Source organism: Porites lutea, chromosome 8 (genome assembly GCF_958299795.1).
Source record: "Porites lutea chromosome 8, jaPorLute2.1, whole genome shotgun sequence".
In the NCBI taxonomy this organism is placed as follows: Eukaryota; Metazoa; Cnidaria; class Anthozoa; order Scleractinia; family Poritidae; genus Porites; species Porites lutea.
The window spans coordinates 3,603,934-3,676,022 of record NC_133208.1 but is presented as its reverse complement, the minus strand read 5'-3'; the positions used below and the strand labels follow the sequence as shown (position 1 = coordinate 3,676,022).

Sequence of the window (72,089 nt, the reverse complement as noted above, 5' to 3'; positions counted from 1 at the left end):
CCTGGTAACTCGAACCCTTTCTCGATTTCCCTATAAGGTTCGAGTTATCGGGAGTCGACTGTACTATCAACTCTTAATACATTCTGCACTCACCAAAAAATGATCATCCGCATGGCTTTCCCAGTATCGACACAGCTGTTGCCATCTGTCGCCAACATCAACCCCTAAACAATAAAGAAAACGAACTGTACAGTACCGCAAATGATCCCCGTCCGAGACCGCAAGTAATCCCCAATATGGACCGCAAATAATCCTAGACCGAGACCGCAAATGATCCCCAAACGATGCCGCAAGCGACCCCTAAAATGGTTTGCAAATGATCCCTGACCGAGACCGCAAGTGATCCCTAAAATGGACCGCGAATGATCCCCGATGAAGACCGTAAGTGACCCCCGAAGGTAGGTAAATCATCGTTACTGTCGACCACAAATGATCGCGAGAGGGAAATCAGAATAGCTTGGACAGAAGATACTGTATCACAGTGTCACGGTATATTATCATAATACAAAGTGTAAGACTAACCTTCAAAGGTTAATCGGTACAACAGAGAAGAACCATCAGACAACTGAAACGTCTTCTGGGCACCGCATCTCGGCAAAATCTGTAAACAAAACACTGAATTGTTTCAAACAGCATTTAACACAGGTACTCTCCCTCGGTACTGATTACTACTTCGTGTACAGTGGTTCTAATTTTGTAGAAATTGTCTGTGGACTTTAAAGAAAAGAAGAGCGCTTCTGAATAATCGTCATGTTTTGAACTCCATGATTCTTAGGGCGGGGGGGTGGGGGGGAGGGGGCGGCCATACACAGGCTATTGAATTAACAGAGGCATAGTTTATTATGCAGAACAGGGCAGTTCTAACTTAAACTTTAAGTCGGGATAAAATCCTCAAGTGTCACCAATGACTATTCAAATCAAAGTTATCGAGCACTTCTCCATAACGTTCTAAACGGGCTTTAAGTCAGTGGATTAGCAGAACTTACCTCATTATCATATATATTTAACGCACCTTCATAATCTCCCTGGTGAAGAAATAAACAAACAAAGTGACGGTATATTCAGCACTTGAAGAGCTCATTTTTTTGGAGGGAGGGGTAGGTAGGGCTGCTGGAGGGGATGTCCTTCACGATAATTGAAGATTGTGTGGGTATCAATTCTGTAAGGAGAACTCTAGGTTCTTTTCTTCTGCCTCGCCTATGTTACGGACTGAACAGAAACATCTGATTCACACTCATATTACAATATTTATGACGTGCGTTCGAATCCCACAGCTTCCACCACGTTTCAAGTAAGGTTCGCTTGCAGGGAACATACGATTCAGGTAAAGACAGTTTTACTGAAACTAGCACAAAGATCAAAGCACACGAATTAAACGCCTAATATGAGGACATTTTTATGATACTTGGCAACCAATTTGTCTAACTATTTGGGTGCGAGACGGTGATCCTCTTTCCCTTCCCGGCTTTCAAACGCCTGCCACGCCCTTCGCGCTTCTCACGCAACCAAAATACCCTTTCCATTCCCTTTCAAACGCAACGCCTACCACACAAATTAAGTAATCTATTGTAATCTATTGTAACACATCTCCACTCAAAACAGCCTCCACACAGAGATTTGTAGAACTTGTCTGCGCGCAAGGGAGGGCTATACACAGGGAAGAGGCATAGAATTTCATGCTGTTTGAAGTGAAGTGTGAAATGCACTAGCCGTTTAGCCTGAAACTCTACAAAATATCTGTACCTTTTCGATATAATACAGAGCCCAATGCCAGAAATTGTGACTGGATAGAGACTCACAGGACTGTAAAGAAAATTAAATAAAATAGTCATCATAAAATTTCTCTTCTAAAAGTAAAACCTTTTTTTAGAAGACCGAAAGGGATAAAATAAAAAAAATAATGATTTTACAACTTATCATCCATCTATTTCGGGCGCACCCGCATCGATTTGATTAGTCTATCCCTCCCCCGTTTGTAGCCCATGATCGCATGACAGATGCAATATATAAGACCGGTGTCACTCTGTAGTTGGTCAATGAATGTTATTACTGGTCGCCCACTTGAGCGTCTGCCGTGTTTTGGTTCCCAAAGAGGTAGTTAGGAAACAGTGTCATTCTCACTTCTTCAAAAGTGGCCACTAAACTGCAGCCAACGTATCTGGAGACTTGTTGAAAGACAACTTATAATACATGTGTGAAGTTTACCAAGATGCATCTCTTAATGTTGGCCTACAGCTGTGTTTTACAATGTACCTCACAAGACCGCTGATAAACCCAAAGTTTAAAATATACTGATTTTCACAGAAACTGACACGTACCACCCAATCATCTTGAGTTTTGCTCATAAACTCAATCCCCTCATCTTGCCGTCCCTCCATCTCCATAACATGGGCTAAGGCATGAGTAGCCCAGCAGTCCTTGGGAATCATCTCTAGTCCCTGAAGAGAAAAAAAACCGGGGGATTAAAGCGGCCCCCTCCACAGGCTTTCCCAAGAATAAGTGGGGCTTGGGAAACAAGCGAGCAGGCGAGACAAGCCGAGGGACGAGGTAGGGATTAAAGAAAATTTGTAACGATATTATAAACATCAACCAATACACAACATAGTCTATTTTAGCACAGTCAAACACTGTTATTGCAGAGATTCAGTAAACCATGGAAAGTGTTTTTATCAACGGGGTGTCCGTATTAAGCAGGTTGAATTTAGAAAAAAAGGTAAGGGCTTTCTTTCTCCAGGGACAAAGCAACTGTCTGTAATAATGAGACGTTCGTATTAGCAGGTGTCCGCTAAGTTGGGTCCATGTCTATGTCACACAGACAGTTAACAGCTGTCCACACCCCACTAGTCAATATTTATCCACTTACGCACTCTCAAGGACATTTACAGACTTTGAAATACCTCTCTAGCAGTTACATACCCTGCGAGCAGAGGCTACAATTTCGCTGTCTGAGCTGTCGTGCGAAAAGTAGCCTCTGCCGACTTGCAACCGTTCAAATCCGTCCAGAAATCTCGACGAATAAATTAAAAAAAAGGGTTTTTTTCCTGTTCTTGATCGGTTTAGACCATTGCGTGAGTCTTGCGTAGCAGATCAGAGTTGTCGCAATTTTTTTCTTTCCGCAAAAGTCGCAGCATTTGACGACAGACCCGACGACAAAATTTTGCTTGCGAATCACGTGACGAATTTCGCGCATGCACGATAGAAAATTGAACGGTTGTCGGCAGAGGCTACTTTTCGCACGCCAGCTCACACAGCGAAAATGCAACCTCTGCTCGCAGGGTAGCAGTTACATTGTTCCCAGAAAGACAGGAGCCATAAAATCATAAGTTGTATAAATTTGTGCTGCAGGTTGAAAAGGAAAAACTTCATTGCATATGTTTTACTCTCCATTGGATCAAATTATTTTAAAAATCATTGCATACACTGTACCTTACGAGCTTGCTTCTCTGCTTCTCTATAGAAATTTGTCTCTTCTAATCCAAATGCATGCATGCCATAGAGATACCTACAAGATAAAAATAAAAAAATGTTTAGGAACAGTCTTTTTCATGGTATTAAGGAATGATTGTGGTGAGCAAGTACACCATAAAAGTACAACAGAGTGCTATCTCCAGAGTTAAAAGTTTTGTGGTCTCATTACAGTGGAGCTCTAGCACATAAAAACTTTGATGAATATTATCTCTGCATCCTTACTGAAAAGTTCGGTTCTGAAAAAATCGTACGCACTTCCACCCGTTCATGTGGGCCAGGGTATAATTTTGCATTCAGGTAAACGCACAATTTGGAGGTAAATCACATAGCCACCAGAACTTTTAGAGAAAAACCAAACAACAAATGCCGAATCCTTTTTTCGACTAAATTTTAATGTCTACACTGAGGTGAATAACACAGAAAACAAACAGCATGAATAAAAACAAAGGAGAAGACTTTCATTATAAGTTATGTGTTTCCCTCCCTAAGAAACCCATATCCCTAGTGATATGCGTTCGCTTCCTCGGGAAACAAACATCTTTACTGATATGTGTTCCCCTACTAGGGAAAAACACATCCCTTTTGTTTTTCTCTGTTCCCGTACCTGGAAAAAAAATATCCCTAGTGATATGTGTTCCCCTACCAGGAAAACACACATAACTAGTGATATGTTTTCCCCTACCTGGGAAACTCATATCCCTAGTGATATGTGTTCCCCTACCTGGGAAACACATATCCCTAGTGATATGTGTTCCCTTACTCGGGAAACCCATATCCCTAGTGATATGTGTTCCCCTACCTGGGAAACACATATCCCTAGTGATATGTGTTCCCCTACCTAGGAAACACATATCCCTAGTGATACTTGTTCCCCTATCTGGGAAACATATATGCCTAGTGATATGTGTTCCCCTACCTGGGAAACACATATCCCTAGTGATATGTGTTCCCCTACCTGGGAAACACATATCCCTAGTGATATGTGTTCCCCTACCTGGGAAACACATATCCCTAGTGATACGTGTTCCCCTACCTGGGAAACATATATCCCTAGTGATATGTGTTCCCCTAGCTGGGAAAGACATATCCATAGTTATATGTGTTCACCTACCTGGGAAACACATATCCCTAGTGATATGTGTTCCCCTACCTGGGAAACACATATCCCTAGTGATACGTGTTCCCCTACCTGGGAAACACATATCCCTAGTAATATGTTTCCCGGCCAGGGAAACACATATCCCTAGTGATATGTGTTCCCCTACCTGGGCAACCCATATCTCTAGTGATATGTGTTCCCCTACCTGGGAAACACATATCCCTAGTGATACGTTTCCCTTACTCGGGAAACCCATATCCCTAGTGATATGTGTTCCCCTACCTGGGAAACACATATCCCTAGTGATATGTGTTCCCCAACCTGGGAAACACATGTATATCCCTAGCGATACATGTTCCCCTGCCTGGGAAACTCATATCCCTAGTGATATGTGTTCCCCTACCTGGGAAACACATATCCCTAGTGATATGTGTTTCCCTATCTGGGAAACACACATCCCTAGTGATAGGAGTTCCCCTACCTGGGAAACACACATCCCGAGTGATACAATTGTTCCCCTACCTGGGAAACACATATCCCTAGTGACATACATGTGTTTCCCTATCTGGGAAACACATATCCCGAGTGATATGTGTTCCCCTACCTGGGAAACACATATCCTAGTGATATGTGTTACCCTACACAGGAAATACTATATGACATGTGTTTTTTCGGGTAGGGGAACACATACAGTTAGGAATTGTTCCCCACTAGGGAAAACACTTTCCACTAGCGATATGTGGTAGGGGGAACACACTGAAACACATGCAACATTTCCTCTATAAAACGTGTTACTATAGGAATGTACTGGAAGTTTGAGGACGTAGTTGTGCAAAACAACAGCAAAGAAATGTACAAAAAAGTGTCCAGCATGTGCAAAGTTGTTCTTTTTCTAATTAGACCTATTGTTTAGTTTTTTTTTGTCATTCGCATTGCCATAGCCATTTAGCATTGCACAATTCCATTTTTTTGTTTGAGTAAACTATAGGTATATTGACAAGAGCTTCGCTTTTAGCCCTGGCTCAAATTATCGTTAGATCATAACTCCTCTATTTATCTCCCTGTCTCTTAAGCTGTATTGTAATGTAGTTCAACTGCCCACCCACCCTGTCAACTTCCAATAACCTCCAAGTCTGCATGTAGATACCCCCTTTAAGTCTAAATTGAGAAACACATGTGTGTAATAAAAACAGTCTGATTTACCCATATAATGGCATTTCCTTTTCCCAATGTGGAAAGACTCTGGCAACACTGTCCCTTATCCGATCTTTCGGACCAAAGAATATGCTGTACTCCGTAAGAAGCTTTAAGGCAAGGATGTCTGTAGGATATTCTGCGACAATATCATCCCAACAATCTTGTGCCTTGATAACATTTCTGAAAATCAAAGCACAAGTCAGAGTAAAAGCAGGACTTTAGGCAATGTTGACGTAATGAAATTACCTACTGTGAAATAATTTTTAACTATATGGGGGAATAACTCTAATCTTAAGGAGGCGGGTTTAATGACAATTCCCCATGTTCCAAATGAGGGAAAAACTGTGTACCATATGCCACTACATGGTCTCTTGGGATTGTTTGGAGAGACAGCATGAGGGTCAACAAAGCTAAAAAAGCGCGCTTTACTTGAGCGTAAATGTATTTAGCACGACAGTACTAACTGGGGACACTATTTTCATGTCTACAACTTGAGACGGGACCACCATTTAACATGGTTATCTAAGCCACGTGACGGTCAATCCGCTTGCACAGTGCAAAGGGAGTACCTTCATTTCTCAGTTATTTTAAGACTCTGAGTAATTGTCCGGCTCTAGGAATCAAACCCATGACCTCCAGCTCTGCTGCAGTCAAGCCCTCTACTGACTGAGCTAATCCTGCTGCGGCACACTACAAATATTACATGTAACATGTTCCAAACAGCGATAATACTAGTAGTTTCAGAAATGCAACTTATCTTCAATAATTAAAAATATTAAAGAATTCCAAAAAACCCTGATGCACTGTCAGGTATGTCTTTTTTACTCAGAATAACCTTGAGGGCGTCTTTATCAGGTGGTGTGCTACTGTCGGCAATGTTTTTACTGTCCCTCCAAACAATCCCTTATTAGAGCCTTTGCAGTGATGAGTCATACCAGTTCAGCGCTTGTTTAAAACAGAGCCAAATGAATAACTGGAATGAAACCCCAACAGGGGACCAACTCTGGGCGTGGTTCAGGCTTTATTTGACCCCTAAGAAAACACTATGAATCTAACACAACTAAGACAGCATGCAAAGAAACTAGTGTCCTTTAGCTTGGGGCTAGTAGATTCTGCTATTGGGCTAGTGAATTCTGTTTACATTCTTAACTTGCCCAATAGCAAGTCATGTTTTTGGGGACTTCAAATTACAATTATTTTCAGGCTAGCTAGTTGAAACGAATTTTGGGCTAGTAAATGCTGGACAGCTTGCCATTCAGGCAAGCTGTAAAACTAACTTTCTTTGCACCCTGTAAGAATTAGTACAGTGTATGATTTAACCCTTTAACTCCCAATAGTGACCAACATCAATTTTCTCCTAACAATATCCATACACTGTCATGAGATGAGGTTATGAGAATTAATAAAATGATCACCGAAGAGAAAATACTTTGATCTTTTATCAAATTCTCTTAACTAATTCTTAAAGGAAATGTATAGAGATCAGTTTGGAGAATTTGTATGTGGATATTGGGGCTTAAAGGGTTAAATAGTTTTATACAATAGTTGTAAGAAAAAACAATACCTTGCTGACATGTGTTTTATAGACTCTACATACAGTTTCTCCCTTTCTGTCAACTCCTTTTTGGCCGATAAAGAGAAAATAGTATCCATAGAATCTTTGAGCTGAAGGGAAGTGGCTAAAACATGACCCATGACTGAAAAAAAAAATACCACACTTTAATTATTATTATTAACAAGAAAATTATTCTCAATGACTTGTATTCTTTTTCATTAGTCTCTTGAGTTCATCATCTTGTCAATATCATTGTTATAATAACTTTTACCTCATATTAGATGAAGCGCTTCTTAGGACCACTCTTGTAAGTGGCCAACTCTAGTGTTACAACCACCTTTGTGAAACCTCGTTTGAACTTTGAGTTAAACTTTGTAATGAAAAGCTCTCATAAGGGACCACTCCCAGAAGCAACCGCAACCACTTTTGGGATTAACTAAATGTACTTTTCCTTTGTTTTTATTAAAACTCTTGTAAGTGACCACTCAGAGTCTTATTCATATCACTGTTTAAATCAACACTTTAATGAAACAGCAGACCGCACTTTAAAATGGTTCATTGACAATGATTTTGGGGTTACTTAGTGTAAAAAATTGGACATAAAGTTGTGCCTTGTCTGTATCAGATATAAAGGCACTCATTAAACATAAAAAATTTCTTTCGTTTTTCTTTTATAAATTATTAATGAGTTTTTGAAACTCTCGTAAGTGACCACCCTCTAAAGTTTTCCCATGCGGTCACTTATGAGAGCTCATCCTCATAAGTGACGGCAGCTCTTAAGTTACAACCACTTTTTCCAATTTCAAAGGTGGTAACTTACCAGAGCCTCAACTGTAAGTTTTCTCATTAGGGTACATGACATAGCCAGACACTAATTCTTGCCAAGACAATACCGGTCCAAAATAAATAAAGGGGTGGGAGGTTCATAGAAACAAAATAATGTCTTCTAAAAAAATATGAAGGAGGTATGGACATTTTCTGGAACTAAATTATAGGACTTAATAAACAAAAACAATATGAAAACATAAAAAAGAGATGCTTACGGAAATCAGGATCAGCCTGAAGCATCTTTGAAACGGATCCTTCCAAACCTCCAACAGTTTGATCATCGGCATGAGCAATCACCTAATATGTGCAAACAATGGAGTCTATTAATATCCATCTATAAGGGGATACTTCCTAGTAATAGGCTAATGGGGATGTGCCGCTGGATGGGGTAGCATAATTATTTATGACTGGATTGACTATAATGGGCTTATTTTCATTACAGTTACTAGAATGGGATCACACCTTTTGGGATTTGGGGGATCAGAAAATTCAGGAAGCTATGGATTTTAAAATGGGAAGAGTTCATGTCATCACAGTTAACCAGTTTGTCAATTCATCTCAGGATGGGGATTGCAAAATTACATTTTCCCCTAAAGTGACTAAGATGGGGTCTATATTTGGCCACAAGATAGACTATGATGGGGTAGGGGTTCTGAGAGGCCAGAGGCACACACACAGAAAAAATTAACCCAAGTAACCCCACCCCCTCCTCCCCAATTAATATTCAATTTGCAACTTTGTAAGAGACTGGGATGAGTTAGTTTTTGCAAAGACTTCTGGGATTGTTACCCTGGGATGCACCAGTCAGCTATTGGCCAATTTGTTTTCCCTTTTCCCAGTCCCAGTCCCAGTCCCATGCAGTCTAAGTCTTTCCAAAATTAATGACTTGACTCAGTTTCTTTCTCATTTCTAAAGTGGCGAATGAGACCACAAAAAGGAGTGATAATTATGTGCCAGAGCCTAAATAACAGTTGGTCATCTGCAGTCATTCATGTCTGATAACATTTGCCATGTTCTACCTAATTGGTAGAACACAAGGAGACATATTTACAGTGTGACTACCCGAACTGGGGCACTTGGAAGATTAATATTCAGTCAGAAAGTCTTATGATGCAAACAAAAGATTCTCAAGTTTTTTTGTAAACGGAACAATAAAATTCAAGGATCAACTATGCAACCGTTGAAAACTTCAAACCATTTAAACTTATCTAACCTCTCAGGAAACAGCACTCAAATCAGGAATGTTATTGGTCTGTTTGCAAAAAACTTAAGAATCTGTTGTTGACTGGTGTTGCAATAAATTGTAAACAACATTTTCATTGTATGTCAACACATTATTGGAGCAAAATATCAAAGAATACACTCATAAAAAAAATGATTGACTGGAGTTGTTTTGGACCAGAAAAGGAGTTCATAACATAGTGTGGACTGGCCCTTTCTTATCAAATCCAGAAGGATATATACACAGGACCTAGCTCCCTCACACCCCTCCCCTCATAGGAAATGTAGACCCCAGTAGAGTGGTCTAATTGTCTTGGGCAGTAGGGGTGGGGGGGGGGACTGTGGTGCACCATGTAGGTCTGTGACTGTAGTAACTGGATTGATACTCTTGTGATCTAATCCTACTGAGAACTGGTAAGACTATAGTAACTTAAATTAAATCTAGGAAATAATCAAATTAACTTGAGACAGAGTCCATCAGGAAACTGAGTAATTTCAATTTTCAAATGTTAGACAAAAACCTTGTACCAGAATAATTTAAACAATATCACATTCACTTCAATTATCAGAATAATTTAAAGAATATTGCAATCTTTTTTACATTTTTCAAGGGCTATAGGTGTAATTAGTTATCTGTAATAACACCAAAGACTATTTCTCATGGGAGCCCGAGAAAATAAATGTCAAATTTCACAAGAATTATGAAAACACAGAAAAAATTCTGAAAATTTCATGTGCGAGATGTCATTTTGTAAAATTTGACATAATTAATTTCTCGGGCTCCCATGAGAAATAGTCTTTCGTGTTATTACAGATAACTAATTACATCTATAGCCCTTGAAAAATGTAAAAAAGATTGCAATATTCTTTAAATTATTCTGATACAAGGTTTTTGTCTACTGAAAATTAAAATTACTCAATTTCCTGATGGATTCTGCCTTAATATTTATTACAATATACTATTTTCATAAGATTATTTTTGACACAGACCTGAGTAAGAGTTGCATCATACATTTTTGCAGCTTCATTACTTGTAGTACCCAAGCGAAGGCCTTCCTTTCTCCAAGCCTGCAGTTTGAACAGAATCACAACTGATTAAGATTGTTGGCTGCCTTTGCACTGATCATCTCTGACAAGTGCATATATCAAGTTAGCAGCCAATATGAAAAAGAGATTAAGACGGAATCCATCAGGAAATTGAAAAATTTTAACTTTCAGTGGACAAAAACCTTGTACCAGAATAATTTAAACAATACTGCATTACTTTTTTCATTTTTCAAGGGCTATAGATATAATTTATTATCTGAAATAACACCAAAGACTATTTCTCATGGATGCACGAGAAAATAAATGTCAAATTTCACAAGAATTGTGAAAACACAGGTAAAATTCTGAAAATTTCATGTGTAAGCTGTCATTTTGTGAAATTTGACATTTGTTTTCTCAGGCTCCCATAAGAATTTTTTTTTTGTGTTATTACAGATAACTTAAATTACATCTATATAGCCCTTGAAAATGTAAAAAATAATGCGATATTACTTAAATTATCCTGGTACAACGTTTTTGTCCACTGAAAATTAAAATTACTCAATATCCTGATGGATTCCTCTTAAAAATCTACAGAAAGATTTTTTTAATAGACCAACTGAACAAAGGAGCTGTAAATCAATATTTAGGTACAGCTTTAGGAAGAGTTTTTCAGGCTGAGTTGAGGATTAATATTTTGAGACGGTGATTTACATATAAGAACTGGGCGTGTTGATGAGTGCTAATGCCCCCCACATCAGTGCATCAGTGGATGATTAAACTTGTGTTAAATTATACACTTTTGGCATTTGACTTCCACACTTTGAAGAACAGACTCGCTTTTATTTTAATTTGTCAATTTATTTATTTATTTTGTGCCTATTAAAAATGCACACAACAACATCAGGCAATGTCAGCATTTCTTGATCTTCAGAAAAAATGAGGAAGTCAATGGACTGAAAGCTTCTCAGGGCAAATATAAACTCACTGAAAATCGACAGTCATAGTGTATAAAATGTTTTAGTTCAAATTTATCCGCTTGGTTTAAATTTTAATTTCTCTCTGTTTTAAACTCATTATCTTACATGACCATACCCAAAACAAATTTATAATAAAAATTAAACCAAGCGGATAAAATTGAACCAAGCCAAACCAAACACAAAGAAGTTTAATAATTTTTGGGACTTTGGTTGCTTTAAATTAAATGAAGCTACAAGTTTTCCAGCAACTCAAGAACAGACCATGTAGAAAACTTTGCTATAATAAGTTTCCACCCTAGTGTGCTAGATCAAAGGCATTATTCAGCAATATTTCAGGTAATTCTTTTAGCTTAGGTTCGATGGTCAATTATTATTACCATAATTACGGGACGCTTGTAAGTGTTTTTAAGCACAAAAGTTACTTACATCGACATCTCTCCAATGTGAATGTGTGTAGGACATATCTCCGTCGCCTCTTCACTCCCAAGGATGTGTTACTCTCCAATACCTACCTTCGAATGATCGTGACCCAGCGCGCGCAAGGTACATATGCACAGAGGGAATTTGTGGAGGACTGGAAACAGTGTCAGTCGCACAGTCACGCAGTCCACAGTCACGCAATAAACTAAGAATAATTTGATACTTCCGGTAAATGGTCATACAACCAAAAAAAGACGGGAAAAAAAACACTTTGGGGTTTTAACATTTAAAACAGGGTAGACTATGAAGCTATCGCGTGTTGTATTTTGCATGTCAGTGGCGATAGAGAAAGTACTCGTGCGTAACAACCGTTAGCCACGCAGGCTAAAAACAGCAGGTCTCTTATCCGGGGAATAATCCTTGTTCAAATCATTCCGGTGGAAGTGGCTTTCACGAGGCAAGGCCCTCTTAGAAAATTGCACGCTTCTTCAATTCTTCGATGTTGCCTCTTACAGGACTCAAGAAGCACCTCAAGCAGTAGACTAAACCAGATCGGAAAACAATAGAGTAGACCCTAGCCCTCATTCTCGTCCCAAGTACAAAAGAAACGACGGGCTAAGGGAAAGAGAATGTACGCTGCGTTGGAGTGGGGAGGTAAGGGAATATTTAGTGAGGTGGTTTCCTCCATACCCCTCCGCTATTCTGTCTACCACGCAGGCTGAGTATACCCCCCTCCCCCCACCCTCCATCCTATTGTAGGTCAACAGAGTCAAATCTCCTGGATGAAACAATTACAATGGGCTGAAATGACCTTCTTAATTAGCCTTCAAACTCAGTAGAGTGGCTTTCACGCATCCACTCTCTTCAACACACCCCGCCCCTATCTTCGCGCGCGCTCCTTTCCGCTCCCAGTTGTCGCTTCCACGTTGCCACCTTCATTTAGTCTGTCTATAGGTTTTGAGGTGCAAAGGAGTAGAACTAGAAGCTTTATGTTCTCTCGATAAATGTTGCCGCACGTGAAAAGTCGCACATGACATGACAGAGAGCAAGAAACGAGAGCCTCATAATTTCCTGTTATTCTTTGAAAGTCAGTCTTTGATATGATAAGTAAAGTGAGACATCTGTTAAATGGAAAATTTATCCGATTGTGCTACCACTTAAAAGGTTATCGTCTAACTTTCTTAAGATACTGCTCATGATACAAGTCCACTATAACAATGCAATCTTAACGTAAAATCTGTGCCCATGGTAAACAATTCACCTGAAAATCTGTTTCGTCCAGTGTTGTTCAGCAGTTAATTATGATATTCACTTATGGTTACGCATTTTTAACCCTTAAAGACATTGATTATGTAGTTTTTTGCCATTCAAGAAATTAAGCAGTAAAAAAAATATTTTGATAAAGCTCTTTATCCAGCAGTTCCAAGGAGCTGGTCCGGGCAAGCAAGCTAATACATCAACAGCTGTCGATTGCACACACCGCTGAAGTCAATCGTGATTAACAGTGGAGATAGAAGACTTCGGGTGTCGGTACCTTTCGCCTCATTCATCGCCAGCCTGTGTAGCAGTTGGAAGGCTGAACTAAAAAGCTACGGGTCTTTCCCGAAGATCTTCGAGCAGTTACTAAGGAGAAAGCAAAGGGGGATAATTAAGCAATGCCTGCTTTTAGTCAGTATTGAAGACTATGAAATCAAAGGTATAGTTGACAATGTGAACGGTTGCTTTTCAGTATAATTCAATTGATGCAGTGGTCGAGCCATGGCGTCAGTCATAAGCCACGCTTGATTGCTTTACTTGATTGTTATATATCACGATCTCAATGTTCAATTAGGGTAGCCCAGGTTAGCCTATCAAGAGTGAAAGGGTAAATAAGCGTGCTCGTCTCGATCGCCTAAGTAGTTTTACAGATAGAGTCGATCCACTATGTGGTGTGGGACAATCGGACCGATTGGGGCGATCCCGATCCCTCCTCCTTCCTCCCCCCTCCCAGCTCCTTTCGCAATTGCCTGTTATATGCGGATTATAGAACTGACGGTCTACACGGATGATCAGGTCATTGAGAAAATAACGGTAAATGATCATATGGAAACCAATCTGACGCGATATGGTCAAAGTGGGAATTCGAAGATCTAACTGCAGAGGTATCCCACGGGCCATTATTTCCCCCAAATTCGGCTGATTATCAGTTAGCAAAGGAGAGGATTATTCACTATATATTAGGGTGTAACCCCCAAAGCCCTCTCCACGTTCCATGCAAAACTGACAAGTACAGGCTAAAACATCTCCGGACTCTTTTTTGCCCTTCTTCAATGCAATATGCGAAAACAGGAGCCCACTAGTGAGTAAGCCTTTAAACTGAACTTCGCACGAGTACGAGATTACATATGATCATGCATGAGTACAAGTCTTCATACCAGTGCTTATCACATCAATCTTATCCCTGACTTAATAATAGCTTGTTAATAGCTTATTCACTATAGTCGAGGAAAAGCAAAGAGTCAGATGGGGGATGAAATTATCTCCAAATTCCAAAGTCGTATTACTAATCAATATGATTTTCTTGTTCGTACTGTGCGCTGGGACCGTTGATCCTAAGGTGAAAATTGTAGGCCATCAACGCGATTCTATAGAAACCAGTCGATCGCCGGGTTCGAATAGCCATTAGGTACCAGGTGGTTGAGGTATTAAACTGGGACAGATCATCTTTTTTGAAGGGAGGTGTTCAAGAAAATATACATGTACTTCAGCTTTTTTTTCTTGCGTGTGACGCCCCCTCCCCTAAAAAAAAAAAAAAAAAGAGGAAAAAAAAAAACATCGGGGAACCCATAAGTGATCAACGTTAAGATTAAAGAGAAAAAGACAAAAAAAATCCAACTTTCATTTCGTAAAATGCCGAAAAACGAATAACTACTGTGTTAAAGTGGTGCCTGCGCCCAAGACGTTTCATTTGAATGATCACACAACAAGATTTCACCCAGTGATTCACTAGTACTATTAACGACCCACCAGACAAAAAAACTTCCTAATTCGCTCTGGAAATGAAAAGGGTTAACTTAGAAATTATTATCTATTTTTCAGTTTCCTCAATGACACAACCTATAATTGTGTTTTTGGTGATCCTAATGTTGTGTCTTCATGCACGGAAAACTGAATTGGCGAAAGATCCGGTAATTTTTCGAGGCGGGGGGCTAGTTCAGTTAACTCGAATTGACCTTAGTTAGGTCAAGACCAACTTCGCGGGAGTGACATTATCAAGACTCATTTTGCCGGGTATTTACTTGTCATGCTTTTTCATGTTCTTTAACGGTGTATTTCATTCAAGTTTCAGCTTAGTTCCGTCGTGGGCTAGTCTGCTACACAGCCGTTTTTAGAGTCGTCACGCAACGCTCCTCCTCACTAACTAGTGGGGAGGAGCCTTGCGTGACGACTCTAAAAACGGCTGCGTAGCAGACTAGTCGTGGGCAGGTAGTTATAAATAGAGAGGAAAAGTTGTTACGTCACGTTGCCATAGCAGCAAAATTTTTGGATGACAATGCAACAAACCCAAAATTCACTTAATAAAGAGTAAATTCGCACAGTTTCAAACTTCATCGATCCTATTCAATTTCATTTAATTTGTCAAGTGTTGGCGAAATTGTCTGGATTGAATCCGAAATGACCGTATCTGAGTTTAGGAAAAGAAAATGAAACTTTTTGCGTTGTGTTCACCTACTCCGAGAAGCCGGCGCGTGAAATTAGAAATTTTCATGTCGCAGTCGTGCAACGATGGCTATAAAATGTGCAAAAAAGCGTGATGCACGTGCAAAGTTGTTGTTTTACTAATACAAACTTATTGCTTTTTTTTGCCGTTCTCGTTGCCGTCGCCGTCATAGTTGCCTAAGCTCCGTTTTGTTGTGATCCAAACATTTTGCTACCATGGTAACGTGACGTCACACTTCTTCTTTCTATTGTTTTTAAAACTGTTTTATCCTTAGCCTGCGAGCAAGCTCTCCTATTTGGGCGAGTGAAACGAGTCTCGCGAGAAAGCGCGAGCGAGCGGCGTTCCGCTTGCCCAAATAGGAGAGCTTGCTCGCAGGCTATTTTATCCTTTATATCGGATGGCACAAATTAGGGCCATAGAAAAATAAGACGTGTCCTAAATAAGACGAAAAATGTCCCGCATAAGCCGATCATTTTAGCCTGCGTGCCAGTCCAGTTAAAAGGGGAAGGGGACATGCCCGAATTCCCTCTTCCCGTCCCCCTCCCCCTTTTAACGTCTGCCACGTACGCTAGGATCATTTGGTCTGAAATAAGTCGTGACTTAGCCTACCTCCTCCATAGGCTCGATTACCAGCCGGTGTTCGGGAAAATGAGCCCGCACTCATCCCCCTTTCCCAAGGCTACGTGCTGAGGAGTGGGGAACACGCGAGCACGCGAAACAAGCGAGACAAGCGAGGGAGGAATGATGAGAGCGAGCGTGGAGCGCCAGCGGGGACTCCCTTCGTCCTTGTTTTCTTAATAATTAACTCCAATATCCCCCAGTGATCAACGAGGACTGGTGACGAGACAGCGACTTAGCAACGATACGTCCTTATCTAAGAACACGAGCCCTTAACAGAGGCCCACTTTGGGGGGTTACGTATGTCCCTAGTCTCTTCAAAACCTGCCGGTGCTGGTATTGACGAGATGTCGTCATGTCGTTTTCGGGATTTTTCTATTGTATTTGCGCTTATCTCAGCTGCCCCTGCCGCACTTTCAGCCCATCTTTGCATTTGCATATGTCGTTTGTCGCCATTTATGCTATCCTCAGTCGCTGTTTCAAGGCCCGGTGGAGGGGCACTTGGGTTTATTTTTGCTGGATACTTGCCGCTGGCCTCTCAGAGCCCCTACCCCATTAAAGTCTATTCTGTGGCCAATTATAGACCCCATTAGTCAGTTTTGGTAAATATGTAATTTTCATGATCCCAAGTTAGTCACTTTCTTTTTACGTATCTTCCTTATCAATCCTTTAAATAGGTCATCCTCAGATGAATTGACTCATTTTTTAAACTGAATGAAGAACACTTTACTTTTCACCTACAGTATAAATTGTGGTACGTTTGCTAACCGTAAATATGAAGAACTTCCTTACCCCAAAACTCCATTCTAGTAACTCTGTTGAAAGTGCGACCCCATTATAGTCAATGCGACCCCATCCGGCGGCACATCCCCATTAGCCTATTATAAGGAAGTATACCCCCCGGTTCAAGGCCATATCGCTTGTCAGAATTTTACTCTGAGGCCCTCTTGTGAGGGGGGGGGGGGGCGTATTTAAGAGGAGCCCCTGTCGGTATTTTGCTATTGTGTTTGTGATTTTCCTCACCGCTGTCGTAGTTTCGAATCAACTTCATGTCGTTTGTCGTCAATTCATCCGTTTTGTGTTGCTGTTTAACGGCCATGTCGCTTATCGGAATAGACTCTTAACACCTGTTCTTTAGTAGATAAGAAGCTTCTTATTTCAGACAAAATGTGTCGTTTTATAATTATAAAGCACAGTTTGTGTCTCATTTAGAACGCGTCTTACTTTTCCTCGTATAACTACTATTCTCCTTAATTGGTTCTATGTTCGTTAAGCCAAACATGTCTTCAATTCTAAGCTATAAGGCCCGGAAATTTTCATCTGAAAGTGTAAGTAGTAGTCAGTTTACTCGTGTTTCGCGAAAAAAAAAATTTTTCTCCAATCACAGGGCTTGCTCTGTGAGTTAATTGCTTGTAGCTTCGAGTTACGTCATGAGTCATCGAGCTGTTGCTGCTGTACTCCGATCCTGTACTTCTGCTCTTTGAAAACAATATTGTATCAATTATTGGTTTTATTTCATTTTCTTCAGGGCAATAAAAACTGGTATGATTTGAACTAAACGATACTATGGCGACAAGTCTGCTTTGTGAACAGTCTTTTTTCAAGTAAGTATCCTTGGAATCGTGCCTCTGACATCATTTATGGAAATCGAAATAGCTAGTTTGAAGTGTTTCGATACAGTTTTTCAGAGGCCATACCGATATTTTTCAAGTGGTTTTTTCCTTGTCCGATCGCTATAAAATTTTCACCAGTAATTGGCTATGGATTGAAATTTGTGAAAATGTAGTCTTAAGTAAAATCGATATTACTTTGACAACAATAAACAAAAAATTGAAATTGATTAAACGAGAGGCCGAATTTTGTGTGATCTAGACCAGCTACTATCACTCAAATGAACAGTGGAAACGTTTAGAATACCAATGACGATATACGTTTGCAATTATTAAAGAGGACCAATTGATCATAGTACCATAAACATAGATTACAACTCAAATTTGAAGAACTTTTAATTAACAGATGAGTGAAACAAGCTCTATACAAACAAAACGAAATAGGAAACAATACTGTACTGTGAAACTAATCAAATAAGTCCGTCAAGTCACGTTTTTTAATATAAAAATCGAAAAATTTGTGGGTGGCAATCTTTCACATTTCCGGTGTCTGGCATGTTGGGTGGTGGAATTTAATTACAAGTATCCGTTTAATACAGGTTGGCAACAATAGAAATGACCATTCCGGTACTTTTTAGGTGTCCGCGTCCGCTTAATAGAGGTGTCCGCTTAATAAAGGTTTCATTTGAAAAAAAATAAGGGAAAAAAATTGGGGGAATTCGGCTACTGTCGGCTTAATAGAGGATAGAGGGTGTCCGCTTAATACGGTGTTCGCTTAATACAGGTTTCACTGTATTGAAATATGCAAAATAGCAGGTGAAAACTTTTTATTTAAGAAACATTACATCATTAGTAAGGTAGGAAAACATTGCATTAGCAAACAACGCAAGAGCAACGTATTCAGCGTATTTGTATACTTTTTGTTCTTGTGGCGACTGTGATTCTTCTGTGATTGGTACCGCCACCCCGATGTGACACCAATTCATACCACAATATCCTGGCATCCTGGCATAGTCCGGAAACTATAGTCACTGTTAGTAGGCAAAAGTGAGGTGGATTGAAGCACTTATAGCACTGAGTTTGAAGGTACGTCATCTTATCGCTGGCGATATAGTCATTTTATTCTCTTCTGAAGGAGGTCAAAACCGGTTTTCTTTATACAGTTTTTTTCCCGCTGTATATTGTATACCCTGCGTTGCTGGCGGCCCATGTGCTCGTCTAAACGACACACTGTACGCGCAAGGGTGCACTAACATCGGCGAGCCAACGCGAGCTTTAATATGCGAGAATAATTCGACAGCGATATTTGCATGCTTGACAGAACTTTTTCAGTGATACATATCTAACGCATTTGCTCAAGAAGTCTGAGCAAGCGGAATTGTTGCGTAGGGTTGCGTCGCAAGAAAGAGCCATATTAGTCGATGAAACTGCGAGGGATTCTCGATATTTTATAATTTATCCGCTGATGGTTCGCGTCGGCTTTTCGGCGATTGCGTTTAAAAACCGGAAACTATCGTAGAACATGTCCCTTTCAGATAATTATAACAATATGTGTATCTTCCACCAAATTCACCTCAAACTTTCATCCAATCTTCATTCAAATTTATTTTGATCCTCGAGTGAATTCACGCGCTAGGATAACGACGCTCAATCGATGAGTGAAACAATCAAGCGACTGGCTCGATTTAACGATAACTCCTAGATTACCATAACCACTAAATTCTAGAGTGGCTGTGTATAAATATGCTGACTTTTAAAGGGTAAAGACAAGAAACACAACGCTTGCAATAGAAAGGTAAGAAACGAATCAGTTTGTCTAATCTTTGAGAAAATTCGGAACTTTCTTTCTAATCACACGAGCAATAATTTAAAGCAATCTAAATTAAAAGCTAGTACACGTGCCCGCGTGGTTCGTGTTGATGTCGACTAATTAAATAATCTCTTTCAAGCTACAGTACCTAATTTGTTCTGCGAGTATATATTCACATCCGGAACAACCTAAGAGGATAACTAAATAAATAAGTCAAAGCAGGTCTTTTTGATGTTAAAGAATTCCTAATGGCATGTATATTTTATAGCGGATTTTAATGCGCATCCCACTTAGCGAGTTTTACTTCAATCTTGCTTTCACCGATTTTTACGGCATTGCCCATGAAATATGCACTCTGAGCGCTTGCCATTTCCAGGCCAATCTAATGAAGACCTGGGGTCAATTTAATAAAACTTTTACACGTGTAATTTACAAGTGTAACCATTGTTTTACAGTCTGAGAACAAAAGCTTCGCTTGTAAATTACACGTGTAAAAGTTTTTTTAAATTGACCCCTGATAGATCGACTATGTTCGTCTCTCTCGGCCTGTAACTGATTCACCATCGAAAAAGGTAGCGCATAGATAGTTTTCTATAAATACTTCCGCCAACGGTATCAATGCTCCGGGTTACAACATGGATTTTGCCGGGGAGTGCAGTTGGGTACGGGGGTACAGAAATGAACTGTTTTGGAATTTAAAAGTTACTTTTAAATATTAACTTTACACTGGCCCTTTGGTCCCGTCTCGGCACGTATCCGGATATTTTTAAATCCGCAACTTTTTCTTTCCGGATGCAAAAATTTCCACCTTCACACGTATCCAAATTCAAATCGAATTTGACCGTCTACAGGTATCCAGATATTTTTTGATCGGCCTTTTTTTTGCTCGGGCCGTCTTAAATATTCACGATAAAGAACTGGGCTTGATTTTATGACGTCAGTGGATAGAAAAATATCCGCATTTAGCGTCCACACATTTCCGGATACATGGTAGTCTGCTACACAGCCGTTTTTAGTGTCGTCACGCAACGCTCCTCCCCACAAGGTGCACTTCCTACTCCCCTCCTTGCGGGGAGGAGCGTTGCGTGATGACACTAAAAACGGCTGTGTAGCAGACTAGATACATGGCGGATTCAAAAATTTCCACTCTGGAGTGCGGACTCGAAAAGTTACGGATTCGTGTGGACGGAAGCCGTATCCAGAAAGAAATAGTTGCGGATTCAGTAATATCCGGGCTCCTGCGAACGGGGCCTATGAGTCTGTGGTCGCTTTCGTATTATAGAGAGCTTTAATTAAGCAACGAATTAAAACAACGACGACCAAAACGAAAACGTAAAAGAAAAAAACCAGCAGTTTCATAAGCAAATAAAAAAACCTGTTCGGTACGTGCATAACGCTTTTTAGTACATTTCCTTGACGTTCACTACACGATTACGACGCAGACGACGATCGAATAGTATCCCATGATGCACCTCGTTTCATGTTATAATATCACTGCGTAGGTGACACATCATGATCAGTAATCTTCGGCACGCGCGAAGGAACAACGCAGTGCTCGATGTGGATGGTTTTTCCAAACATGTTTTGGTTCAGCAGCTTCTGCTTTTGAGATTATCGAGTTGGGTTATATTCACTGTGGTATAAAGGAGAATTTCAGCGTTACTTTGACTAAGAAGGGTTTTTACATGTGTTTCACTGATCTGTCGAGAACTACTTGTGCGCTCCGTGAATCCTCCTAATATAATGCGACGTTTTATGGAGAACGTGTGAACATACGACGACTAATTTTACCACTCTCTGTTTGAACTAGATAAAGGCCTTAAGAATTCAAGTGCACCTACATTTAACCAAATAGACGCGATAAAGTTTGAGAAAAGGCAAATTCATTGGCTTAAGCTCCCTTGGCGATCGAACGTCGAATGTAAACAACAGGACAACTCGGATTAATATTAATCCGTGGATTATAATAATAATAGATTATAATATGGTTATTATAATCCGGTAATAGATTATTATAATCCAGTAATAGATTATTATAATCCAGCAATAGATTATTATAATCCAGTAATAGATTAAGGCACGGCAAAAATTGGAAGGATTAGATTATTATTAATAATAATCATCCGGATTAATATTAATCTCTATTATAATCCGGGTGAGTGCAGCACCGGAAACAATAATTGGAGGAGGCTGGATTGTTGAAACTGTCGAACAGTCGGCATCATTCTCCCAGATTAGAGATGGCGACATTCTTGTTCAAGTGAATGACAAGACATGTATAAAGTATCGTTATCAATGCACACAGGATATGTTGTCTGCAAGGTCACTTGCCAACATAACTCTAGAGTTCTTCCGTCCAGCAGAAATTGGTGCCAACACTTCAGTCAATCATACGCCTTCGTGGATGCCAACAGCTAACCCATCAACAACAATGGCTCCTTCTATGACACCAATCCTGAAACCCAGTCCTCTAACACAAACTCCTACTTTAAGTCCAGCTTATACGCAGACGGTCCAAATCATGAAATGCTCCTTGGGAAATAACTATCTCTATGGATCAAACTCAGAAAGACTGAGTCTTTTAGAAATAACTGAAAAGATTCAAGGATTTCCTTTGATGATGTGCGCACTGACATCCCTTTCACTTCGTTATTTTTTTTATTACTTAAGATCTTTATTCTATTCTACGTTAAAAATCTTCATGGCCCTGCAAAAAATTCAGTTGCAACTGTATTACCAGCAGAGCTGAGACAAATGCCGACTTCTCCTACTAAAATGTAATAACATATAATAAGGAGTGCGGTTATTGACTGAATGTAATTAAGAGTTTTGTTCACAAACTACAAGCACAAGTAGCAAATTCGTCGTGGTTAGAATAGAATATTTTCTTTATTGAGAGACTTGTACAAATTTGAGCTATGTGGGATTATATTTATCAGATTAATATTAATCCTAATCGTTTAAGGTACGGCTCAAAGCTCAGTTATGGATTATAATAATCTATTACTGGATCTAATATTAGGATTAATATTAATCTGATTAATATTAATCCTACATAAGATTAATAGTAATCCTAATTGATCAAGGCACGGCTCAAACCTCAGTAATGGATTATAATAATCTATTACTGGATTATAATAATCTATCACTGGATTATAATAATCTATTACTGGATTATAATAATCATTAGGATTAATATTAATCCGATTAATATTCATCCGAGTTGTCCTGAAACAAACTTCTTTTTTTGGCGGGGAGGCGGGGGGGTGGGGGCATTATTGTAGCCTGTTCTAGGACCGGGGGGGTACTCCTTATAATGGCCTAAAAGCGGAGGTTCCGCCTAAAAGGAGTATTATTTTCAGGCTTCTGCAGGTAAATGGAAGGGAAGGTAGGGATTTCGCTTGTGGAAGTACATATGAAAGGGTAGCCTACCCGTGGCCGCACCCTCACCCCTCCGTTTTTCTTCGTCGGGGGGAGGGTTCGGCTACACGTGGGCTATCGAAAGGGTAGGGAAATCTGTCACTTTGGTCTGTATACGTAAAAGGATCTAACAGGGCTAACAGGCACATAATATGCGGCAGCGCTGGAAGTCGAGAAAACGACTTTGATTTAGTCAACTAATAAAACAGTGCATTTACTAGTCTGCGTAGCAAGCGTTTCCGTGCGGTTTAGGAGCAAAGAACGAGGAACGAGAGTCAAAGACCGCGCGAAAAATGGCAAAAAAATGGCTCTTGTTTCATTTCTCGCGCGGCCAAAACCGAGAATTCCCGTTCCTCGGTCTTTCTTTGCTCCGAAACCAAACGGAAACGCTTGCTACGAAGGCTATGCATTTACAGCAGTTACAAGAGATGCAGTGTTAATTCTAAACTAGCATTTGAAAGGGATCCATTTGTCAATAAAAGGTATACAAACGAGGTATCGTTTCTGTCAAAATTATGGTATATAAGGGGGTCAGATCCCGGTCCTTTAGAAGCGTTCTAAAGGGGGAATTATGAATGCAGATCGGGAGTTCTACAGTCAAACTGCGCTTTACGGACACCCGCTTATTACGGACAGTTTGCTTTGTCCCTGGGGGAAAGGAAGCAAGAAAGCCTTTACATTTTCTCTAAGTTCAACCCGCTTAATACGGACACCCGGTTAATACGGACAATTTCTATGGTCCCCTTAGTGTGCGTATTAAAGGGGGGGTTGAATTTATCATGATCTGATGGTAAACTAGAAGGAAAGAGACTTATATAGCATGGTATGACAAGCAGCCGAAAAATATTGCAGAATTAAATAATCAGAATCACTTTATGTTTCTTGCCCTTTAAATGTTTTGTCTTCTGCGCTAAAGAAAACGCTAAAAAAAACTCGAAATAAATGAGCATTGCCCAGCAACAGTCTTTTTAACACAATAATGCGTTTCTTTTACTTAATTCACGTGATAATGTTTACTGTAAATTACGAATTGCAATGACAACAGAATGAACCTTGGTCTGGAGGTTTTACTTCAACTCGGTATTTTAAGCATACAGGATTCTTTAACCAGTAAATTTGAGCTTCCCGATGCCCGACTCTGTGTTAACAATTGTCGTGAAGTATTTTGAACGTTATTTTTAAAGTTTCGTTTGATGGTTCAAGGTTAGTTTGGATTTTTGTCCGCATAGCTTTTTTTCCTGTTTTAACTTGTGTTTTTAATTGTACTTGAATTTTTACTTACGTGTAGCTCGCGAATTACCTAAATGCCATTTTTGGAATATTCTTCGCCTGTCATTATTAGATGTCAGTTTTTCGCAGGTGGTCGTGGGTGTTTGTGATGTTAGAACAGACCTTGGTTCATTTTGTCTCTTTAGTTCCTGTTTGGATTTGTCAACCAGCGTTTTAGTTTTTCATTGGCCGTGGTTTGTAGCTTCTTGCCGATCGCAACCATGCCAAAACAAAACCCAAACCGAATTTACCTAATTCTTATTCTCACGGTAAGCTAACCCCTGAAACATGTCCAACGTTTTCTATAAAAACCGTTGCTTTTTCACTAGTTAGTAAGGATTGAGTAGAGAAGAACAGTAAGAAGATTAAGATTAAGATTGTTCGCAGAAGTCAAAGAAGAATAAAGACCAAGATGTTAATCAGGTTCCTGGTACCTAATCGTGTAGCGAGTAATTGCTCGAACCGCCACACAATGTTTCAGCATGACTATCGGAAATCATTATTCTAATGAATCTAGAGACGGAATTAAAATAGCAAGCTGAATCAGCTCGGTGAAGCAAACACTGAGGTAAACAGTGTAAAGCTGTTTAATTAAAATAGACATTCTATATATAACAAAGGTTATAAAATATGCTAAAAAGTAGAAACTAGTGCAAATGTTGGGGTTCAATTTTAACCGTGCTGTCAAATATATTTTCCTTTGTTTCAAGAACTCAATATCACATACATTACCGTAACTATAAAAACAAAAAGAAAAGAAAATTCAAACCAAGGATAAAATTAAAAAAACAAATACATGTACATATCATCTTAAAAGTGGGATAGAACTGAAATTATTAAATTGTTAATAAAACCATATTGCAATTAAAAGACTAATTTTACATTCAGTGCTAGTACTGAAGAGAAAATGAAACATATCAAAAGTAAGGTACTAGAATTGTTAAACAAAATACCTCATTACATGAGCAGGGCTAAGGTCCGGTAAGGGCTGAAACAAAATTTCAGATTTCAGATTTGTTTATTTCGGTTGCACTAGATGTTACTTTGTACATAACAATACATTGCAAGAATATAGAAAAAGAAAAGCAATATCAGTAAATGGTGGAAAGAAAGTAGGTTAGCTTTGCCACGCGCAATTTTTAAAAATGGCGAATACATTTACAGAAAATTACAGGAAATAGAGAAAGAGAAAAAGTTTACTGACATTTTTTTTTATGTAAAAACTGTAGACTCGATCGATGATATAAATAGTTATTGACAGTAGTTTTTCACTGGAGTGCTGGGAAATCAAATTAAGTTACTTGGTATTTGTAAGGTAAAGTTTTTTGTATTGCTTGTAAAAGTGGTTGTATATTAGTATGTGTAATCAAATGGTGAGGAGTGAAATTAAGGAATAATTACACGCGCGTATTACTCAAATCCTAATAATTTCCCGAGCCTTTTATTTCCCTCGCCTAAAGGCTCGGGAAATTATTAGGATTTGGACAAAACGCAAGTGAAATTATTCCCTAATTTCACGAGTATACCACTTGATTACCTGTTAATATCATGGCTGACGAATTACGTTAGCAATCTTGGATTTTTCACATGTTTATCCTGGATCGTATCGATCGAGAACTCCACTCTCTCAAATGTTTAGACCTTAATTTGGCTTATAAAGTTCAGAATTTTTCAGACTTTTTCGGCAAAATACCTGATAGAATCCTTCTTGATGTTCTCTTGTGTATTCAGGTTTTCTAAAGCGTCTTTTTGTGCCCTGACATCTTCATTCACGGCATTTTAAAACTTTGTGGCCATCTTGACACTGAGACGTACGGAAGGGTTGCCTTGGCAATTTTGTAATTTCACCTGTGAAATTACAAATTAACGCTGAAATTTCGCGCCAAAATTAAGGAGTAATTCGTCATCTATGATATTATTATTTTAATTTACTGGGAATAGTTTCTCAGATTTTTGATGCAACTAAAGTCAAAAGCGACGGTTCCATAATTGTTCCTTGTTCCGTTCGTCTAAGAGTTATCTCATTCACGTAGATATTTGAAAGTAAGACAATCTACTATAACCAGTGATCAGGACAATTTACATTGGAGCGCAAAATTACCAGGGCCATTGTTAAGCGTCAAGAATCTTTTGTTTTTATCTGTCAATTTCTTTGCCATCTCTCGCCATCTCTACAAAACTATGACGTAAGAATGACCCAATATCAGGATTATTTTAAAGGACTATTTCAGGCTATGCTATCTTTTCAAAAGGCTTACTGGGTGTTTACACGACACCGGGGTGACTTTCGCGCCGGCGCGAGATCACGTGTATTTTATCAACATGAAGTTTACCTTCAAATAACGACAAATGAAATGACCCAGTCATTATGTGAACGCGATACGAAATCAAAAAGTCATCCCGGTATGAAACTCGCGCCGGTGCGAGTTTTCTCATGTAAACACCCCCTTAGGGCCTGTTTATAAGGAGATGGGGGACCCCAGGTAGGTGAGGTAACCCGCCTGTCCATATAATCTCTCTTTTATAATTTGATCACGTTTACATGATAGGTGAGGACCAGCCACATGTTAACGCACCTATCTGGGGTCGCCCACCTCCATGTAAACAGGCCCTTAAACTTGTCTTCTCATCAATGGAATCCAAAAGTAATGGTCCAGGCATTGGAACTGTTTTCTGTCGTCTAATGGCAAGGATGGGCATGAATTGAAACTTGAAACAGCTGGGCCAACTTTTTCAAGTTTTAATGCTATACCTGCAAAAATCACCCCCCCCCCCAAAAAAAAAAAAAAAAATTCTCGTTTAATGCTCTCTGACGGAATTTGTTTGAAACCTTGTTTACAATTATACAGCAGCATTTTTTTATAGAGGATATTACACGGTGGCGCGAAGATATTAATTTTATTCTCGAGTGGCAAAACAATATTTTACGAACGAGCGCAGCGAGTGAGTAAAATATTGTTTTTGCCACGCGAAAATAAAATTCATATCTTCAAGCCGCCGTGTAATGTTCTTTTAGTAATGTAGACAAAATGACATCGATAAAATAATAGAGGGAAATTACCAAAATTACGTCATTGATAAACTCACGTGTGAGATTATGGAAAATAAACTACTCGGGTCCCGGATGTAGTTTTTAAGAATTTTACGAGTAGTTATAAGCCCACCGTTTATAAGCACTCCTGGTATATTTTCCAGTAAAACACTCGTGTCTATATAATAAAAGGTAAAAAGTAATGACTTCAGCACAGAATTAACCTAAAAAAGCAACTCCTCGTGGCATAGCACCTTTAAAAAACATTCAATGACATGTTTCTCGACAGACCCGCAGTTGGTATTGTCTAAGAAAATCTAACTACATTTATTTTTGTAAAGAGCTTCATCTACATATATGTCTGTATTTTAGAGTTTTAAATCTTGAAAACGCGTCGTCATCTTTAATGTTGCCGTTTTAAGAGTCTGATTGATTTTGTCACTTGATTATGAAGTGACATTGGAAGAAGTGAACTGGAGTCCCTCTGAATGGCTATTTTCCCTTCGTTATCGACCAAGTCGTTTTTGTCTTGTGAAACGTGTAAAAAAGTTCCGAATCGAACCACGAGTTTTTCCCTCGTGGATTATGGATTTCTGGCATTAATTGAATAGACAAACGCGACTTTAGCAGCGTCTATAGTTTCCTTTGTCATCAACGACCCTTTGTCTTGCACTTTATCGCTGGGCAAAAAAATTCTCCTTGAAACTATGCTCTTTGTTTCGTGCAAAAGCAAAAAGCAAAGTTGGAATCTTCTCGAGGCGAAATCTTTGAAGGTGACGGAAACCAAAAATAGCGGCCAATTACCGCCCAATTACTTGGCGCATTTTGATAGGCTGTCGGGTTTCGCGCGCAAATTGATGAATGACGTTCGCATTAAACAAAGTTGACAGCCATTTCTGATCAAACACGATGTTTTGAGGAGGAGAAGTTCAAGATCTTTCTAGAGCGATCAAAATTTTTCTGGCAGATTTAGCGGCTGGCCGAAGTTCTCCTCGAAGGCCCAGGTAGATTTGTTATGTTTTTGTATTTCTAAAGGTTTTTATTTTGTGCTTAAGCTTACTGATCTCATTGATTTGAAACTCGCGTTCGAGTTGTTGATCTAGACGAAGATAGTTTCCCTTTTTTTCTTTGATATGCAATAGTTGGTGAATATTTTTATTATTTTTGACACTAATAAAAAGTCATAGTTGACACTGATCATCAAAGTCGGCGAAGAGTTTTAAACAATATAGATCTTATTGGTAAAAGCGCGCTGTTAATAAACTCATAACTCCCATGCAAGACATTTGTTGACTTCTAAAACAATTGTTTTCGGTTTTTCTTGTCTTCTCGTTCTCTTGCTTTTAATTCTACTTAAATTAACACTACCAACTTGATAAAACGCAGCGAATTTTCAAAAATATATGAGTGACATTCATGGAAATCGGTCGGGAAGTTAGTAAAAAGCGTCCGTTACGTTAAGTGGCCCAAGGCCTATTTTTAATTTGCGTGTTTAAAACGTCATTTGTCGATAATTTAGAAAACAGGTGCTTGCGGATAATGTAAATTTCGTGACCCTTGTATATCTTGAAAATTCAAAAACAAAAGCTTATAAGCTTTATATAATCTGACTATTCGTCGGAAAGAGGAAACAAGTTAAACTAAATTCACACCGGAACACTATTCACTTCCAGCGCGGCTGGACAATTGTTTAGGTGAGAGATATTTATCATTCAAGTGCAATGTTTTCTCTTTTTAAACAGCACATTTCTAGTCTGGCTAATAACATAGGCTTGACTCTGAACTTTACTGTTTTTCTTTCTCCAAAATGATAGTGGTTTTCACTTTCCAAACAGCAATTTCTTCTTCGTCTATTTCATGTTGTTTTCAGTCACTCGAGTTTGATGGTTCTTTCAAATATGGACGTGCGATCTTTCCATCCAACGACGTTCAAGATTCCTCGGAAAGAACGGAGGCCATCGGAAGGTAAGCAGTGTTTAAATGTTGAAATTGAGTCCTTAATGGATAAGAACTTAGTCACAACGCGCACAGAATAAAGGAAACCATTTAATCCATAAAGTTAAATGTTTTACTCTAGCGTCATCATTCCCAACACAGTGCCGCTGCGCTCAGCAAGTTATATTCTGGTTTAGTTAATCAGTTGTACTTGAAGGAATGTTTTTATTTTCTTTATTCAATTGCAACAGGCGTTTTATCTCCGTAGCGAAAAATAATAGATAATGCCCCGAAGAAAAACGAAAACAAAAGAATACTCGCAAGCAAATTTTGACAAATAGAAAAAGCGTCTTTTGTAACTAATTTGTTTGTTTTCTTTGTTATATTTCTTGAGACTATAGACAGTTAAACTCAACACATGTAGAATAAATTTGAATTAAAAATGAAAAATAATGGTTATGCCTGTTTAAGATTAGTTCTTTTCTTTAGAAACTAAAACTCCAATCGTGGATTTTCGGTTCGTAGCGGTGAGCTGACGAAAACGTTTTGCCAATACAAGTGACATCTGCCTCAAACATCTATTCCGTTGCTAAGTGACAATGCAAGGCAGTCTTTTTGTGAGAAAAATTTAAATTGTTTTCTTCCGTGACTGATTATTTAAACAGGTCATGACTACAAATGTATTAGAGCATGTGTCGAAATACATTATGTGGAAAAGAAAATGTTTTGTCTTTATAATCCAGTAAAACATAAAACCAAAATCACAAGGGGTATTTTACAGTGTTTATCAAGTTAAGTTTTCTTTATACGTAATATCTGTAGCGTTAAGGTTTCTTTGTACATAATATCTGTGGCGTTTTTAAAGACGGAAAGAAGCATCATATTTATGAACACCTGTTAACGTAGCCACAGGGGATGCTTTTATTGGTTAAAATCATTGTTAGACAAGAGAGTTCGACTTTTACAAACACAACAGTGTTCTTTATTGAAGATTTGTCTTCATGCCAGTTAAAGTGTCAACCAGCTGGAGGTTTTTTTCCCAAAATAATAATTCCCCACCAAAATAATGACTGATAGTGATCTCTAGGAAACATTGTGTAAATGAGAGAAACTGGAGAGGTACGTGCCATCGTAAACTCAACTCCTTTTGAAAAAAATGTTGAAAAATATAAGCTTCATAGAGTTTTTTTTTTGTCCTGTTTTTTCAGATCTTTTTGTAGATTGATAATAGTTATTGACTTTTAAGTTCACCAGTAAATTCTTTCATAACTTGCTAACCTGTAAATTAGATTCTGAGCTCCCTTTTGAAGTCTCACAAATTTTGTGGCCTTAATTCCTATCTTCCACTATGCTGAGTTTCAAATTATTTAATGCCTTAAATCACAGGAGTGTAAGAAAGGTCTAATGTGTCTTCTTGTGGTATTTGTTTAAAACAAACAAGTTAAAAAGAATAAAATCTCGTATTCCTAAATTCCTAATTCTTTAAAAAAAATAAAAAAAGATCCTTAAAATAAAAGATTAATTCGGGCAGGATCCAATATTATTATAATTATTATTATTGTTATTATTATTGTTATTATCATTATTATTATTATTATTATTATTATTATTATTATTATTATTGCTATTAGTGTTTTTAATCTTTTTTTTTTTCATAATTTAACTGTCAGGCTTTGTCCTTAAAAGCTCGCTTGTGCCTACAAAATTAATCTATATATATTTGTGTTTTTACAGCTGTTCACTATGACCATATTGATCCATTTATAAAATTGTTTGTTCAAGTGTTGTGCGAAAATATTCTTCTACAATCCTTCCAGGAACGTGCCGACATACCCCTATCTTATGGCTAAGCGTCACTTGAATAGCCTTATTCATGCCATCTTTGCACTAGGTCTTGATTTCAAGGGCTGATGAGATAAAGGCAATGTCACGTGGTATTTCAGACGGTAAACACGTGGTAACATTTGCCAATACGAGTAAGCGCAGACGAGTCTGTTTATTCTCAAAAAGATTGGACGATTTTAGCCTTGCAAAATGCACAGTTTCGACAAGTTTTAAGTCAGTATTGCTTTCTGTGAGAACATCAACCGTTGCCACTGCATCCAGAAAACTGAAGAAACAACGATCCACTCCTAATTTGGCACTATCTTCGTGAAAAGTTCCTCATTTTCTGTTGCTTAGAGTAAACTAACTCGGCCAGGATTTCTTGCATTGTTGCTCGCACCCTGAGAAATAACGTGACGTTACTCTTATCCCATCAGTCCTTAAGCACGTGCAAAGATGACAGGTATCGTGAATGAGGTCTATTGATCCGAGTTTTTGCCGTCTTAGATTGCCAGTACACTTTACCAGGTGACTCCAGGGAAGCAAAAGACATAGAAAACGCCGTTAAACGCCAAACATGGGACTTAAACGACCTTGATCGTGCTGTCAGTATCTCGCAAATCAAAAAGGTCGACAACCCGAACCTGGAGAGGGAATACCACGAGAAAAAAGCTGAGCTACGACATAATGGCAGGTCCCTCAAAGAACTCTCTGAACAACTAGCTTTTTGCGTTGAAACTGAAGAAAGCCGGGTGAAGGAGATATGCCGCTCGGGTTTGGAGTGCAGTGGAGTCGACCACACCCTTGGCGATGGGGATATGGGGGTGTCAGTGTGGAAATGTCCTGATTTGTGTCTAAAGGCCCTACACTGGCCTTCCTCGCGTTCAGCCTGCCTCATAGTTTTTAAAGTAAGTAACGTGTGTTGTATTGTAACTTTATTGTTGTATAATAATATCATAACTGTAGCATCTTGGGAGATTTCCAACAAGGAGAACATGATATGGTAATTGGTTCTTGTAAGGGCTCACTAGATGCTTTCTATTCAAACCAAAATATTTCCAAAAAATTCCATTCGAAATCCAACAGAACGGAACTTGTTTGTTTGGGTCGACCGGAATATTTAAGGTGGTCCACTTTGACGGTTTCGCTCGTTTCGGTCGAGTGCACCAATTTGATGAAATTGTTGTCCCCAGTACCACTCTTCTGTATCCTGCTCACAAGTACAATAAACTAAACGCGCGGTGGCTTAGGTCGGGTCTTTGCAACGGAAATGTACCGTTAATAACAAAAATAACAATTTTAATCTTTAATGAGGAAGCCAACTTCATTGACTAAGTTTTTTGCAGAGGGGTCCTCTTATAAGACTAAACTATTAAGCTAAAATAAAGATGAGTTATTAGTATGCATAATCAATTGGTGAAGAGTGAAATTAGAGAATAGTTTCACGCGCGTTTTGTCCAAGTCCTTCTAATAAAGGCTCGGGAAATTATTAGGATTTGGACAAGACGCAAGTGAAATTATTCCACAATTTCACGAGTATACCATTTTATTACCTATTAACATCATGAGTGACGAATTACGTTAGCAATTTTGGATTTTTGACATGTTTATCCTGGATCGCATCGATCGAGAACTCCCCAAACTCGAATGTTTAGAGCTTAAATTTGGTTTAAGTTCAGAATATTTCGACAAAATACCTGTTAGAATCCTTCTTGATGTGCTCTTTCGTGTGGTCAGGTTTTCTAAAGCGTCTTTTAATGCCCTGGCATCTTCTTTCATGACATTTTAAAACTTCGTCGCCATCTTGACACTGAGACGTACGGAAGGTTGCCATGGCAATTTTGTAATTTCACATGCAAATCAACGCTGAAATTTCGCGCCAAAATTAAGAAGTAATTCGTCACCTACGATATTTTTATTATAAAAATTAGCGCGTTAAAGGATATATATATTACAATACAAGAAACACTGTAACACAGGATAAAAGTATGAGTACAATGTAAAATGTTCTACAGTATGATCTGTTTATGATCTAAAAGACGCCCTCTTTCAAATAAATGCCCCTTGTCTAACTAGTAATCGTTGACACTAAAGCTGCCCTCGCTCTGTATGTTGTCGGTCAATTTTATCCTTGGTCTTTCTGTAGCTCTTTGAAATGTCCCGATTCATATCAAAGATTTTCACACATACTACGTACAATGGGTGAGATATTAAAAATTAGGAAATGCAAGATTTCATGCACTGATTCAGGTCGATTTACGCAACTTTGAGCATAACACTCTCGGCGTTTCGAGAATTTTTTCGCTCACGCGTTCTAGTCATTTTTTTATATACTAAAACGGCATTAAAAGCAATTCTTTGCTTTATAGAGGGACATCTGTGAAAATGGAATATATATCAGCACAGAATTTTTAAACAGCATTTAATTGTCGCCGAATTTTCGTAATCGTGTACCTTGCGAGCAGAGTTTACATTTTCGCGGTGCCATCTGCCGTGCGAAAAGGACCACTACGCACTTTACTCACATTGTGATATTGTAGCTTCTGCTCGAAGGGTATAGTAATCTTTCATCGTTCTACTGATAAACTAGCTTGATCCAGTCGTTAACTTATGAAAACTTGCTCGCTTTTAGTTTGTGTTTGACGCCCCTCTCTTATAAACTCCCCTCGTCTGATAGGCACCCCGCATGCCAGCTCTAGCTAAACACTAGAGTTAAAAAAAAAAAAAATGGAGCGAAATCGTTCAATATTTATTTAGTTTCTCGCTTGATCATCAAGTGTTTGCATATATTGCATCTTATTCAATGTCAAGTTTAAAGTAAGGATTCTGACATCGAAATTGTGATGATTGACTGGACAGTCTTCGTTTGTAAACTGTGGTTATATATTCGCCGAAAGTATATTAGTTTTGTAAAGTGTGTTACATTTATGAGAATAGGTGCTCCTCCCTTTTGCACGCCCCCTCGAGTATCCAGCAAACGCCCCCTCTTGGACTCCTAAAATAACATATACGCCATGGCGTCTCTTAGATCATTTACAGCTCGCACCTTTAAAACATATGGGGTCAATCAATCAATCAACTTTATTGGTACATCCAATAACATAAAATATACGCATCTTGCAAGGAAAGGAGGTACTCTTTACGAGTCCTTAGCTTCGAGAAAAACTGCGAGCGTCTTCACTTCCGAACGCGTCTTCCCCTCTCTCTCCCACGCTTACACACCTAATGCACTTCACACACGTGAAGGTATAGAAAAACAGTGCTTAGGGGGGCCTGTTCCATGCCCTAAAAAGAAAAGGCAATAAAAAGGCGAGGCCTGGGAGAGGGAGAGCCAGGGCTCTCTTTTTTCTGAGCGCTCACTTTTGTATTCGCTTTTCCCTCGACCAAGAACCTATATAGAACCGGCTGACGAAGTTCCATGTTAGCAGAGGTCTCTCACAGCAAGAGAAAGCTGATAGGAAAGAGATACCTCTGCCGGCCCCCGACACGTTCTTTCATGTAGTCGCGACCACCTTTTTGGTCGAAACTTACTGGTTTCTAGCCTCCCCACAGACGTCCTCTGGGGTTCGTTTGTCACGCATTCATGGGGGAGAAATGAATGCGTGACAAACGAACCCCAAAGGACGTCTGCGGGGAGGCTAACTGGTTTCCAAAACCGGTTTCGTTGAGTCAATTAATGTAGACTATTTACAAGCAGTCTCTTATTTTTCTTTTGAGTCACCGTAGATCGAGAGCACGAGTCGGGGGCGAGCAGCGAATCCGCGGGAAACGACTGCGGAAACCCGAATCTCTCCTCGTTTTTACCATTAATTTGAATAATTTTACTTTTTCGCTCGCCGCGCGTGGCTCCGAGGAAAGAAAGACGACCGCTCGAGGTGTATGATTAATGTGCAATGCACATGCCCTGTTGGAACTGCACGCTGGAAATTTTTGAGCCCACATTTGTTATCGCGCAAACAGGGTTCTGTAAGTTGTTTCGCACGTGACTAAAAAGTTAGTGGTTGTTAAGGAAACGCCAGTGCATGCGTTATAGACTACTAATCGGAGGCCGACAGGGGTCTGCTAGGCTGGGACCAGGCTCCACAGTGAGGGAAAAAGGAAAAAACGGAGTCAAAACCAGGCTAGATGTCTGCTGTCTTTCCTCTTTCTTCCTTTTGCCCGTGAGAGACCTCTGTTAGCGCGGGTAGGAGACTAACGAAGAAACTTTAAGCTTAAAACTGTGGGCAGTTTGCTTTTTTCATCTCCTTTATTGTTTCATAGAAGCTGCTCCTTTTTTTCTGTAGGTTGTTAAAGGTCGTGTAAAGTCAGTAATACCCAGACTGTCTCCTGACACACCTCACCTGGAACCGACTCCGAACCATGACTGTCACATATGTAGAAATACTACCAGCTCCTCTGTTACGGACTTCACTACTCTCTTAAGGAATACTCAGGTACTTGTAGCGAATGACTAATACATCAACTTCTGCCGCATTAATGGGCTTAATTCTAGAAAACCCGGTCAACCTCGATCAATTAAGCGGTCACCTGGCTAATTCCCGAGGATGAGAAAATGAATGCCAAATTTCAAAAAGTTACATCTTACACATGAAATTTTCAGAATTTTACCTATGTAATCACAATTCTTGTGAAATTTGACAATCATTTTCACGGACTTCCATGAGAAATTTTCTTTGGTGTTACTACAAATGATTTATTACATCTTTAGCCCTTAAAAAAATGTAAAAAAGAATGCAATATTCTTTAAATTATTCTGGTACAAGGTTTTTGCCCACTGAAAATTTCAATTACTCAATTTCCAAATGGCTTCCGTCTTAAAAAACATTTTGACGTCATTTCTGCGGTCAAAGTTAATAGACCATAGTAAGTTGTCGTCGATTTGTTATTTCTCAGTCATTCTGTTACGCACGTTTTTCACGGCTGTCATCACGTTTTGAAAAAGGCGTCGCGTTTATATCAGCTTAAGCAGCAACGGCAGCGATGGCTATGAAAACGTCGCTAAAAAAGTGAATTTATCGCGCTTATTCCATCTCGTTCAGTTCACGAACTGTTGGTGAATTTTATGGAATTTGTATGGATTTGAATTCTAAGGGAAGAAGAATGTCGTTGTCTTGTGTTCCCGTTCTCCACAACAATGTTGCAACGCTGTGTTGCGCTAAAAATCGTCGTTGCGAATCGTCTCGTGTAACATCACCTTTATCTAAACTTATTGCTTTTTTGCCGTTCTCATTGCCGTCGCCGTCGTCGTTGCTTAAGCTTCCTTAAGTCACCACCACGACAGTCACTGCATTTCCTTAAACTCTAGCGTGTCAATTTGCCACATGTAGGCGAATCCTATTTCCCTTTCGTAGATGGTCGTTGCCATTTCACAGTCTGTGCCACCGTTGGTAACCAACCCTTAAGTCATTCTCTCAATTAAGTTACAGTAAGTTCAATTTAGGGTGAACTTAAGGCAACTCACTGACAAAGGAAGGAACCAAACAAAAACAAGTTTCACATTAACTGGTTCGTTCTTCGCCGTACGAATTCATTTATTTATGTCTATTTGAAGGTAAATCATTTATAAAGGAACAAAGCAAAGCCGATTACGCGTGAACTGATTCTTTCTTCGTACTTCGTAGGCTATGTTCGTACGAATTCAGTATTTATTTGAAGACAATAAGTAACTTATAAAGGAACCAAAGAAAGCGAATCAGGCGTGAACTAGTGAAATCATCAAATCGCATCATTTTACGTAAAGTCCTAATTTGAATTAGCTTCCCACGCAGACGTTCTTACAAGGTTCGTCACGCAATCATTCCTGTGGGAGGAACGCGTGACGAACCCCTAAGAACGTTTGCGTGGGAGGTTAAATTTGAATACCATGTGGAGATTTAGATGGCATGGGCTAAACTGGATAAATCAAAAGCAACATTGCAGTGCTTACACTTCCCAAACTGTTGCGTTTTTCTTTCTATTTCATCTTCTGTGTATTTTCCAGAATCAGTTAGTTATATGCCAAGCACTTGTTATTAGGAAGGCGTCATTGATTCGTTGTAGTGAAGAAGTTACATTTTCTAAGTTACTATTTTACAGCTAAGTTAACTTGTTCTGCTCAGTCTTTTAAAAATTCCTGGGTGACGTCATCCATCGGTCTAGTCAGCTACAACTACATGGCCATACATTTCTCATCACATAATCCTAGAAGAAAAAATGTACAACTAAATATTTTTCAGCAGTAATGCTTCGTTAGGAAAACAAGCGCGGATGTGATCATCTTTCTTTTTCCTATTACTATAAGTCCTCAGTGTTATTAACTGTATCAAGGCATTTTTTAATAACGCTCTATTTGGCCGACAGTTTGCCATATAAACTCATCAAAAGGGAAGGGTGTCAATTTTCATTACTTCAAGAAATGGTGGAAGTAACTGCAAAGCTTACTAAGTCTCACCAGAATATTGTGCCATAAGGATTATAGGGTTCGTCATCGTCGTTTTCTCCAGGCCGTCGTGGAGTCCTGTGCTGATGGTCTTGGCATCGCCTCTGGCGTGTCGCTCTTTGCCGACTCTTCTTCTTTCGTCTTGGTTTCTCTGTTGCTGTTGAGGTATTGTTTCTTCTTCCCAGTATAAAGAAACCCAAAGCAAAAATGAAGATTAAGGCCAAGATCACTAACTGTACCTCAGAAAACGCCATTTGTCCCCTTATTTTGTTTTCCCTTGAGTTTCGCTTACAATAACTGCTCGTGCATACAGGAATCGCCGAACCGTTTTGGACCATATTAACGCAGTCAATTTATATATGTGCCATGCAGCGGACGGAGAGAATTTTACTCCTGGATCAATATAAAGCCACGAATACCTTACTCACATCAGGCAATATCCAGGGTGTGTTCTTTAGTCTAGGCTAAAGCAAAAATTAAGATAGAAACGGAGAACGATAACTCTGCCTTTCAGAAAACATTACTTAATTGATGCTGTATTCTTTTTTGTGTGTATTATCATTGTATTATGGTTAAGAAAAGGCAATGGTTGCCTTTTCTTAACCATAATTAAGCCAAATTTAGTAGACCTTAGATCCTGTGTATGTTTATGGTTAAGAAAAGGCAATGGTTGCCTTTTCTTAACCATAATTAAGCCAAATTTAGTAGACCTTAGATCCTGTGTATGTTGGATAGATCGTTGATGTAATTGATGCTGTATTCTTTTTTTGTGTATTATCATTGTATTATGGTTAAGACAAGGCACATGTAGGCGAATCCTATTTCCCTGTCGTAAATGATCCATTGGTAACCTTAAGTCATTCTCTGAATTAAGTTACAATAAGGTCAATTTAGGGTGAACTAAAGGCAACTCACTGACAAAGGAAGGAACCAAACAAAAACAAGTTTCACATTAACTGGTTCGTTCTTCGCCGTACGAATTCATTTATTAATGTCTATTTGAAGGTAACTCATTTATAGAGGAACAAAGCAAAGCCGATTACGCGTGAATTGATTCTTTCTTCGTACTTCGTAGGCTATGTTCGTATGAATTCAGTATTTATTTGAAGACAATAAATTACTTATAAAGGAACCAAAGAAAGCGAATCAGGCGTGAACTAGTGAAATCAATCAAATCGCATCATTTTACGTAAAGTCCTAATTTGAATTAGCTTCCCACGCAGACGTTCTTACAAGGTTCGTCACGCAATCATTCCTGTGGGAGGAACGCGTGACGAACCCCTAAGAACGTTTGCGTGGGAGGTTAAATTTGAATACCATGTGGAGATTTAGATGGCCTGGGCTAAACTGGATAAATCAAAAGCAACATTGCAGTGCTTACACTTCCCAAACTGTTGCGTTTTTCTCTCTATTTCATCCTCTGTGTATTTTCCAGAATCAGTTATTTTATATGTGAAGCACTTGTTTTTACGAAGACGTTATTGATTCGCTGTAGTGAAGAAGTTACATTTTCTAAGTTACTATTTTGCAGCTAAGTTAACTTGTTCTGCTCAGTCTTTTAAAATTCCTGGGTGATGTCATCCATCGGTCTAGTCAGCTACAACTACATTGCCATACATTTCTCATCACATAATCCTAGAAGAAAAAATGTACAACTAAATATTTTTCAGCAGTAATGCTTCGTTAGGAAAACAAGCGCGGATGTGATCATCTTTCTTTTTCCTATTACTATAAGTCCCCAGTGTTATTAACTGTATCAAGGCATTTTTTAATAACGCTCTATTTGGCCGACAGTTTGCCATATAAACTCATCAAAAGGGAAGGGTGTCAATTTTCATTACTTCAAGAAATGGTGGAAGTAACTGCAAAGCTTACTAAGTCTCACCAGAATATTGTGCCATAAGGATTATAGGGTTCGTCATCGTCGTTTTCTCCAGGCCGTCGTGGAGTCCTGTGCTGATGGTCTTGGCATCGCCTCTGGCGTGTCGCTCTTTGCCGACTCTTCTTCTTTCGTCTTGGTTTCTCTGTTGCTGTTGAGGTATTGTTTCTTCTTCCCAGTATAAAGAAACCCAAAGCAAAAATGAAGATTAAGGCCAAGATCACTAACTGTACCTCAGAAAACGCCATTTGTCCCCTTATTTTGTTTTCCCTTGAGTTTCGCTTACAATAACTGCTCGTGCATACAGGAATCGCCGAACCGTTTTGGACCATATTAACGCCGTCAATTTATATATGTGCCATGCAGCGGACGGAGAGAATTTTACTCCTGGATCAATATAAAGCCACGAATACCTTACTCACATCACGCAATATCCAGGGTGTGTTCTTTAGTCTAGACTAAAGTAAAAATTAAGATAGAAACGGAGAACGATAATTCTGCCTTTCAGAAAACATTACTTAATTGATGCTGTATTCTTTTTTGTGTGTATTATCATTGTATTATGGTTAAGAAGAGGCAATGGTTGCCTTTTCTTAACCATAATTATGCCAAATTTAGTAGACCTTAGATCCTGTGTATGTTGGATAGATCGTTGATGTAATTGATGCTGTATTCTTTTTTTGTGTATTATCATTGTATTATGGTTAAGACAAGGCACATGTAGGCGAATCCTATTTCCCTGTCGTAAATGGTCCATTGGTAACCTTAAGTCATTCTCTGAATTAAGTTACAATAAGGTCAATTTAGGGTGAACTAAAGGCAACTCACTGACAAAGGAAGGAACCAAACAAAAACAAATTTCACATTAACTGGTTCGTTCTTCGCCGTACGAATTCATTTATTTATGTCTATTTGAAGGTAACTCAGTTATAAAGGAACAAAGCAAAGCCGATTACGCGTGAATTGATTCTTTCTTCGTACTTCGTAGGCTATGTTCGTACGAATTCAGTATTTATTTGAAGACAATAAATTACTTATAAAGGAACCAAAGAAAGCGAATCAGGCATGAACTAGTGAAATCAAGCAAATCGCACCATTTTACGCAAAGTCCTAATTTGAATACCATGTGGAAATTCAAATGGCCTGCCTACACTTCCCAAACTGTTGCGTTTTTCTTTCTATTTCATCCTCTGTGTATTTTCCAGAATCAGTTATTTTATATGTAAAGCACTTGTTTTTACGAAGGCGTTATTGATCCGTTGAAAAGAAGGAGTTACATTTTCTAAGTTACTATTTTGCAGCTAAGTTAACTTGTTCTGCTCAGTCTTTTAAAATTCCTGGGTGATGTCATCCATCGGTCTAGTCAGCTACAACTACATGGCCATACATTTCTCATCACATAATGCTAGAAGAAAAAATGTACAACTAAATATTTTTCAGCAGTAATGCTTCGTTAGGAAAACAAGCGCGGATGTGATCATCTTTCTTTTTCCTATTACTATAAGTCCCCAGTGTTATTAACTGTATCAAGGCATTTTTTAATAACGCTCTATTTGGCCGACAGTTTGCCATATAAACTCATCAAAAGGGAAGGGTGTCAATTTTCATTACTTCAAGAAATGGTGGAAGTAACTGCAAAGCTTACTAAGTCTCACCAGAATATTGTGCCATAAGGATTATAGGGTTCGTCATCGTCGTTTTCTCCAGGCCGTCGTGGAGTCCTGTGCTGATGGTCTTGGCATCGCCTCTGGCGTGTCGCTCTTTGCCGACTCTTCTTCTTTCGTCTTGGTTTCTCTGTTGCTGTTGAGGTATTGTTTCTTCTTCCCAGTATAAAGAAACCCAAAGCAAAAATGAAGATTAAGGCCAAGATCACTAACTGTACCTCAGAAAACGCCATTTGTCCCCTTATTTTGTTTTCCCTTGAGTTTCGCTTACAATAACTGCTCGTGCATACAGGAATCGCCGAACCGTTTTGGACCATATTAACGCCGTCAATTTATATATGTGCCATGCAGCGGACGGAGAGAATTTTACTCCTGGATCAATATAAAGCCACGAATACCTTACTCACATCACGCAATATCCAGGGTGTGTTCTTTAGTCTAGACTAAAGTAAAAATTAAGATAGAAACGGAGAACGATAATTCTGCCTTTCAGAAAACATTACTTAATTGATGCTGTATTCTTTTTTGTGTGTATTATCATTGTATTATGGTTAAGAAGAGGCAATGGTTGCCTTTTCTTAACCATAATTATGCCAAATTTAGTAGACCTTAGATCCTGTGTATGTTGGATAGATCGTTGATGTAATTGATGCTGTATTCTTTTTTTGTGTATTATCATTGTATTATGGTTAAGACAAGGCACATGTAGGCGAATCCTATTTCCCTGTCGTAAATGGTCCATTGGTAACCTTAAGTCATTCTCTGAATTAAGTTACAATAAGGTCAATTTAGGGTGAACTAAAGGCAACTCACTGACAAAGGAAGGAACCAAACAAAAACAAATTTCACATTAACTGGTTCGTTCTTCGCCGTACGAATTCATTTATTTATGTCTATTTGAAGGTAACTCAGTTATAAAGGAACAAAGCAAAGCCGATTACGCGTGAATTGATTCTTTCTTCGTACTTCGTAGGCTATGTTCGTACGAATTCAGTATTTATTTGAAGACAATAAATTACTTATAAAGGAACCAAAGAAAGCGAATCAGGCGTGAACTAGTGAAATCAAGCAAATCGCACCATTTTACGCAAAGTCCTAATTTGAATACCATGTGGAAATTCAAATGGCCTGCCTACACTTCCCAAACTGTTGCGTTTTTCTTTCTATTTCATCCTCTGTGTATTTTCCAGAATCAGTTATTTTATATGTGATGCACTTGTTTTTACGAAGGCGTTATTGATCCGTTGAAAAGAAGGAGTTACATTTTCTAAGTTACTATTTTGCAGCTAAGTTAACTTGTTCTGCTCAGTCTTTTAAAATTCCTGGGTGATGTCATCCATCGGTCTAGTCAGTAATCATTGGCATACTATTACATGGCCGTAAATTTCTCATCACATAATCCTAGAAGAAAAAAATGAACAACTAGATATTTTTCAGCAGTAATGCTTAGATAGGAAAACAAGCTCGGATGTGATCATCTCTCTTTTTCTTATTACTTTAAGTCCTCAGTGTTACTAACTGTATCACGTTTCACAACAACTTCCACCAATATTGGTTTCTTCAGGTGGCGCTTGCCAAGTGTCAAGTGTTTAGTATTTAGCGTTAGTTTATAGCGATATAGGTGTGTCGTGCGTTGTGATTTTGTTTAGCTTAGTAATGATGTAGTGATAGTACTGGCGTTAATGCTTCGTTTCCTCGGCTTTCCGTCATTATATGTTATGTTCCGGTTTTTTTTCTTTTAATTATTGTATTTATTTTTTTCTCCGCTTTTTCTTCATTTTATTTTTATTTTATTTTTTTGCAACTGTTGTAAAATAATCTATGATAATAACAATAAAAAAACCTGGTGACAGGTTAAAAACCAAAAAAAATTAACTGTATCAAGGCCTGTTTTAACAACGCCCTATTTGGCCGACAGTTTGTCCTAATATGTTTATATCAAAAAGGAAGGGTGTCAATTTTCACTACAGTAAAACCCCGCGTATAAGAACCCGGATTTTTTAATTTATCCTTAACAGGTTCTTATATAAATGGCACTCAAAGCAAATTTAGACTACCAAGGTTCTTAAAATAGGTTCTTATATTTTCGTATGAATTTCATTTAAGTATATTATAAATATCATCTCATAATACAATATAAATCATTTATACCATAATGCCTAAAGGCAGTGCAGTGCAGGTATGTCCTTAACGAAACATAACAAACAAACTCATAGTCAGTTCTCTGAAATGCCATTTCAAAGTTGATACACTTTTACAGCAACCCCACTTTGATAAGAACCTAACTTAAAATTTTACCCTTAATAGGTTCTTATGTGGAGGCGGCTTAAAATGAAAATTTTAGCCCAACAGGTTCTTAAAACCCAGGTTCTTATACGCGGGGTTTTACTGAACTTCAAGAAATGGTTGAAGTAACTGCAAAGCTTGCTAAGTCTCACCAGAATATTGTGCCATAAGGATTATAGGGTTCGTCATCGTCGTTTTCTCCAGGCCGTCGTGGAGTCCTGTACTGATGTTCTTGGCATCGCCTCTGGCGTGTCGCTCTTTGCCGACTCTTCCTCTTTCTTCTTGGTTTCTCGGTATTGTTTCTCCTTCCCAGTGTAAAGAAACCCAAAGCAAAAATGAAGATTAAGGCCAAGATCACTAACTGTACCTCAAAGAACGCCATTTGTCCTCTTATTTTGTTTTTGAGTTTCGCAAACTGATTCACTTATAGTAACTGTTCGTTATCATACAGGAATCGCCGAACCGTTTTGAACCTTATTAACGCCGTCGACTCAGTATATATGTGTCATGCAGCGGACCGGAAAGAATTTACAGCCACTTCTGGAACATCACATCACGCAACATCCATGCGAAGGTCATATGACTTCTTTGCTGGTCCTGTGCGTGTTGGATAGATCTTTGAGGACGGTTCACAAAACTGTAGTCATGGACTACAGTTAGTCGTCAATCATCATTTCTAAATTAGACTGCAAAACACTCGGTTTTTTTCTCAAAATCAGTAAAGAAATCGGTAAAGCGTGGCGTAAGAGCCTTACGCGCGCGAAGCGCGCGAGCCTCGGGCGTGTGAGGCGAGAGAAAAAAAACCGACTGTCCGTTTCCATACAATGAGTTCGTTCCGACCAGGGGGTTCAAAAATGTCGTCCAGCTGTCAAAAATCTGTTCGCAACTCCGCCCCCTTTGTGAATTTGATACACTCGGTAACTGATTTCGAGGGAGAATAGCGCGTGTTATTGTCGGGCGTCGATAAAATCTGGAACATGGAACATCCCGGAACATTCCGGAACATTCCGGAACATCCCGGAACATGAAAAAATTAATTTTTTTAATGAAAAAATAATTAATTAATTTAATAATAATAATAATAATAATAATAATAATAATAATAATAAATAATAAAAAGAACAATAGATAGGAAACAATTTTTGCAAAAATTTATAATAACAAAATAAATAACATAACATAACATAAAAACGAAAAATAAAGAAACAAACAATGAAAGAAAGAAAAAGAAACTGGTATCATCTCCGAGTATGAAAAAAAATATATTTTGTCGCAATGAAGTTTTGGGCGAGTGAGGGTCCATTCAAATGACATTAATGAGTAAAGGCTTGCTTCTAAATTCAAAATATATTAAAATGGGTGGCGAGGAGAGGGTTTTCAAGCTTTCCTCACACAGCCACCTTGAATTTAGAAGCAAGCCTTCACTCATTACTGTCATTTGCATGAACCCTCACTCGCCCAACAAATTTTAATTTGTTGCGACAAAATATCGTTTTCTCTTACTCAAAGAGGATACCAGTTTCTTTTTGAGCTATTTTGAAAAAATAGCTCATATGTCAGTGGTGTGAGCGTATGTATCTTTGTGGCTTTGTATCTTTGTAACTTTGTATGTTCGGATGTTTGTTGCAAGAGCCAATAAGGTTGAAGGTACTATGAGTTGATGCTAAGGAACCAATGAGATCTTGGCATCTACTTAAAAATCACATTGCTAAAGGTCGAACAAGGGCACTTTAAGACCGCCATCTTGATTCTTTACAATTTGTTCGTCTTTTATTACGGCTACAGGTGTTTGGAAACATTATATTAAATATCTTCATGATTCAAACGCTGTGTACAGTGATGCAGCTGTTTAAGGGTTCATATTTTAGTGTGGATGCTACTTTTCTGACCGAATTCGGCTATCGCGAACGGTACCACGCACGTATTTATGAGTTGTGTTTCACCTGCTTCAAGGTAGAGTATAAACGATCATATATTTTCAAAGCTCTTCCAGTGAAGCAATAATTGATATTTAGATATGGACTTTAATTCGAAAGTATGCGGCCTATAAAATGTGGTTTTAGAAGTTTGAAAAGCAGCTTATTTTTTTAAAAGCTGTACCGAGTATTGTTAATCCTGTAAACAAGCTGTAGAAATATTATTCTCTCGCTTACAAAGTTCAACAGACCTTTTTCGTTCCGGCAAAACAACAACAAAAAGGAGTAATAAGTGAACAACATGATACATCCTTCCTGCATACTAAGCATTATAGTTATTGAAACGTATTTTATTTAGTAAAGATGCGTATAAACTTAAGTAGAAACAGTAGCGTTAGGGAATAAAATTGGAAGAAGCTAGTTGACACAATAATTAGGTACTGCTTTATTGAGTGGAGTAACATGATATGAGCAGAAATATATTTCGGCAGTTTGATAATTTTCTTGGAAGTTAATAAATGTTAGGCTATCAACCTTGACGTTGCATGAAACATAATTTAATTGCAGATGTTGTAATAAGGCCGAGGTGATTTCTTAAAATCGCTTGAGAAATTTTTGTAGTAAACAATTTGCGTTTTTTTTGAGTACGAATTGTGAAAGGGCCAAAGACAAAACATCTTCACATGCAAATCGTGTGCATGAGTTATTTTTATAATTCTGTTTACTCGATTACTGTGTGATAACTCGAATTCCCTCACGTACGAGCCACGGAAGGGGGCAAAGTCCAACACTTTCACGTGGCATCTGTGTGACTGTACATCTCATGCAGATTGGCTTTTCACAATAGTAATAGTGACTTGAACGTATAAAGACCTGTTTCGTTTAGTAACCAATGCCCTAAAAAAGGCTCTTGTCTTTTAAGAAGCAATAGCTTTTAAAACATGAAGAAATAAGTTGTCGGAGTTAAAGACTGTCTCACAAATGTTAATAAATGTTAGGTTATCAACTTTGACGTTGCATGAAACATAATTTAATTGCAGATGTTGTAATAAAGCCGAGGTGATTTCTTAAAATCGCTTGAGAAAATTTTGTAGTAAACAATTTGCCTTTTTTTTAACGTACGAATTGTAAAAGGGCCAAAGACCAACATCTTCACGTGCAAATTGTGTGCAAGAGTTATTTTTATAATTCTGTTTACTAGTTTATTGTGTGATAACTCGAATTCCCTCACGTACGAACCACGAAAGGGGACAAAGTCCAACACTTTCACGTGCCAGCTGTGTGACTGTACATCTCATGCAGATTGGCTTTTCACAATGATAAATAGTAACTTGGACGTATGAAGACCTGTTTCGTTTTGTAACCAATGCCTTAAAAAAGGCTCTTGCCTTTTTAGAAGCAATAGCTTTTAAAACATGAAGAAATAAGTTGTCGGAGTTAAAGACTGTTTCACTGAGTAGAATCGCACGTGAAAACCTCGTGAATTATGATGACGCAACCATCTACCTCAATGATAAAAATCCTGGTATTTCGTAACTATTCAGTATTCGATGAGTCACATTTTGGCTTAAGAAACTCCGAGGAAACCTTAGAGTTTTCCTTCTAGTCAACGTTTGGTGAGTAGAAATTTATTTTACTTTAGCAATTTGTTTAACTTGCACCAGATGTAACTGGGAAAGACAGAGGAAAGTGAATACATAGGTTGAGGATCGACTCAGCTGAACGTTTCGCGTTTTCATTTATGTAGCGCAATACCCAATTTCGCACAAAAACCAAATCTACATTTAGGATGAAAAAGGTAGATTCATCACTCTTGGTAAGGTTACACCGAAGTATTATAGTTACACTGAAGCATTCAAAATAGCTCATGCACGTTGAACGTGCCTATGTTTCTTGATATTTCATTATTTTTCGTTTTTTTTGTTATTTTACGTTATTATTAATTTTTACAAAATTTATTTTATTATTATTATTTTATTTTATTTTTTTTTCATGAAGATTATTTTTATTTTTTTCATTTTCCGGAATGTTCCGGAATGTTCCGGCATGTTCCGGCATGTTCCGGAATGTTCCATGTTCCTGGTTTTATCGACGCCCGTTATTGTCTGCTCTTGACGCTGTAATCCAGTAATTCTAAAGCAGTTTTCAGCGCTGGTTCTCTGTGAAATGTAGTGTATAAAGTGGAGGATCAAAAATGAGTGGAAGTGGTAGTACGACAACAAAGCCTGTGCCTCCTCCTCGAAGAGGGAGAAAGCCGAAAGAGCCGAGCGCTTCGGATAAATTGTAGAATGTGCGGCTGTTGTTTCAAAACACAGTTCGGCAATTTTACGAGTGGATGGATAAGCTCGGAAAATGTGTTTGTTGCGCCTACCAGAAAAGAGGAAACGTTACCAAAGTGGGCCGACCTACTGAAAAACGAACTTTTCGTTGGCCTCGAGGAAGGAGAATCTTTCTCCACAAGAGTTTGCTCTCCGTGCGGAACAAAGGTTAGAAACTGCCCCGAAAAACTGCACGGCGATGCTTTCGCAAATTAGAGAAGAACTGAACACGCCAACTGACAATGAACAATTATTGCGATTGAAAAGAATGAGTAAATCCTCTCATTCCAATCCACGTCTTGGTGATTTAGCTCTGTAAATCACTATCTGTGAGAATTTAAAATCCTGCTAAAAAACGCTAACGAGCTGGGCCCAGCGTGACAAAACATTGCAGGAAAAAGTCACATTCACGGACACAAAGAAAATCGCCGAAAATTATTCAAATCCAGGGGGCACTTTAAAGAAATAAAGCAACCTAAAACCCTTAAGCCGCAATGAAGAGCTTTACATTTCTAAAGGGGCCAAGAAAGAAAATGCTCTTGCATCAGAGGGCAAATCATGTCGACCAGAGAAAATCAATATGCGTGTCACGACCTCTCAGTATGAAATATATTTTTAAGCGGCCAAAATTCACATTTGCTCAGTCAAAACGTTTTCCTCCAAAGCATAATCTACTCGACAGAGAAAACTATTCATTGGAATAAGCAGCATTTTTGCATGAGGTAAAAGTCGTGTGTTTCCTACCGATCCCTCTTTTTTAGCCAGGCGAGATAACAATGACGGTCGGCTTTTGTCAAATCCTGTTGGTAGAACACAGAAAACATCCTTTCCCCTGAGCAGCAACTCTAAAGCTTTCCTCTGCTCCGATTTTAAAACAAATCCCAATTCTTGAGAGCAAATCCAGGCGATCAACATCCGTTATTTTACAGCGAAAGCTTTGGCAATTCATTACGGTAGGGAACATCGCGAATGACTTGTTGAAAACATTACTTGACAGCTTGGTGACAGCTTGCATCGAAATTTAGCCAATGGGAATTGCCCGTGGCTGGGAGAAGCGGGTAAGGGACGGACCATTAGAAAACTTATGGGGGGCGCGGGCGAAGTACAAAAAAAAAATTCGCGCAAAGGAAAATTAAATGAAAAAAATTCTTGCACGCCAATTAACCCTAAAAAACATTCATGCTATGGCCTAAAAAAAATTCATACAGGGAATCTGATAACGAAAAAAAATTCCTGCGGCTCGAAAATTCCCCTCCCCCCCCATAACTTATCTAATGGTCCGTCCCTAATTCGAACGAATATAGCGTATGCAAAACGGACAGTCCGTATTTTTAGCGTCTCTCCCCAGTCTCGCTCTCTGTTTTCAGCCTTGTTCGAGACCTTTTGTTTGACTGCTCGCGCGTACTTGAATACGCAAAAATACGGACTGTTTTGCAGTCTATCTCTAAATATGTGCATAACTTCATTAAATCATCTGTCAGTATATATGTGTCATGCAGCGGACCGGAGAGAATTTACAACCACTTCTGGAACATCACATCACGCAACATCCATGCAAAGGTCATATGACTTCTTTTCTTCTGGTCCTGTGCGTGTTGGATAGATCTTTGAGGACGGTTCACAAAACTGTAGTCATGGAAATGACTACAGTCAGTCGTCAGTCATCATTTCTAAATATGTGCATAACTTCATTAAATCATCTCTCCATCACATTTTAAAAATGGCCTAACCTGGGGAGTGAAACATGAAAAATTAAAGTTCAGAAAATCGTAGCGAATTTATAAGATAAGCTTCAAAAAAAGGAACGGTTATCTAGAAATTTTTAGCGGTCCTCAAGTTATAGGAAATTCTAGGCCGGACAATATTTGCTTCTCCGAAAAGATATTTGACAGAAAATAATTCTTGGGTGCCCCTGATGACCTTACGCTAAATAATGAAAAATTTTATAGACGATTGGCCACCTGATCGACCTGACGATGATCCTATGCGTGTTGGATTCAATGACTGGCATGGGTGCAGGCATTATATCGTTTTCTCGATCTAGGTCTCGACTGACAAGTCCGGCTGCATTGCAGACGGGAAGCAACAAAAGATTCCTTTTTTTCACTCGTTGCAAAATTAAATAACAAAAACAATGTTTGTTTACAGTGGTACAGTCTCCTACGCGCATAAATGGCAAATCAAATAAATCCACCCATTTCAATGTATAATCCGGTAATCCTTTATGGTCGAAAAGGTTCATCAAATAGGCGTTAGTTTATTGTAGCAGTCCAAACCGTCGGACGTACACGCAAATTCATACCCCCACCGTGTTACAAGGGGGGGGGGGGGGAGGGAGAGGGGTTGATGGAACCCCTCTCCAGATTTATTGATTTGTTGCGGTATTTCGAAGCGATTTTGCCTTTAGTGGAAAGCCTTTGATCTTCCCAACAAGATGAGGTATATTTTGTGGTTGGTAGCGCTGCTCGAGGCTTGTGGCGTCACCAACAATGGTTGACATCTTGGATTTTACCAAGAATTAGAAATCAGGTTAAAATCGCAATTAATAGATGGTAATTTTTTGTGCTTGACATGTAAAATAACACATAAATAAACACTTTGTTTTCTTTTATTGTAGAAAAAATTTGGCAAATCGTGCATTTCACTCAAAAATGGCTTGACCACCTGCTACTTGTGACGTCATCCGTCGTAACCATAATATCTGATATCTGACGATCATTAAGCTTGTCTCAAAATGCGCGGGAGGGATAAACGAAGAGCTACTGAAAACGTCAGATGCTGATGTTTTATCGTCTAAGAAAAAAAAAAATCAGAAAAACCTCTTAGACCCCCCCCCCCCTTCCGTAAGATGTTGAAGGTTGAGGCCCAAGTTGAATGTACGTTAAAAGTTTTGGAAAGGGCTAGGGTCACATGTTTTTAATGAGTCAGTTAAGAAAGGCAGTTTGCTAGTTTATGTATTGAAAATTTTCAGAATTTTGGCGGGTCGGTGTGGTAGTGTAGTTGTTAGGGAGAGAGTTTAGGATATAAAAGGTCCGGGTTCAACCTTGGGTTGCAATCTTCTCTCTTTTGATAGAAACACTCCCAGTGACAACTCAAAAAATTTTAAGTGTCTTTCAGCGATCGTTTACGAAAGGGAAATTTGCGTACGCGAATTTTCCTGGATTTGAATTCTTAAGGACTGTATCGTCTCCGCAAAACGTCGAACGTTCGCGTCGAATTCGTCCAGTAGACGCGCGGACCCGTTGTTTCCCTTATAAATAGTTTTCGTTTTTTTCTCGCTACAGTCGTTATCCTCAGTACCATATGTTTTTCCACGCGGGCAGCAATATGCTTTGGGGCGTTGACCGAAGGCTGAAACAGTTATGGGCAAAATGGGTATACCGTCGTGTTGGTGGATCCCTAAGCTCCCATATGAAAAAAGCTTTATTTACCCATATTTTCATAACATGTTTGTTCCCTACCTTACTGATAAAGGTACCATCACCCTGGCGTTACGTCTAGTGCGCTCACCTGTAACAAGAATCTTCATCGTGATCAAACTTCTTCATACAGGCACTGGGCACTGTCAGCTGAACCGAGGCTAAAGATGCTTGAATGCGTACAGTGCCCATCTCGTCAATTCAGATCCCTTAAGTTTTAAAACAGATATGTAACGCTGTCAAGTAGATTCGACTGTAGGACCCCATGTTTCAGGCTTAAGAACGGTGCTTGAGTTCGCAACCATCCTGAAGACTCCATATAGAACGCAAATTTAATTAGAAGGCACTGACCAAACGTAATGCAACCCCTCCTCTATAATATAGACGTCTCTGCAATGCGGACACCTAGCTCTGCAGCTTTGGTATATGATTACTTATCTTTGCCTTTCTGTCGGTCACCTATTTTGAAATATTTCCTTGCAGTATTATCTCTATGAATACAACGATGAGGGTCTTCCATCTTTGCGGCCGCGCCACTGTCTTCCGTTTGCGGTCATACACTTAAAGAGAAACGAGTTATCAAGCCCGCATAGTCCAAAATTGAGATCGCTGATGTCTGTAGAGAAACCAGTTAGCCCAGGGAAGGAACATCCAAAATACATGGAGGTACAGTTATAACGAACCTAGTGGGTTGAGGCGAGGCGTTCACAGCGGTCAAACGATTGAAATTTGCAAAAGTTAAGCGAAATACTTCAAAGTTAAGGTTGCTACTTTCACTATCGAAGGTTTAAGGTATTACCAACATCCTGTTAGTTTACTAAACTTTTTGAAAGTTTACTAAAAATGTTCTAAGTGATTGAAAACCGATGCTGACGTTATTATCGGCGCCATTTTCAAACATGATTCTCTTTTAGTGCGAAGCGTTTTCAGCGAAAAAAGCTGAAAATTTTGAGAAAAATGGAAAGATAGTTATGTTGACTAACCGATTTATACATCTTTGCCCATTTTTCTCTAACTGGTAAAATGAAATCCCAGCAATAAAAAACAAAAATAACGATTTAGACGTTTGACCGCGGTGGTGGCGAGGCGTGGTGTTATTCACCTTAGTTATGTGTACACTATACCCCAGGGGGGTACTCCTGGCAATTCTAGGTAGGGATATGCCACCCGGTTATCCAAATCCTGACCCTATTTCAGACCAAAATACGTTATTTTCTACTCCCGTTTTCAGACTTGTCATTTCAAATGCATACCCGTTTTCAGACCTTGGGGTGGTCAAAAAACGCGACATTACATGTTTTACATAAAACAGAAATTATGTCATTCTTTCTTAAAATCCATTTCTAATTTGCATATTTTACTTTCTTTCTTATTCATTTGAAATTGAAACGACGGAGACACTGATACAAATCCGTAGTTCCTTTGTAAACCATCGATTCCAGATCAAAATGGTCAAAATCTATACCCGTTTTCAGACCAAAACGACGCAAAAAACCTTATCCTTTGGGGCGGCACATACCTATATGGCTTATACAGTGGCTGATCCAGACCTTCAGATAAGTGGGGGGGGGGGGGGACGGTCATCCAGACCCTGAGATAAGGGGGGGGCGGTCTCCAAAAAAAATTTTTGGGGGGTCCTTCGGGCCTCATTTTGGTCGGAAAAAAGGGGAGGCCCGGGCTCCCTGATCCCCTCCCCTGGATCCGCCACTGTTATATAAGAGAGTCCCCCCCCGGGACTATACCGGATAGCTTTTCGTGCCGACATGAAAGCCGAATATCCGGTACAGCATGAACGGAAACGAAACGGAACTGAAACAAGGCGTTCACGCACATCAAACGTCGTATACCGGAGCGGTTGGCTGAGAGTTTTGTGCACTAAATCCCAATGCTCACTTTTGAATATGTAAATCCGTCTCTGTGGGTTCCTGTTCTCCCTCTTAATCATTTACTTCCGCAATGATCAGAATACCTGTCCACTCGTCCACGATGAGTGGCAGAAACCTATCCGATATGTGATGATCCACTTTCATGGTTGGCGCGGCGCAGCTTGTTTCCGTAACAGAAGTCGCGCCGAAATGACCCGTTCTTATATGTGAACCAAAACTCTAGCCAGTATGGTTTTTGTTTCGTCGCAAGCGATACAAGGATCTTATATCCGCGCTTGCGTTTGCGTTGCTTGTGAAAAGCAGGTGTTTTATGTAATGCACTTTTTAATCCGAACAGGAATGCAAGTCTATGACATTTAGCGATGAAGCCGGTATTCTGGCCTGGAGGGGATTGGTGATGAGTGGCGAGAAGAGCCTGGGTCGGGTGTCTCTTTTGGCGGGACATAAGCTGGGATTCAACTTTATGTGAGCAATTTTTATGGCCTTCTAGCCGATATATAGAACTTGGAAGACTCAATATAATGACAAGGGTATTAAGGACAGTTCATTTTAAAAAATTTTTCAACTAAGAAGAGGTTTGAAAAAGTATCATCCGGTAAAGATATTTTACCTGTAATTAGTAAAGTGCGTCGCCTGTATTTTTGCCTCCGATGCGACGGTGGCATATTTCTTTTATTGCCATATGTATAAAGTGTGGAGCAAGCTGTCTCAGTTTATCGTGAGATATGTAATACAATTTTCGTTTTACGTTTTCCTAATTTCAAATCAAATTGTATAGTCGACTGTCTCTTAACGAACACCTCGGTAAAACGGACACCTAAACTAAGTTGGTCCCTGCCTTATTTACACACTTAGTGCCGGTCTAAAGGTTTCCGTCTTAAGAGCGTTGAATGAATTTTTATTGATTTTTTTTTTTCACTGGCTTGAAAAAGTATTTCGAGGCCAAAAGGTATCCAGCTAGATTTTGAAAGCATACAAATCACTGCACTGAAGCACACGTACAAGGGCGAAACAGCTGTCCATGGCTGCCACTGCCCGGGTGATATGGTTGTGCACATGCGTAAGGTACTGGCCATACCGCAGAGTTGGTACGTGTGCTTCAGTGCAGTAATTGGTATTGTTTCGAAAGTATAACCTGCACGTTACACTAATAACCATCCCTGTACTTTAAAACCTTCGCCTTCTTTTGTGCTTACCTCGATCGTCTTACATTGTAGTAGTTATAATGCGTTGTACTTAATTATGTTATTTCAGTCCTGTTGTCAAAACGTGTATTGCCTGCCCCTCTTGTTTCAGGAAATCCTATTTAGATGTGTCAAGAAAAATCCCCCTTACACAGCTTGCAAAAATTTTACCCGGAGACATCATGTGCGCCTGGAATTTCCCTTGTAAGTATTTGGCTGGTTTTGCTTTTCTCTTAGAAAATATTGAGCGGTTTTTATGTTTAGACAATACAAGTTATAACTATAGCAATTACAGTAGGTACCTTACCAGGGGTGTGCGTGAACGACATTCAATCAAAAGTCGTGTGCTTGAGTCAGAGATAGTCAACTCATGTGATGAGACCACCAACCATAGCAGCGCAATAGCTCGCATAGTTGTACTACTATGTTATTCGCTACACGCATAATTAACCCGTTACCTAGGTTACCTTTCACTCCGCGTCTCTTGTTGTTTCTCTGTCAGTTTTAGTCGACTGTCTAGCGTTGTGTAATAAACGTGCTTGTTCGGAGTTCCGACTCAACTTACTGACACAGCGAAAACAGCAACAGGAAAGAGTGAGAACTGGTTAGACATTTTCTTAGATTTGAACGAACGTAGCAGGCATTTATTTCACCACTAGGTCTAGTTAGTGGTAAAATTAAGAGACCTCAATTAACGTTATCTAGCTTGTTAATCTCGCGGGGACAAAGTGGTGTTGGTTGAGTTACGAGAATTTAAATACCGCATGCTGTATGACTTTCCTTTCCACAGTAATATTCAGAGGCCACACGTTGAGTCTTTGCACAATGAAACCGGCCCAGGGACAAACCTCTGAATCCTTTACAAGCTTCACCAGAGGCCTCGTTGTTAAAGCTAAATCTGTAAGTTCTAAATTAAGAAGTAGATTTCAAGAAGTAGCTTTCACAAAGCATAATAGCACCTTTGATAGTCTATTTTTGTGTTGAATTATTTCTTACCAAGTGTCGTTCTCAGGGCTTAGATTAACGCGCATTATCTTTTTACAGGCTGGTGTAGTATGTATCGACCCCTGTACTACAATGTTTCTCGTTCCATCCTGCAAGCTGGCTGTTTATCTTGGTGAGTGTATTCTTTGTGAGGGTAGCCTTATCTTTTCTTTAAGAAATCATATACGAAACAGTAAAAGAAAGAAAACTATGCAAGAATGAAGACCAGTTTCCGCGACGTGAGAGTCGAAAAACATTCTCCCTAAGACGAGGTGAACGCATAACAAAACAATAGCAGCAACTAGTGATAGGAATCATGATCACTTATCCTTTAGGATCTCCTTTCCCTGTGGCGTCAACAGTCGAGAATTAACATTTCTGGAAAACCTTATCAAAAACTGAAACTATTTTACATGGTCTATTCGAGTAAAAGTGAATCTCTGTTGATGAGTTCATCAGCTTGCAACGAGTGCATTTTCACGTCCTGTACGTTGCTATTGAATAGTTTATCCCTTTTCAGAGCAAGTTGTCCGAGTGTGTGTTACATTTTACCTTTTCTTTGTTACTTTCAGGGTTTTGCGAAACTGAGAGTCCTCCTAGGGTGTTCTGCATCATTTGTCGTCGTCAAACTACTGCGCTGTCACCAAGATCCGTGTGGCCGCTTACTAGTCCTTTCAGCTCACCTTTCAACAGCCGCGCAGCCTACCATTCAAACACTGGCACGAGTGCGGGTTACGAATCAACAGTCATCGAGCCATCCTTGTTAGATTTGAAAACCAAGCATAAGGCAAAGATTGTTGTGTCGCCAACAGAGAAATCCCCACGACTGAGTCCCAAACGCCCAAGTCCACGTCCAGGTGTAAAACGATCGCTGTCCTTCTCTTACAGTTCTCCGAAAGATGCGACGAAGCCTTTACAGAGAACTGCTAGGAGTGCGAGCTCGCCCGAAAGACTCCGTTTACAAGATGACTCAGCGAGGCCTAGGATCCAGTCTGATATTTCTCGTGACAGCGATGTACGCAAAAGCAATTTCATAGCTGATGATTCGCCGGTGATAGGATGTGGTCTGCGTGAGGTTAAAAGCTTAAACCTGGACTACGAGGAAGATGGTAAAAATTCCCTAGAAGTATTGACTGCAGAACTTGAGGAAGGGTTAAAAACAGCTGCGGTTACTCAAGAAACGTTATCAACAGAGCTAACGCGTTTGGTTACGTTAGGAAAGCAAAAGGACACCGCAAATTGCAGTCACTCTGATTCCGAATCAGAGAAACCTCTTGTGAAACATACAAATGCAAATACTTCACCCAATGTACTGCCCGTTTCCTTTAGTTCAGTGTGTAGAAGGGAACGTCATCAAACAGGAGAATTGGTGGAAACGCCATCAGTTGTTGCAGATGAGTGTCCAAACGATCCCTGCTTGTCTAATGAAACTGGCTCACGCACCTTAACGAATACCGCATCAGTACCCGATATTTCTCAGCTCGAATCCATTTGGGATTTGCACGACAATTTACAAACAGTTGATATGGAAATCTCGGAGTCGTTGCCTAGTTCAATTACTGTAGGCCAAGCCTACTCTTTCTCCACTCCACACGCCTTCAATGGAGTGTCGACAGCACAAGCCTCGCTTGAGAAGGTCGTATGCAGCAAGACAATTCTTCCTAAGTCGTCGACTACAGAATCTGTCCAAAACATGCCTGTTACAGTGACTGCAAAGCAACTGCTTGGTGAAGCCGCTGGGAATTCTACCATGAAGCCAACCAATTTTATTGCACATACAGTCTCACCCGCTAACGATCAACTGGTTGTCCTGTGCGATACAAAGTCTCCTGACACTGATAGTACTAACCATGGTGATGACGTCGGGCTTAGCGGTGAGCCTGAATCACATGATATTGTTATGTGTGTCGATATCTCCATATCAACAGACGACGAGTCGGAAGTGTTTGATAAAAACGATGGATCGGAAACGTTAGATAGAAACTTGATTTGTGAGAATCATAATGGGCAGAGTGCAATGTTAACAAACTCTCAGCTACTTCAAAATTCCAGTAAGAAGAATTCGGATTGGTCGAAATCTCTGAGCATTGATGAGGGTGCGTGCTCTCGCGAACAAAGCGTTACTTCAATGTACAAAGGAGCTAAAGCGGGCGGAAGCGACTCGGAGATGTCTTTGGACTGTGCTGAAGGCAATTCTCTAAGTTTTGATCGACCCTATTCATTCAAAAGCTCACCGGATACTGTCGAAAAACAGTCCAAACCAATAAACTCTGTATTATCAGGATCGGCAGCGAACATCCTGATACAAAAAAATTGTTCTTTAGATGAGAACAACAGCCTCTCTACATCCTGTGCACAGTCCTGTAGCAAAGTTTTGGAGTCTTCTTTGTCACCTCGAAAGTTTCCTAAGTTGTGCATAGAACGGTTGAAAGCACTTCAAGGCGCTTTGAAAACGGCGACAGGTCTAAACGCGAACCAGCCTGACAAAAATACGTGTTCGCCGTGCAAGTTAGTCATTCATCCGCAAAATACAAAAGAACCAGAACCAGATAAAGATTGTGTGGAACGTTTTGATAGTATGGGAGTTTCTGTAACGGAGCACGGAAGTGAAGGCACAAAACCGCCGATGTTTGGCCTTTCTGCTGTTGAAACCCAAGATGCTGATATACCTACAAAGTCACAACCCTGCGAGGGAGGTGTGATAGAGATGTCACTCATAGAGGACTGGGGCTTCGTACCAGGCTCTTCTAGTTGTAATGAAACACACCTCACAGATGAGGCATTCGCCCCTTTGGACATGGAGGAAGAAGAATATGAAATAGATTCAATCGAAGGAGATCCAGTTGCTGAGCCATTTGAAACTGAGCCATATATTGATGATTGTGATATACCAGAGCCAGAAGTTGTGGTGTGTTCTCCATCAGAACCGATGGAGACATTCACGTTTAGATTTCCGGGAATACCTGCTGTTGATGAAGACGAGAACGGTATCAGCGAAACAACTGAGCACAAAACGCATCTTGTCGAGGAGAGCTTAGTGGTACCAGAGTTCTGTACGGAAGTAGTCGTTTCATCATTGGAAAATTTCGTGTGCGAAGTGGACTTACCTGAAGAATCCAGATTAGAAAACGAGTCAGAAATTCCTGAATCCGTTGTTGTTGTTAAAGGGGATAAAGTTGATAGTATAGTGTGTGTTTCGCACTCTTCTCAAAACTTAGCTAACGGATGTTTAAGTAAGTTGCCAAAGAAAGATGTCTTTTTTAGCGGGGACGTGAAGGAACTGGAGAACTCAGGTTCGAAGCAACAATGCTCCGAACGGTTGGAGGAATGCGAAAAAGTGTGCTTAGGTCCTTTGTTGAAGAGAGATGAGCAGCAGATAGTAGAAGTAGCAAAGGCGGAAAGGCCAGTTGGTCAGCCTGTTATTTTGAAGGAGACTCAGATGATGGAATCTACGAAAGATAGGGACGTGCCTATTCATCTGAATTCAGAAAGAGAGCTATGTAAAATTACCAAACAAAAGCGATCAGCTGCGACTCTCGAGGACGTGCTGCAAGTTCAAATGGATGATGTCATCGTCGGTGGTTCAGAGGTAGAATTACCTGCGCGTGAAAGAAAGGGAGGGTGCCGTGAAGTTTCTTTACCGAACGTCCAAGAAACAGAAAAAGGTAGTGGTTGTGAGGGATTGTTATCGGAAATACAAGTGAAGCGAAACGACACTGACGACGAGAGAGACGGAACAGTTACTTCAGAGGAAAAGGAGGAGGCGGATAACAGATGTTCTTTAATGACATTACCAGAAACGCGTGATCCTGGTTATAGTATCGAAGAAGAGAAACAAGATTGCTTAGTTAAGGGAAAAGAGATGACAAGCCGTGACATAGCGATAGGTGATGAGTCAGAAGCAATGCATTTGTCAACTTCTTTAGCCCGTTTGTTACAAGCGGAGACGAATTCGACACATAATAAAACCGTTAAAGGAAAAGCGAAAAGATTGAAAAACACCGAGAAACTGCTCGGGAAAGCAGAAGAGGAAGGGAGAGAGCTCAATCATGAAACAGAGTCAAAAAGTGAAACGGAAAAAGAAAGCTGTCCAGAAGACTTGTCCTCAAAAGAGAGGGAGGAAATAAAATCTACAAGCACGTCACAAAACCGGGAGGAAAAGACAAAATGCTCAGACTTATTTTTAAACTGTCGTACAGTTGAAAACTCTCAAGAATTGAAACCTGTTAAGGATATGACGAAGTCTCCGGTACAGTCAGTGAGAAAAAGGAACTTCGGAAATGTTGAGTCAAAAAGTGTTTCCTCCGCCACAACTACTCAGTGGACTGTAAAGTCACTTGATCGAAGTAGGACGACTAGAATGGGAAATAACGAAACAAGTGAAACCTTTTTGAGGGAACATTTAAAACAGGAACCACTCGAATCAACAGGAAAGAATCTTGTGTCGTCAAAATCTAAAAATAAAACCAGGAAAAAAGAACGAAAGGTTAATAACTCTTTTTCAGTAGTGCCTTCTCCCAGAGAGTCCAAAGTGGAAACTGCGAAGGATGACACGAGCTCTAGTAAGCTGGCTGAAAAAACTGCAAAAACTGAAGAGGTTAAGAAACCCAGTGAACGCACAATGAAAAGTGCAGTCGTTTCTGACACAGTCGAGGCAAATGCAAAATACAAGGAGACTGAGAAGGGCGATAAGTTGGGTACAAATATCGTTAAGTCAGCAGGAACGCCCTCTGTTATTTTACCGCCGCCGTCTTCAAATAGAAAGTCCGATGCTCAAGCCTCGCAAGTTAAAAGTAAAGTTTGTCACCAAGGCGTTTATTATCAGGACACTCAAAACAAGAGTGAACCTTTGATAGCCATGCAGTGGGATAACATAGTACGAAGTATGAAACGAAAGTGTACAGAGGAGGGATACATCTTGGCAAAGCAACCCAAGTTGACGCCAACCCACAATGAAGCGGTAGAAAATAGAGGCGCACTGAAAAACTTGACTCCTCCACCTCCATTGGTCTCTTTGGATCGGGAAATGAATCGAAGTCAACAAGTACATGGGATGCCGCGTGCGATGTTGTGCGAGTCGAACATACGAGATCCTCGCATACACCGCCCTTACCCAAGACGACCCCAGTTTGAGTACATGTCGCCTACAGTGCACTATTATAAAGAGAGAAAATATTTTAAAGCAAATACCGAACACCATTCATATCCTTGTTGGGTTTCTCCTCTGCCTACACCGTTTCCTGTTAATAACAGAGGAACGGAGATACCGCCAAATCCTTGGTGGTATCAGCATAGAGGTGTAATGCCACATGATCACAGAGCAAACCGACAGCAGTTTGACCCGGTGTACCCGATACATGGAAACTGTGGGGTCCCTGTGCCTCAACCTGGTAACCTTGCGTTTCCACCGAAACCTGGTCTCCTACCAAACCCCTGGAAACGTGGTCTCCTACCAGACCCCTGGCACCCGCGTAGTAACCCATGTTACACGCCGCATCCTCTTGTTACACCAAGATAAATGATATTTAATGAGATATAGGCTTGTGGTGCTATTCGGGAATGGGAGGGGGCGGGCTGCTTTAGAAAGACAATCAATCATGCACATGGACAGATAAGAAGTGACTCTGATTATCCCCGACCTTAAACAAATTTAATGGAAATTTCCACGGTCCATTTTCCTTCGCCGACAATTCATTTTTCTTTAAAAAATTACAGACAAATTTACCAAAAAACTCTGATCCAAAAATCGCCTATTTTCGCTGTAAAGTCCATCGCGCTGCATTTTCCAATAAATATGAAGCACTTATCTTGTACCGATAGTTAGCTTACGCAAAAGGAGGGCAGAAAGAAGAGGACGGCAAAACGTGTGTGTGTTTCAAACGTGACAGGGTTATTACTTGCGTGTTTTGTCGTGATCTTCATTTATAACCTTACTGTGTTCCGGGGCCTGTTTCTCGAAAGTCCCGGTAACTTTCGGGCCCGAAAACACACATTCAAATCGAACTGTAAAGAACAAGAGCGTGGGTCCTGGCTAGCGTACTACTCCATTTCGTTTTATTAACTGATAGTTTTATCTATTAGATACAAAGCTATTGAAACCTCTATCTTCCATGTAAACAACAACAGCTTTACGGGCCCGGTAATTATCGGGACTTTCGAGAAACGTGTCCCTGGTCTTTCACCGAATGATCTGTTTTAGGGGAGTTGAAGTTTGGCGGAAATTGTTTTTCAAGCATGACATTTTCACGCTTGGCTTGTCACACAAGGTTTGCCGTTCCCTTTGCCTTTCTATTGCGTGACTTCAGTATTGTTTCATGCTGAACTGAGAATCAAGCCTTTCATAGAGGTCACGGAAGAGGAGATTTAAAAAGACGAAGAGGGTAGAGAAGGAGAGAGGGGAAAAGGGGTGCCATGGAGCTCTGAGGACGAGTTGTTTAATTAGCTATAACGAAAAAATGTCCGGCCTTAGCCCTGAAAACAACGGCATGTGTCTTTTCAGAAGCCAACGACGATAGAGCCAGAATTGAGGTTACTCATTCGTGTCTCCGGACGATGAATGGCCTATCCTATCATTGCTTTCTTATCCTTTTGCTCGTCTTTCTCCCTAGAAAAGCCAAATTCTCAGTTTAATTCATAGAAAAGAACGTTCATGACAAATAGGGCGGCGAAACTTCAATGAAAAGGCGCAAATATCCCAACTCGTCCTCTTTGTCAAATGTAGGCGAGCTCTCCCGGAGTTGAATTCTTTAGAAAAACTATCCAAGTTCAAAGAGAGAAAGACAAAATTCGTCATTCTTTTCAAGTTACAAAGTGTGCTGCGCGTGTAAAAGTTGTTGTTTTGCTAACCTAAACCTATTGCGTTTTTGACGTTCTGGTTGCCTTCGTGTCATGTTAAACTCCCTAATTCTGATAACCGAACAACTTTATTACTTCTATACAAAAGACAGTACCTGGACGTTTTAAAGCGAAAATAGACGATAATGGAAAGTAAGGTTTTGATACTCTACCTCTAAAATCACTTGAAAAGCCATTTGGTTGTAACCGTGTGAAGTTTTCCGTTCTGACTGTAGGGGAAAGGAAACGAAGACGGCGGGAGAAGAGATTGTGATTTTATTAATGACATATTTAATAATTAATTGGGTTAATATATATAATTGCAATGCTTATCATTCGCTCATGTCGAGTATGGTTTCAGCTATAATCGATTTTCGCAAACACGTTATTTGCATCGGAGGTTAAGAATTTATATTTATGTAAAATAACGAGAAGAGTTTTATAAGAGTTTGTTCCTCAGAAATCTGTATACTAAGCTTCGGTTGCGAAATAAAATGATCCCAAGACCAAAGAGATTTTTTTCTGTAATGGGTGGGTCAGTTTTGTGCTTTGCCTTCACCGGGATGTCTCCTGGATATGGGTTTTCAGCCAAAGGCGACAGGAAGCACTTTCTTATATGGCCCATACGTGGATATGCTACTGGAGAGAATGATTGATTTTTTTCCCTGTCACCGTGTCATTGGCAGACTGAAATCACCAAACACCTCATTTTCAGATACTGACTTCTTTGTCAAACGTGAGTGACGCCGTGTGTCCTTTTTTAAGTGCGAAAAAGTTTTTTTCTCTTTTTTTTTAAATTTCGCTTTGTTTGCATGATCAAATCACGTTGAAATAACTTTTGACTTTTCAATTCATGGCTACTCTCTTGTACTAGTTCATAGTTTCCATGTTCACGATTTTTAATCTTAAGTTTATTAGTGAAATATCCACGGTTTCACTTTTCAAGAAAGCTTTTTTCTTAAGACAAACCTTATACACAGGTAAAATGGTTTGCAAGGTAAACCCAGTACTGTACCCGTCTGTAGAGAGGTTTTTTACAAGGTCATTGACTGTATTCATCTTTTCCATTTCCCGAATCTGAATTTCACATTTGTATTATTCAGTTTTGTGTTGAAACTGGTTCCACTATTTTAAAGATTCATGCCAGTCTTCCTGTGGAGGCCCAGTTCAAAGGTCGTTTATAGGCACGCAATTCGTGCTAAGCACACTCGCCAGTCAATGGATCCATGGTTTCCCGACGGGAAGTTCTAAAACGCGGATAGATGCAGACACTGACCTCTATTTACAGTTTGGCGATTGTCAAAAGCCTTTCTATCAAACTACGGAAGTCCGGTGACCGGATTTAAAGCTGATAGTAGTAAACCTTGGCCAATCTTATTCGTCCGGTAACTTACGGGTGCTGCTGGTATTGTCTATACTGATTCAAAATCCATTGAATAAGCTACGGAAGTCCATTACATGGCTGAGCTTTTTTAGACTTTTTAAAAACCTCTTTTTGCACTTGATGTAATGTTAATAATAAATTGCTTGTTGACACCCATTTTTAGGGTGGCGATTTTGGAGTGAACGCTTATACAGTGAAATACATCCAGTAGGCATGGAGTTAAACATTGACGGAACATACAGCGGCTTCGTCACTGTAGCAGCAAAAACAAGAACATTAGATTAGAGAGTTTTTAAGTAGATCTTGTTTAGGGAAATTGTAGTCGTAGGTGGTTCCATACAGCAACAAGGCCGATATCTATAACAGCAAATATATTCCATCTAATTACTGAGCCTTTTAATGTTACCGCCAAGAACAGTTTACAGATAAAGAGGAACTTTGAATTAGAACTGATAGATGGCTTAATTAAGACATCATTTCCGATCGGTTTAATTCAGGACTGTTCGGTAGAAGATGTCTCAAGTCAGACAAACCCTTTTTCGTAAGTTCACAAAATTGTGGCTACTTGGCGTTTCTCTGTGGTAGTTTTCAACAAGTCTTGTCTTAAAGCCATCTTATTAAACGATAAATGCATAGAGCAGTTTCAAAGTTTAACTTAATTATTAAAACTCCCACCTATGGAAAAACGAGGTCCTGATTTTTAAATTTGCAAAGTGTAAACAAGATCACCCGGAAGTACGCACCACGAAATGAGCTACCACTGTACAGTCCACAGACCCAATCAACAGTACTGACAATTTACAAGTTTCCCAGGCTTGTATTTCTAACGGAGATTTTAACTCGAGAGCAATGAAAAGAATCTCCTCTTTTAGATTTATCTTCTCTAAATCGGTTTTCCGGTGCTAACAATCTGTACGCGGCTTCATTAAGCTTACCTTTCAAGTATCGTGGAATATTTTTGGAAAGATCTTCCGTCAACGTGTTCCTTTTGAAATCTGATTTGTTTCAGTGCAAGGGAATATATGAGCAACTTAAAAGAAGTCAGTGTAAGGAAAAAGTACGAGGCGTAGCCGAGTGAAGTATTTTAAAAGAGAATTTCGAGTCTGCAGCCAAACAATATAGAGACAACTACGAAAAATATAAGAAACTGCAACGACCACGGCGACAGCGACGGCGACGGCAAGGGCCAACGTCTAGAAGACAATGGGTCGGTTATTTATACGAAGTCTAACTTAGGCCGCGGTTTAGGATATCATTGGACCTAAATATCATTTTCTTAGTGGGTTAATTTAAGAAAATACGTGCATGCTCTTCCAGTCTACGCTTTGTGCTTTACTGAAATTGTGCACGATAAATGGTGTTTAGATATATAAAATCGTTGGGCAAACTGAATATGGCTTAGATCACGGTTCTGTTACTGCACGGGCTAAACTCCGTTGATGTAATTGGCGCAATGGGTTTTATGAGCAAAACAACAATTCTGTATATACTTGTATCACCCTTAATGTAAATTTCTGCGCCGTAAAATGCATAACTTCGACGTGAAATGGCCAAATTTTGAGGTTACTTGAGAACGGGAACGGCAAGGCGATAAACTATCTCTGTCTGAATTCGGTCCTGTCCTTACACTTCCAACCTAACTTCACTATTTTCAACTACCTGGGTGACTTAGTGTTTGGGCGAAAAAGTTTCAAAGGAGGCGAAGTCTATTTTTAGCGACGTTTTCATTGGCGTTGCCGTTGTCGGATCGTAAGGTCCCTAATAACAACATGCGCACTCAGTGTTTTGCAAGTTAAAAGCGACCATTTATTTAAAGATGAAATACCACGGCCAGAAGCAAAAAAAATGAGAAATTTACCTATATCGACTTAATTAATTGGGATAAGCTTTAAAGGAAATAGAGCACAAATAAACGCCTATCCAAATTTAAATTTAACCCTCAAAGTTTATGAAATAGTCGTTGGAGACAGTAAGCCATTATCGTATGAAATCGTGCGACATATATATAGACCATTACGATTATTGCAATTATTACACCAGAATCAGCCAATGCGCATCTATACCTTTTCACTCTGTGCAATTAAGTGGATCAATGAACTTGACTCCACCTCCATTGGTCTCTTTGGATCGGGAAATGAATCGAAGTCAACAAGTACATGGGATGCCGCGTGCGATGTTGTGCGAGTCGAACATACGAGATCCTCTCATACACCGCCCTAACCCAAGACGACCCCAGTTTGAGTACATGTCGCCTACAGTGCACTATTATAACGAGAGAAAATATTTTAAAGCAAATACCGAGCACCATTCATATCCTTGTTGGGTTTCTCCTCTGCCTACACCGTTTCCTGTTAATAACAGAGGAACGGAGATACCGCCAAATCCTTGGTGGTATCAGCATAGAGGTGTAATGCCACATGATCACAGAGCAAACCGACAGCAGTTTGACCCGGTGTACCCGATACATGGAAACTGTGGGGTCCCTGTGCCTCAACCTGGTAACCTTGCGTTTCCACCGAAACCTGGTCTCCTACCAAACCCCTGGAAACGTGGTCTCCTACCAGACCCCTGGCACCCGCGTAGTAACCCATGTTACACGCCGCATCCTCTTGTTACACCAAGATAAATGATGTTTAATGAGATATAGGCTTGTGGTGCTTTTCGGGAATGGGAGGGGGCGGGCTGCTTTAGAAAGACAATCAATCATGCACATGGACAGATAAGAAGTGACTCTGATTATCCCCGACCTTAAACAAATTTAATGGAAATTTCCACGGTCCATTTTCCTTCGCCGACAATTCATTTTTCTTTAAAAAATTACAGACAAATTTACCAAAAAACTCTGATCCAAAAATCGCCTATTTTCGCTGTAAAGTCCATCGCGCTGCATTTTCCAATAAATATGAAGCACTTATCTTGTACCGATAGTTAGCTTACGCAAAAGGAGGGCAGAAAGAAGAGGACGGCAAAACGTGTGTGTGTTACAAACGTGACAGGGTTATTACTTGCGTGTTTTGTCGTGATCTTCATTTATAGCCTTACTGTGTTCCGGGACCTGTTTCTCGAAAGTCCCGGTAACTTTCGGGCCCGAAAACACACATTCAAATCGAACTGTAAAGAACAAGAGCGTGGGTCCTGGCTAGCGTACTACTCCATTTCGTTTTATTAACTGATAGTTTTATCTATTAGATACAAAGCTATTGAAACCTCTATCTTCCATGTAAACAACAGCTTTACGGGCCCGTTAATTATCGGGACTTTCGAGAAACGTGTCCCTGGTCTTTCACCGAATGATCTGTTTTAGGGGAGTTGAAGTTTGGCGGAAATTGTTTTTCAAGCATGACATTTTCACGCTTGGCTTGTCACACAAGGTTTGCCGTTCCCTTTGCCTTTCTATTGCGTGACTTCAGTATTGTTTCATGCTGAACTGAGAATCAAGCCTTTCATAGAGGTCACGGAAGAGGAGATTTAAAAAGACGAAGAGGGTAGAGAAGGAGAGAGGGGAAAAGGGGTGCCATGGAGCTCTGAGGACGAGTTGTTTAATTAGCTATAACGAAAAAATGTCCGGCCTTAGCCCTGAAAACAACGGCATGTGTCTTTTCAGAAGCCAACGACGATAGAGCCAGAATTGAGGTTACTCATTCGTGTCTCCGGACGATGAATGGCCTATCCTATCATCGCTTTCTTATCCTTTCGCTCGTCTTTCTCCCTAGAAAAGTTAAATTCTCAGTTTAATTCATAGAAAAGAACGTTCATGACAAATAGGGCGGCGAAACTTCAATGAAAAGGCGCGAATATCCCAACTCGTCCTCTTTGTCAAATGTAGGCGAGCTCTCCCGGAGTTGAATTCTTTAGAAAAACTATCCAAGTTCAAAGAGAGAAAGGCATAATTCGTCATTCTTTTCAAGTTACAAAGTGTGCTGCGCGTGTAAATGTTGTTGTTTTGCTAACCTAAACCTATTGCGTTTTTGACGTTCTGGTTGCCTTCGTGTCATGTTAAACTCCCTAATTCTGATAACCGAACAACTTTATTACTACTATACAAAAGACAGTACCTGGACGTTTTAAAGCGAAAATAGACGATAATGGAAAGTAAGGTTTTGATACTCTACCTCTAAAATCACTTGAAAAGCCATTTGGTTGTAACCGTGTGAAGTTTTCCGTTCTGACTGTAGGGGAAAGGAAACGAAGACGGCGGGAGAAGAGATTGTGATTTTATTAATGACATATTTAATAATTAATTGGGTTAATATATATAATTGCAATGCTTATCATTCGCTCATGTCGAGTATGGTTTCAGCTATAATCGATTTTCGCAAACACGTTATTTGCATCGGAGGTTAAGAATTTATATTTATGTAAAATAACGAGAAGAGTTTTATAAGAGTTTGTTCCTCAGAAATCTGTATACTAAGCTTCGGTTGCGAAATAAAATGATCCCAAGACCAAAGAGATTTTTTTCTGTAATGGGTGGGTCAGTTTTGTGCTTTGCCTTCACCGGGATGTCTCCTGGATATGGGTTTTCAGCCAAAGGCGACAGGAAGCACTTTCTTATATGGCCCATACGTCGATATGCTACTGGAGAGAATGATTGATTTTTTTCCCTGTCACCGTGTCATTGGCAGACTGAAATCACCAAACACCTCATTTTCAGATACTGACTTCTTTGTCAAACGTGAGTGACGCCGTGTGTCCTTTTTTAAGTGCGAAAAAGTTTTTTTCTCTTTTTTTTTTAAATTTCGCTTTGTTTGCATGATCAAATCACGTTGAAATAACTTTTGACTTTTCAATTCATGGCTACTCTCTTGTACTAGTTCATAGTTTCCATGTTCACGATTTTTAATCTTAAGTTTATTAGTGAAATATCCACGGTTTCACTTTTCAAGAAAGCTTTTTTCTTAAGACAAACCTTATACACAGGTAAAATGGTTTGCAAGGTAAACCCAGTACTGTACCCGTCTGTAGAGAGGTTTTTTACAAGGTCATTGACTGTATTCATCTTTTCCATTTCCCGAATCTGAATTTCACATTTGTATTATTCAGTTTTGTGTTGAAACTGGTTCCACTATTTTAAAGATTCATGCCAGTCTTCCTGTGGAGGCCCAGTTCAAAGGTCGTTTATAGGCACGCAATTCGTGCTAAGCACACTCGCCAGTCAATGGATCCATGGTTTCCCGACGGGAAGTTCTAAAACGCGGATAGATGCAGACACTGACCTCTATTTACAGTTTGGCGATTGTCAAAAGCCTTTCTATCAAACTACGGAAGTCCGGTGACCGGATTTAAAGCTGATAGTAGTAAACCTTGGCCAATCTTATTCGTCCGGTAACTTACGGGTGCTGCTGGTATTGTCTATACTGATTCAAAATCCATTGAATAAGCTACGGAAGTCCATTACATGGCTGAGCTTTTTTAGACTTTTTAAAAACCTCTTTTTGCACTTGATGTAATGTTAATAATAAATTGCTTGTTGACACCCATTTTTAGGGTGGCGATTTTGGAGTGAACGCTTATACAGTGAAATACATCCAGTAGGCATGGAGTTAAACATTGACGGAACATACAGCGGCTTCGTCACTGTAGCAGCAAAAACAAGAACATTAGATTAGAGAGTTTTTAAGTAGATCTTGTTTAGGGAAATTGTAGTCGTAGGTGGTTCCATACAGCAACAAGGCCGATATCTATAACAGCAAATATATTCCATCTAATTACTGAGCCTTTTAATGTTACCGCCAAGAACAGTTTACAGATAAAGAGGAACTTTGAATTAGAACTGATAGATGGCTTAATTAAGACATCATTTCCGATCGGTTTAATTCAGGACTGTTCGGTAGAAGATGTCTCAAGTCAGACAAACCCTTTTTCGTAAGTTCACAAAATTGTGGCTACTTGGCGTTTCTCTGTGGTAGTTTTCAACAAGTCTTGTCTTAAAGCCATCTTATTAAACGATAAATGCATAGAGCAGTTTCAAAGTTTAACTTAATTATTAAAACTCCGACCTATGGAAAAACGAGGTCCTGATTTTTAAATTTGCAAAGTGTAAACAAGATCACCCGGAAGTACGCACCACGAAATGAGCTACCACTGTACAGTCCACAGACCCAATCAACAGTACTGACAATTAACAAGCTTCCCAGGCTTGTATTTCTAACGGAGATTTTAACTCGAGAGCAATGAAAAGAATCTCCTCTTTTAGATTTATCTTCTCTAAATCGGTTTTCCGGTGCTAACAATCTGTACGCGGCTTCATTAAGCTTACCTTTCAAGTATCGTGGAATATTTTTGGAAAGATCTTCCGTCAACGTGGTCCTTTTGAAATCTGATTTGTTTCAGTGCAAGGGAATATATGAGCAACTTAAAAGAAGTCAGTGTAAGGAAAAAGTACGAGGCGTAGCCGAGTGAAGTATTTTAAAAGAGAATTTCGAGTCTGCAGCCAAACAATATAGAGACAACTACGAAAAATATAAGAAACTGCAACGACCACGGCGACAGCGACGGCGACGGCAAGGGCCAACGTCTAGAACACAATGGGTCGGTTATTTATACGAAGTCTAACTTAGGCCGCGGTTTAGGAAATCATTGGACCTAAATATCATTTTCTTAGTGGGTTAATTTAAGAAAATACGTGCATGCTCTTCCAGTCTACGCTTTGTGCTTTACTGAAATTGTGCACGATAAATGGTGTTTAGATATATAAAATCGTTGGGCAAACTGAATATGGCTTAGATCACGGTTCTGTTACTGCACGGGCTAAACTCCGTTGATGTAATTGGCGCAATGGGTTTTATGAGCAAAACAACAATTCTGTATATACTTGTATCACCCTTAATGTAAATTTCTGCGCCGCAAAATGCATAACTTCGACGTGAAATGGCCAAATTTTGAGGTTACTTGAGAACGGGAACGGCAAGGCGATAAACTATCTCTGTCTGAATTCGGTCCTGTCCTTACACTTCCAACCTAACTTCACTATTTTCAACTACCTGGGTGACTTAGTGTTTGGGCAAAAAAGTTTCAAAGGAGGCGAAGTCTATTTTTAACGACGTTTTCATTGGCGTTGCCGTTGTCGGATCGTAAGGTCCCTAATAACAACATGCGCACTCAGTGTTTTGCAAGTTAAAAGCGACCATTTATTTAAAGATGAAATACCACGGCCAGAAGCAAAAAAAATTAGAAATTTACCTATATCGACTTAATTAATTGGGATAAGCTTTAAAGGAAATAGAGCACAAATAAACGCCTATCCAAATTTAAATTTAACCCTCAAAGTTTATGAAATAGTCGTTGGAGACTGTAAGCCATTATCGTATGAAATCGTGCGACATATATATAGACCATTACAATCATTGCAATTATTACACTTGAATCAGCCAATGCGCATCTATACCTTTTCACTCTGTGCAATTAAGTGGATCAATGAACCGCGATAATTTATTTATGAAATGTCCAATGTTCTCACGGAAGTTGAATTCAAGGTTATTTTAACTTAAGGTGTGGCGACGTAATTCATAGGGTGTGTTTAAGCTCAAAAGGTGAACCTTATTCTTAGAATACTATCAGATGTGCTTGCACAGCGTCTCTAAATTGCAAACAAGGACATTCTTTGTTTTACGAGAAATGTTTGCTTAAACTTTGACATAATTAAAAAGGAAGCCACTATTCAGTTTATTAACTTGCTGAGTGTTACACCAACAAATTTAGGAAATAACTAATTATACAGGACTTCCGTTCATGCGTAGCCTTTGTTGGCGACTTAATGTTTTCGTGTCTGGTAGAGTATTTTGTTTAGGCCCTATATTGCTGTCTGTTGAAGTCACTCGTTTATGAATTGAGGGCATTAGTATTTGAAGGCCGCAAAGCAATGCTCCTAGAGTTAAAGAATAGGTTAAGTTATATATTCATAAATGATAGTTGCTCGAGGAGGTGTGTAAAACCTGCCTATTTAAAACAATAACATTTCCTGCCCATTATTAGAGATCCACAGCTCCTAGCTATTTTGGAATCAATTCATTTTGTTCGCAAGAACAAAGATCCAAACCATATTAGCCACTGACTAGCCGGTTCGATGAGAGAACCAAAATCAATGGGGGTGTAACTATGATTAGTACCCTGGATCCAGAGATTCTCTTGATTTTTCTCCCGCGTGTGTCAAGAAAAACCTCTCGGACCAGGGTAGCCGATTAGCGTTATTTCCCATTTTTGTTGTGTTTATTGTTTAAACAGATAACAGTTTAGCGTTTAACATTTTCTGCAGCTGAGCCACAAACGTTCGAGGTTCCTAAGTTCTATGTGCGTTAATGAATTGAATCGTTTATAAACCCCAAGTTACCCAAACCAGGCCCTTGTCCGAACCTATCGACAGGCCACACATTAAGGAATAATCCAATTACTGGCACTTCCCTCTCCCGTATGCGACGATTTCACTTGAAAAACCGAGGATTCCATGTCGGGATTGAATGATAACTCGTCCTGCACTTGCAATATCTACCTCTGTATATACCCTTTCGCCAACCAAAACCAGCCTCCCGTTAACTACCTATCCGTATCTCCCAAACCATTCCCTCAAGCAGGTCATTTGCACAAATAGCGTGCAATGAAAACAGGATACGTTTACGATCCACAGCGCCGCTACGATAATTTATGCAATACATCTTTTCGCTGAACAAACCGTAAATCATTTCCGTAGATCATTGACTTCCAGCTATACAATTCTACTTTTCAAGAATCGCTGTTTTTCATTTTAAAAGAATACTTAAACCTCCTGTCCTCGCACTAGGGGGGCATTTTTAAGATAATATAATATATATATATTTTTTGTAGTTCCGCCTCGCTCTTTGTGAATTAGGGTCGAATTAGGGGCCAATACCCCTTGAGGGGTGAATACTGAATATTAAAAAAACTCACGC

At 39.5% G+C, this 72,089-nt stretch overlaps 2 protein-coding genes across 4 annotated transcripts in view; one reads left to right on the top strand and one right to left on the bottom strand.

Moving 5' to 3' along the window:
* The window catches only part of LOC140945701 (tetratricopeptide repeat protein 38-like), a 15,382-nt gene extending 3,479 nt beyond the window's left edge, over nt 1-11,903 (bottom strand). For 2 of the 3 annotated variants that reach the window (XM_073394736.1, XM_073394735.1), the window contains exons 1-11: nt 11,801-11,903; nt 10,359-10,436; nt 8,363-8,444; nt 7,329-7,461; nt 5,771-5,944; nt 3,427-3,502; nt 2,319-2,438; nt 1,744-1,803; nt 987-1,025; nt 523-601; nt 94-164 (exon numbers count right to left, since the gene is read on the bottom strand). In XM_073394736.1, the coding sequence (XP_073250837.1) occupies nt 94-164; nt 523-601; nt 987-1,025; nt 1,744-1,803; nt 2,319-2,438; nt 3,427-3,502; nt 5,771-5,944; nt 7,329-7,461; nt 8,363-8,444; nt 10,359-10,436; nt 11,801-11,836 (948 nt within the window). In that variant the 5' untranslated portion in view covers nt 11,837-11,903. The remainder of the gene's footprint in view (nt 1-93; nt 165-522; nt 602-986; nt 1,026-1,743; nt 1,804-2,318; nt 2,439-3,426; nt 3,503-5,770; nt 5,945-7,328; nt 7,462-8,362; nt 8,445-10,358; nt 10,437-11,800) is intronic. The other variant, XM_073394737.1, reaches the window with a different exon arrangement.
* Nucleotides 11,904-29,120: 17,217 nt separating this feature from the next.
* LOC140945100 (uncharacterized) lies at nt 29,121-60,483 on the top strand. Its single transcript, XM_073394163.1, has 9 exons — nt 29,121-29,217; nt 31,519-31,919; nt 35,295-35,444; nt 51,395-51,577; nt 53,135-53,262; nt 54,094-54,185; nt 54,772-54,881; nt 55,026-55,098; nt 55,538-60,483. The coding sequence occupies exons 1-9, from the start codon at nt 29,136-29,138 to the stop codon at nt 60,481-60,483; spliced, it is 6,165 nt and encodes a 2,054-aa protein (XP_073250264.1). The 5' UTR covers nt 29,121-29,135.
* Nucleotides 60,484-72,089: the final 11,606 nt, after the last annotated feature.

Bases quoted from the DNA above. Each gene is read 5' to 3' on its own strand.
- LOC140945100 (XM_073394163.1), top strand. From the start codon at position 29,136: ATGGTTCTTTCAAATATGGACGTGCGATCTTTCCATCCAACGACGTTC. The intron at 31,920-35,294 runs GTAAGTAACGTG...TTTTTTCTGTAG, and splicing joins CCTGCCTCATAGTTTTTAAA to GTTGTTAAAGGTCGTGTAAA. The intron at 53,263-54,093 runs GTGAGCAATTTT...CTCTTGTTTCAG, and splicing joins AAGCTGGGATTCAACTTTAT to GAAATCCTATTTAGATGTGT.